The sequence below is a fragment of the Protopterus annectens genome, chromosome 2.part2 (assembly GCF_019279795.1).
Source record: "Protopterus annectens isolate FY-2018-M chromosome 2.part2, PAN1.0, whole genome shotgun sequence".
NCBI lineage: Eukaryota > Metazoa > Chordata > Ceratodontiformes > Protopteridae > Protopterus > Protopterus annectens.
The window spans coordinates 612,724,007-612,796,095 of NC_056730.1; positions in this window are offsets into that span (position 1 = coordinate 612,724,007).

Below are 72,089 nucleotides of genomic sequence, written 5' to 3' on the forward strand. Positions count from 1 at the left end.
AGATGTGTTTTTGCAAAACCCACTAAATAACACCAAAGAACATATGGTCGCAACACCCCACTATAGACATGTAAGCTGATCTAATTGGCATCACAAGTTATTATTGTTGTCCTCGCCTCCACCCAGGGGTGTGAGTGCCTGAATCTATCTCCAAATGCAGTGCATATGCACTGCTGTTGCTGTAGAAGAAATGGCCAGCTGTGGACCTTCCCTTTAGCCTTCCTGCACATCCCTGGCTATTTCCCCTACTATCTTTCCCTCTTTGTGCCCCATTAACACCACTTACCTATTAACCCCCTTTTTCATTCCTATTAATGTTTAAAGTTACAAGTAGGTGACACCCTCTTCCCCAACTATATTGGCAGAATCTGGAACCCCCTACCCACATGTATTACCTCAGTTGTCCCAAAGGAGACATATAAATAACACTTGAAGGAACGCCTCAAGCACACTTGGATCAGCACATGCTCACCACATGGCAAAATCCTCCCCACCTTACACTCTATACCCCTACATCAACTAGTGAAACCAACACCTCTTGTCCTGCCTCGCATGCAAATCCCAACATCCACCAAACCTTCCCTATTGCTCCCCTCCCAGTTATTCCAACAGCCTGCTATACAGTTACAATGTCTCCCCCTCTACCTACCTACCTACACCTTCACTATTCTCTTCTACTCTACCACACAGGTATGGAATAACTAAACCTAACCTGAATACCTGCGTGTATCCTATCCAGAACTACACAGGTATGGAATAACTAAACCTAACCTGAATACCTGAGTGTAACCTATCCAGAAATGTTAAACTGTAATCTAACTTCATCTTAAACTGGCCTTTGTCAACAGTCATACCTGACATGTAAACCTGACCTAAGCATGTATAACACTGACATGTTAACGTAAACTAAGCATGAAGAATGTGTTACGTAGCTATGTTAAGTCTGTTACTCTCTATGAATGTGAACACCTCAGTATTACTTGTAATGTGTAGCTGGGGTTTACTGTGGAGCTCTACTCCCCAGCCACGGCTGAAAATGGACAAGCATCCAGTCGGATTGTCCCGGTCAAAAAAAGTAAAATAAATACATAAAGTAGCGCGGGGGTAAGTGGGAATAAGTGGATTTAAGCCTGTTTGGGCAGCAGTAAGCAATGCCCACACTGGTTAAGCAATGTAGAAGCTAACTCAGTGTAAGATGCCATAACCGGAGGACAGCAATGCTGAACCTCGTGCAAACCAGTGCATACTCACCTACAATTGCTCAAAAGTGCCTTAGTCACTCTGTAGCCAACAGCTCTCGTCGTGCCCATTAACAAAATAATCTGCACTCCCAGATTGCAACCCCCCACCCCTGCACACTATAGTCAAAGTGAGTTACCACTAAGCCATGGCAGATACTCATTCAGCTGCTGTTATCACAAACATATCATCCAGCACAGTCATTCAACAGTATAGGAAATGTACGTAAGTATGTAGATTAATACCAGCAAACATGTGTACATTGCTCAATCACAGTATTTCAAGCAGTCTATGTGTATCAAAGAGCAGTGCCTGTCCAATTATACTGTGAGAACAGTAGTCTTGCATAATACTGAAGAGAATAATGAAAAACGGTGCACACTGTGGGGGCGTGTGGGCATGCCTCATGCACAGAATGTCACACCTGGGGCGTCAGTGCCGTGGAACCTGGAGATGAGTCTGGCCAGGTGTGTGAGTAAACTGCTGCTTCTCAAACCCCTGGCAGGATGCTACCAGTGGGAGAAACAGTGTAGACCAGCTAAGTCTAATCTTGACACAGCAACAGGTCCGTCCCTGGTGGGATGAACCACAAATTGTGAGTAACATCAATATCTGCACCAGTATCAGAGTACCGTCACAACAAGGCTCGTACGTACGTGGACTAAATGGATGAAGAGCCTGCAGATGCTTTGGGTAGAGACAGTATACTGGAGGAGTACCAAGATGTGCAGAAAGGGCAATGTGTGAAGGTGTGGTATGGCTGGGCTAGCAAATGGAGAATGAATGGATGCTGTGAATGTGGAGCTCGGGGGCCGGGGGAAGGAAACATGGGTATAACATTATGGTAGAAATATGTAAATGAAGCAGAACAGCAATAGTGTAGTGGGTAGAGCATCCGACCAATGAGCAGGCATTGCCGGTTTGAGTCCCACTGTAACACAGTCTATTTATATGGCAAAGCACGTTATAACCAATAGTTGTATTGCAAAACCCACTAAATAATATATATATATATATACTGGAGTACTGCAAGAAATGCACATGTGACGTATCAGTGTCAGAGTGAATAAGGCACTAGTAAGCAGGTGTAATTACAAATAGGCAATAGTAAGCATATGTACACACTAGTAAGTGGGCTTAAGGCCTTACAACTTCTTTAAAGTGCCTTAATCACTCTGTATACAATGGGCCTTTGTCAGCCCAGCAACAAAATAAACAGCCATGCAGGTCACAAACCCAGGACCCTATACACCATAGTCCCAGTAGCTATCGACCAAGCCATCACAGAAGTACAGAAGAATGAGGTAGTAGTAAATATGCCCTCACCATAGTATAACCAAACTGAATCTGTGAAAGGCATCAGTATACAGTCATATGTGCCATAACTGACTACAGAACATACATATGTAAACTGGAGTACTGCAGTAAGTCCAGATGTGAGGTGTTATTGTAATGAAGTGTAGAAGTTCCCAGGACCCCATACTGTGTATGTACACATGACTCAAGGATACAAGACACATATATAATATGTAATGATGGGGAAATTAATGCCAAAAGGCAAATTTCATGCAAATCAAATAATAAGCACTGCTAAGCGTAGCACAGCACTGCTTCCCAGACTGCTGGCAGGATACTACCAGTAGGAGAAACAGTGTCAACCTGCTAAGTTTAATCTTAAATGTATGTTCGTCCCTCATGGGACGACCCCAAAATTTCTGGTAAAAAGAATCTTCGGAGTAACATACCATGCCTCAAAGGTAAGCAAAGAACCATGCCTCTAAGGTAAGCAAAGAAGATTATGTATGTTCGTGGACTAAATGTGTAGGAAGCCTGAAGATCCATGGGTTGGGACAACTTACGCGCTGGGTCCCAAGAAGTGGAGAGTGGGCAATGTGTAGTGGTGTGGTTAGATTTGGCTGAAACCTATAGGAAGGATGATTGATGTGGAGGAGGAACGGGGGGTGGAAATGATGGATATGACATTATGGACCGAGGCGTGCTGGGGATGGATGGACCCATTCTAATGGGATCGGCCCGTGGATGTAAGCGAGAAAGGAGGGGGGAAACAGGGAAGGAACTGAGACATACCATTTCCCATGGCAAAGCATGTTATGAGTAATATGTATGTTGCATAACCCATGAAATAACATAATAATAATATGAACTGGAATACTGCGGCCACGAAATAACACGCACACACACACACACACACACACACACACACACACACACACACACACACACACATATAAATATATATATATATATATATATATATACACATATAAAATGGAGTACTGCAGGAAATGCACACGTGAGTTGTCAGTATAATAATGCATAAAGCAGTAGTTAGGTTAAGCAGCAATAAGCAGTAGTAAGCATATGTCAACACTAGTAAGTGAGTTTAAGTTTATAAGCTCAGCAAATCTGATGCAAACTATCTTTAAGCATATGTAACCGGAGCCTTGTGTTTGCATCATGGTAAGCACTGAGTACACAAATTAAGCAATTTCGGGGCTAACCTGGTGTAACTGGGTGTTACCTGCAGTTGGTAATGCTTACCCTCATGCAAACACCCTTACAACTTCTTAAAAGTGCCTTAATCACCCTGTATCCCACCACCCTTGTTCTACCCAGCAACAAAATTGACAACCACTGCAAGTCCCGAACCCAGGACCCTGCGTACCACAATCATAGTGAATTAACACTACACCAAGTTGGATATGCATAAATCCCAAGTATTCCCAGACATATCATGCAGCACAGTAAATCTGCATAAGGGGAATTGTACTAATATCATACCACTCAACCTCTTATTGCAAACATTCTGGACACAGTGTGACAAAAGTGGGGTACAAATTGGGATAAATGTGAAATATTGTTCTTATACATGTAAAACATTGCTAGCTAAACAGTGATCTGTTGTAATACACATAATCTGAACAACATGAAGTCTGAAACTCTAATGTATCATCATTCCTGACTGACCTCATGCCTGACATCATCCACGTCAATTGGCCAGACGAATGTGGGACAGGCCAATATTGTGAGCCAAACATGCATGGACATATGGACAGTTATAGACCTGTAAATGTAGAGAGATACACAGCTACATAAAAATGTATGACTCACACATAAATCATATCACATCAATGGTATATAGGTAGATAGATAAATATGTTCACATATGTTTATATATATATATATATATATATATATATATATATATATATATATATATATGTATATATATATATATGCATATATATGCGGATAGATATGTGAATTGCATCTCCAAATAGAAAAAACAACCGGAACCTCCACCACAAAATAACTGACCTTATGCACTGTTAATGGGGGTGGGGGGATTCACATGAGGGGTACCTGGTGATTACTGCTATGTACCCCCCCACCACAGCCATATGCTGTGCGATGCAATATCCAGCACATGCAGTTTTTGACCCCAAGAACCTCCGCAACACAGCTACAATGGTTTAACAGTAAGCCAATACAACTGTAAAAAGTCAGGGCAATATCTGAAACATATCATGCAGAAAAGTAATTTGACTGTAGGGAATGTCAGTGTGGAAGGACTACATATTACAATGCTGCAGATATGCACACAAATGTATACACATACATGTATATTTATGCAAACATATATGTACACACACATATATATATATATATATATATATATATATATATATATATATATATATAGATAAATTTATATATATATATATATATATATATATATATATATATATATATATATATATATATACACAACTACACAAATGCACTCTATAAGCACTTACACGAGTGCATGGATCGTGCTATCCCAAACAGAACCAAGGTGCTATCCTTCAAAAAAAAAAGGACGTCAATCTGGTGGTCCCATGCCATAAACAAACTGTACAACAGATGGAAGAAATTCTTGCAAAAGAGAGCAAAATCACATGAGAGGAGGAGCTCCCTGGTCAGCCTCAGTAAGAAGCTGAGATCCCTTATAAGATCCTCCAAAGCTAGCTACAAAAACAAAATCACCACTGATTCTAAGGACAACCACAAAGCATTATATAGCTATGTCAAGAATCTCAATGGCAACACCCAGATCTGCTCGGAGTTACAGCACAACAGCAAGGAAATTACAGAGCCAACTGATATTGCCAACATCCTGGCAGACAGGTTCAGTGCTAACTTTACCCCCCACCCCATATCTATACAGGAAGAATGCAGAGTCCCTGTAATCACAACTATGCAGGTAAAAGCTGCACTCTCTAAAGCCAAAAACACAGCATCCATGGGACCAGACAACATCCCAGGCTGCATTTTACACGAACTTCAGAATGAACTGGCTCCCCACCTAAGCACCATGTTCAATCATAACTTCACATGAGGCTTTGTGCCCACTGAATGGTGTACAGCAACAGTTATCCTACTCCACAAAGGGGTAGCCACCACTGATCCTGGGAATTATCACTCTATTAGCCTGACAAGCCTGGTCTGCAAGGCCATGGAACGTATCATCATGGAACTCATAAACAAAGACATTGGAAACCTCCAAACTCTGGATCCCACCCAGTTAGGGTTTGTGATAGGCAGATCATGCCTCCTGAATCCGATCAACTTCTTTGAGGCAGTCACCAAAGCCGTAGATGGTAAGGTGGTTCACACAGCCTATCTTGACCTCGCCAAGGCTTTTGACACCATCCCTCATTCTGGAATTATATCTAAACTCACTAAACTAGGTATAAATCCCTATGTCACAAGATGGGTTTCCAACTGGTTCACTGACAGAACCCACACTGTAAAAGTTGCACACTCCAAGTCTGACCTCAAACCAGTGACAAGTGGAGTACCACAGGATTCAGTCCTGGGATCTCTCCTGTTTGGTATCTACTTCTCTGAAGTACAGGCTAACACAGAAGGTTTCTGGCTAATGAAGTTCACAGATGACTGCAAACTAGGAGCCATAGTTGTGTCCCTAAATGATGTGGAAATCCTACAGAAGGGCCTCGCTGAGACAGATGCCTGGTGTCAGAGCCATGGCCTCAACTCAATGCCAAAATGCATTGTCATCCCCTGTGGTAAAAACTCTGTACCCATGAACTACTATATAGACAGCAGTCTACTTAACACCAAATGTGTGATAAAAGACCTTGGGACCCAGGTGGGCAGTAGTCTGTCCTTTGACAGTCACATCGCCACAGTAGTCAGAAAGTCTTTCTACGTGGCACACCTCATCATAAAACGGTTCTCATCCAGGAAAAAAGAGGTCATTGTTCCCCACTACTCGACACTCATTAGACCCAATATAAAGCACAATGTCCCTTTTGGAATGTGCCTCACAAGACATCTGCAGCAGCTGGAAAGGCCACAGAAGTACCTCACAAAGAGGATTACTGGCCTTAAACAGATGCCCTACACTGACCGTCTCAAAAAACTCCAGCTTTACTCCATATAATATCACCTACTCCAAGGTGATCTCTGCCTAACATATAAAGCTATGTCAAACCCAGAGCTGTTGGACATGCTACACTTAAAGAAATCCCAATCCCTCCAAGCTATATGCTCTAAGGACCTAAACCTTGTCACCACAATAAACAGGACATGCTGAAGGGATAAATTCCTGTCCCAGAGGCTTCCCATACTCTGGAACAGGCTACCCATCTACGTCAAGCAAAGTTCTTCATTAGCACTCTTCAAGAAAAATCTTGATGAGTGGATGTGAAATAGGAAATACACCCCGTGGATCACTTCTGTGTCCCTGCTTGACAGTGGCACAGGAAAATAACTTTCTTGGGTGGCGTACACCAGGGAACCTTGTTGGCTAGGCTTATGTAGGCCTCGGGCTGATAGCCTAGTAACTACCTATGAACCTATATATATTTGTATACACATATACACAGACAAAACATATTAGTAGCCATACATATGTAGAAGTACTGTAGACATACTGGGTGCACAGTATATCCCAGAAACATAACCCCGGTAAGTGGCACCTGTGAAAGTGTAGTGTGGCAACCATTCCCACAAGTGAGAATACGTAACAGTCAACATATACCCACTCACAATTCAAAGCTCAGGATACCACACACAGGTTTGCATACTCAGAAAACCTTTAATCTGTGTGCAGTACAATAATGTATGCCATTTATGACAGCACATATATTTCCAAATACATATACAATGATGGATGCAAGGCCCACACAAAACAGTAGATGCAAGCACTGTGGATATATAACATACTATGCTGTCCAGGCTGAGGCCTGCAATTAGTACAACATTAAAAAAAACATTAGCATTCAAGATAAGAAACAATCAGCACTCACAGATGAAGGTCAGCAGCCTCCATTAACAGCCTGTAGTCAAGGCCTAGGGTGAAATGTAGTAGTTGTGGTAATGTCACAGTATCTCGTACATAACATTGCTTAACCTAACATATCACTATCACACTGACTGACTGAACTTTGTGTAACACTGTAAGGTGTAGCCCACCACTGTTCCCATGGAGGAATGTATGAAAGTTTACAGCCATACACCTCAATGTGTCTTAACACTTGTAAACCTGAAAAGGTGTCACAGCTTAGGGTAATGGCACTGAACACTCCCCCCCCCCCATAAAAGGCTGTACAAGGGCAAGGAACACTGTGTACCACACACTGATCTCTGGAATGTACAAGGGCACATATGTGTTGTCCAGCTGTTGCCCCCAAAAATATGGATCTTGCCTAACAGTTGTTGTGGGAGTCCATGACATGACTGGGATGATAGCAGTAATACTAGCAGTAAATAATGATAGGCCATTACCTAACAACCCCTTACTGTATCACAGCAGGACAAAGACTACCATATATATGGGGGACAGAGGCAGGAACACAGGGTCATATTTGCATTATTGCTGTTACACACTCTGGAAATTGCTGGTGTTACAGGATTTGTTGCAACATACCCTTATGCAGGAATACGACATCAAAATACAAATGGATGTAGCCATGTACTGATAGCACTCAACAGACAGAATGCCACTGATATATCTGGGAGAAGACCTGTGTGGTGCACAAACAAATCCTAACAGGTAATCCTCTGGTTATCATATGGATAGGGCCACAGTTGAGAGCTATGCAGACAGTCTGCATTTCATCCTAAACTACCATGTACACTGAAACCCTGTAAGACCAGCAAGATACAAAGCAGTATAACAACACTACTCACACTGTCTGTAGGTCTGGAACCTTACCAAAATGTGTATTTGGCCTGTGTGTGCAGGTTCTGCTGTAAGAGGTATTGCTACCTACTGTCTGTAACACTGCTGTCCAAACACAGGAAGGATATCCTCCATACCGGAAAGGTGAAGGGACAGCACTCACATACGTCAGCAATTTATAGTACTGGGTTGCCATGACAGTGGTTATCTGAAGTACTACACAGCAGGCTGCATGCAATTAGCAACTGGTGGACACTGAGTGGTGCAGAACCCATTACCTGATCATGTGCAATACCTAAAAAAGCATGCTGCAGTCTATTCAAACCAGCTCAATCACTCTACTGGAGAGACAGAGAGAGAGAGAGAAAGAAAATTTAAAAAAAAAACTAACCATAACAAATTAAAAACAAATAACAATGCTCTGGGATTTGTTACAGTGGAAAAAAACTTTAAATGTATGTGAAACATATGTATTTACTTGGATGTAGTATTTGGTATTGTATAATAGGATTTATAATGTGAAATGATTTATATGTGCCATCAGTAGTTGTTCCTGTAATGATATTCTGCTCAACAACTGCTCTAGACAATACTGTCTGTCCTTGTGCGCAGTGTGACATAACTGTCAATTGTACAGATCAACAGTGAATGACAAAGATGTGACCCATGATATCTGTGTTCTATACATTACTGTAGCCAATGGATGGTAGTGGTATTAATACTGCCATGATAGACACATGGGTGTCAGAGCACAATACCTGCAGGACAGTCATGTTAATGTGTAGCATAGCATGCCCAACTGCCACAGCTGTATAATATGCTTATCTAAAATCTGTCACCATATATACCCCCTAATGTTAGTCTGTGTTCATGTGACACCTGTCTGTGTTGCAACAAGGCAGAACAGTTCAGCTGTGAAGAAAAGAGAGTTACAAGAGTGCGGACCAGATGTCTGTATGCACCCCACCCCACATACAGATAAATATATGTGTGATATATATTCACAGCTGTGCATGTCTACAGAACCTCAGACTGTTATACATATATATAGGTATATAAACAAAACAAAATGATATCTACACATATATGTACATATGTGTATGTTGGGTCTTTCGGCTTTTCTCAGTTAGGGGTCGCCACAGCGGAACTCTGGTCCGCTAATGAATGGCAGTAGATTTTTACGTGCCAAGTTGCCAGCCCTGATGCACAACCTTCAACGAAGGTATGCCCATTCACGCATGTCTCCACACAGAAGACGCTCTAGCTGAGAATCGAACAGGACAACATCTTACTGTGAGGTGACAATGCTACCGCATACATATACATACATATATTTAAATAAATATATATATATATATATATATATATATATTTAAATTTAAATAAATATATATATATATATATATACACATATATTTCAATATATATATATATATATATATATATATATATATATATATATAGATATGCATATATGCATATATTTAAATATATATATATATATATATATATATGTGTGTGTGTGTGTATGTGTATATATATATATATATATATATATATATATATATATATATATATATATAAACATATATTTAAATATATATATATATATATATATATATATATATATATATATATATATATATATATACATATATTTAAATACATGTATGTATGTATATATATATATATATATATATATATATATATTTATATATATATATATATATATATATATATATATAGATATATATAGATATATATATATATATACACACATACACACATAGATATATATACACATAGATATATACACACACACATATATATATATATATATATATATATATATATATATATCTACACACACACACACACACACACAGATATATATACACACACACATGCATATATATATATATATATATATATATAAACATAGATATATATATAGATATATATGTGTGTGTGTATATATATATATATATATATATATATATCTATATATATACACACACACACACACACACACACACACACACACACACACACACACACACACACACACACACACACACACACACATATATATATATATATATATATATATATATATATATATATATATATATATATATACAAACACACACATATACATATACACACATATACATAATACTGACACATATAAGTGTATATATATATATATATATATATATATATATATATATATGTATATATATATATACACCCCAGGATTCACAAATCCTCCGTGTAAGACTAAAGTAGTCTTACACGGAAACATCAGTTTAAGAGTAAGATGGCAGCACGCCATGCATATTATTGAAGGCGCGCTGCCTCAACTCAAAGGCTAACATGAAGCATGCACGAGTGCAGGGGGCGTGTCGGACTGCCGAGCAGTCCAAATATCCACGCCCCTGCAAGCCTCTCAATTGGGAAATGTCAACTGACATGAGCAAGACCGCTCAAATGTGTACATACCCAACACTACACTCCCCCACATTCTAACCACCCAGTACAATTATAAAATGTAAAACTTTTATTATTTTTTTTTATTATTCCCAATATGGCTGCTCGTATTTGCACGTGCTTGCGTGGGTTTGCCCATTGCTTAGCTACAGTTAGCAGTCAAGACATCGAAGAGGATAATAAGAAACGTATATGCAAATTAAGCAAAATAGCAATAGTGTAGTGGTAGAAACTTCGCACAAAGAGGAGGTATTCCTGGTTTGAGTCCCACCACTCCCCTGTTTATTTTCCATTGGAAATCTGTATATGAAAAGAATTCCTGGCTTTTATCATTGAAATTTAGTAAAAAGCATTGAAATGGCCTATGTAGTAGTGAACGAATTCTATATATATAAGAAAGTGAAATGGTTATGCATACTGATGAATGCATAAGTAATGTATCTTAAGCAATGTGAAGCACTGCTAAGCAAAGTTTACCAGTGTTAAGCACATTTCAGTATAATTGCTCATAGCTTAGCACTGCTTTAACTGGCACAATAGCTTTGCACGGAGCTGAGCATCATGCCAACTAGCACAAAGAGAACATGTTTGTGTGTAGCTGCGCACCACGCTAACTAGCGCATCGCCGGGCAATTTTGGGCAACGTCGAGCAATATAGAGCAACGTTGGGCAAAGTTGAGCTAAACACTGCCACACCTCCTAGTCGGTCTGGCCAGTAGTTAAATAAAAGGCAATGACAGACCTCAAACCCGTGATTTTGTGCACCATAATCACAGTACTGAACCACTAAGCCATGACAGCTTTTCATATGCATGCACTTTCAACACACACACATACATATCAATAGAAGTTTACCCATTGCTGCTAAGCAGGTGTGCTTTCAGCTGAGTTTCTTCAAAACTGGCCAATCACAGATAATTGTGGGAAACAAGACATATTTAAGCTCCATAGGTGGGAATACTTGCCATAACTGGTTGTAGCTCCCATCTGCAGTCAGCATGGCCGGTGTTGGAGAGGGCTCTCGATTTCGAGTGCAACTTTGGGGCATTGAGGAGTCAAAAGTAATGGTTTGGCTTCTCGTCCATAATCATGAGGAGAGACTCCTGCAGGGCCAGTTCCAAGGCACCCAATACAAAGCGGAAGCCTGGAACTGTCTAGCTCATGATCTCACCAGTGCCACACGCATCCCTCGCACTGGTGAGCAGGTCAGACACCACTACTCAGACCTGAAGAGACGCAAGGAGGACCGACAGAACCAATGGATACAGGAGGCCCGTGGGATGGAAAATGCCCCACTACTGAGTAGGTAGCCATGAAATGAAGTATGTAAGAATTGCTATGGTTGTCTATATTATGGATAGGTATGACTCAATATCACTTAATTTACTTCACAGCTGCAGGTGTCTGTGCTGCGAATCAGCAAGCCTATGCAGATAGGCTGCTAAGGCTGCGCCACCAGGCAGGTTAGTAATTATTCTGCATGTATTGTTATATAAAATAAGTGAGAGAGCTTGAGAAAAAGTGTTGTAGCCCAATAATAAAGGTATAATAAGTCTTGAACAACTTCCCTGCATGTACTGTTATATAAAATAAGTGAGAGAGCCTGAAAAAGACTGTTGTAACCCATTAATAAAGGTATAATAAGTCCTGAATAATTTCACTGCATGTACTGTTATATAAAATAAGTTATAGAGCCTGAAAAAGAGTGTTGTAACCCATTAATAAAGTTATAATACGTCTTGAATAAGTCTTCTGCATGCACTGTTATATCAAATAAATGAGAGAGCCTCTAGAAAAGTATGTTATGTAATTAATAAAGGTGTATCACCTGGAGTGTGTCTGTGTCACTTTCTTTGATATGTTGTTGTACTCTTGCATTATAAAAATACTACTGTTGCATTAAGCGCTGTCAACCCACACTTGGGTAGGCCCATATAAAGTGGATGAATGGAGTGCCAGTAGCTGTTAAGCATATATACAGTCCTCAACTGTTGGTTCATGCTGGCATGTACAGGTTAATCTGGCACATGAGTAGCTTGTTATTTTGTTTCCCAGAAATGTCAGTGTGCTGCTAGAGATGTAGGGGGCTGTTAAAATATAACTGATAATGTCACCTGAACACATCTAGATATGTAGATATATAAATATAAATGTAATATATAAATATGTAGCAGTAATGTCCGCATCCTGGACAGTTTGTATGTCAGATACAGGTCAGGTATATAAAGAACTAGCAAAACCCATTTCACAATTTAACGGACATTGCCTTGTGTAATAATACATGTAGGGGATATATACCTGCAGTCAATAGGAATGTAGTGTAAACTATAAGTATATATAACTTGTTAATGGAGGTATCTTTTTACACCCTACTGTATGTGCATAAACAATGCAATTCCACACCTCAATGGGTAAGTCTAATCTGAAAACATTTGTTGGGACATATGTCCTATTGGTTTATAAATATCTGCATTTACTTTGATGCATGTCCCCTGTTCAAATACCACAATGTTGGTGGCCTGTTGCCACCAATTAATCCTGCATGCTGTTGGAATGTCCACTGTTGTTCTATATATGCATGTGTTATGCTTGCTGTTCTACTGTTGGAACTCTGGTGTGTTGGGTTAATGAGAATACTACTGCATGCTGTTACAACTAATTTGCAATGCTGTTGGCTGTTACCAACCCATATTGTCATTAAATCCCCCTAAACATAGAATGTATGGGAAGGCCGGTCCCAGCGGACCCACCTGTCCCACCTCAGCTGGCGATGGCTCCTGGCAGCAGCAGGTCTGGTGCCCAGCCCTGGATCTCCTCCTCCGTTGGGCCTGTGCCAACTTTGGGTGGAAGCACTGCAGGGGATGGGGCTTGTCCCCCCATGCAAGTGTGGGTGGAGGAGGGCCTCGTCTCACCCTCCAAACGGTCTGGGCTGTGGTGTGTAGACAGATCCAGCGTTCTGTCACTGATCCTCTACGCCAGCTTGTGTCACAAGTGGCATGACTCACGGGTGAGTCTGCCCCTCCTATGCAGCCCCCACCCCAGCCACCCTCTGGTCTGTGAAGGTGCAGTGGTGACTGCCAATGAGTGCGGATCTCAGTTTTACTGTTGCCATCTGTGGGCTCATGGGCTTGCGGTTTCCAGACATCCTTCCCCGTCAATGTTGTTCACCCCCCACATGTGTCATATTCCACACCTGTATGCATCTTGTTTGTCTTGTCTGTTTACCTCCCCAACCTACCTCCCCAAATATACCTACATCCCCTACCCCACATTCCACTCTCACCTGGAAAAAGAAAAAAAAAAGGGCAATCTGCTCCAAAAAAAATTACGCCCCATACATAGCTGCCCATTTTGCACACGTCTGCTGGTCATATAAAATGTAATTTAATTGGCAGTACAACATACTTTGTTGTCCTCACCCCTCTCTCAGGGGTGGAAGGTTTCATATTTCCCTCCAAAATTATTGCATATGTACAGCTGTTGCTGTAAAATAAATGGGCAGCTATAGTTCTTCCCTACACCCGTCCTGCACATCCAGAGCTGTTTTCCCTACTGTCTTTCCCTCTTTGTGCCCCTTTTTCACCACTGTCCTATCTCCCCATTTTCTTTTCTTTTCTTTCAAAGAAATGAGCGCAAGGGTTAGCGGGAGTAAGCACTTTTAATCAGTAGTTAGCAGGTTTGCGCGAGTGTGCGCTTGTGTGCAGTTAGCTAAGCATTGCTAAGCTTCGCGCAAACCCGCGCAAACCCGCTTACAACTGCTTAAAAGTGCCTTAATCACCCTGCATGCGAGGGCCCTTGGTCTGCTCAGCAGAAAAATAAAACACCTCTGTTAGTCTCAAACCCCAGACCTTGGACACACTAGACTGCATGAAGTACCACCAAGCCATAGTAGATATACAGCAGATTGTTGCTTAAATAAATACATCATGAATCAGAATGAGTGAATGTAAAGGAAAAAATAGAAATGCCATAACACAAAACCTGTTCTGTGGAACTTTACCAGCAGTTGTTGAGGAATTGCATTACATGACTGTGATAAGAGAACCAGCCTTTCTAGCAGTAAATGATGTTACAGCAGCACTTTACAACCCCCACACAGTATCATAGCAGGACAAACACTGGCATGTCTGACTAGGGCAGAGGACATACATCCCAACTGTGACTACATATCAGGGATGTCCCTGATTTTTGAAACATATGTTAGCTGTGTCCCTCTGAATCCCCTGAAAAGTACTGACATTAGGCAGAGAGGTGGGGTATTACATCTAATGAATAATGACAATATGTAGGAGTTAGACACCACTTGTACTTCAGAAAAGGTGAAGTAATCCATATGCACTGGTTCTCCTGAAGACTGCACTTACTGTCTCTAATATTTTGAAGGTGTACCTCACTTTTACCTACCTTTACCTCACTCTGTTCAAATATGTACCTGAGTGTTTCAGAGGCCTGGCCGACGCAGAAACACACAGGCATATCAGCTTTTCTGCTGTTACACACTGTGCAAATAGCTTTGGAAGGAGTTCCACAAGCATACCCTTATGTAGGAGTACAACACTGAAATACCAAAGAATGTAGCCATGTACTGGTAGCAATCGACTGTAACAATGCCATTGTACCAGTGCTGAAAAGCCCTGTGCGTTGCACAGACAGAGAATAACAGCCTACCCTCTGGCTACCATCTGGATAGGTCCACAGTTGGGAGCTATGCAGACAGACTACTTGCCTTGCTAAACTAACAGGTACACAGCAACCATTTAAGTCCAGCAAGATAACATACACACAATAATACATACTGCTCTCTGTATGTCTGCATCCCCACCCAAATGTACTATATACCTGTGCATTCAGGGTCTACCAAGGATATAGGTAGGCATACTCAGTATTGGAATTGACCAGTTTTCTTGAGCATCCTGTGCTAATGCCAACAATAAAAAAGCACAAACTGTGCAGAAGTGAGTACATTAATATTCACAGTATAGCAGTTCACAAACAGTTCATGTGCCAAATGAATACATCTCAATAATTACTTTTGTATGGCAGTTAATTGTATAAGTAGAAAAGAAAATACAGACTCCCATGTATCTTGTGTTAGCATTTGTAGGGGTGAGCACAATTCTACACTGACAACTGTGTACTGGAAGTAGCAACATTCAGGTCTGAGTACAACATTTAAATCACTGGCTACACCCCTAGCTTCAGATATAAGAACTATACCAACCTTCTGACTTACACAACGGTGTCAACAGCAAACAAGCATTGGCCCCACTTTGGAAAGTTGAAAGGGCTACGCCTACCTGACATAGCAATTTATAGCATTAGGTTGCTATGACAGTGAGTACTGCAATTACCATGCAGCAGGCTGAATGCAATTACCAAATGATGGCCACCAATTGGTGCAGAGACCATCACATGCACATGTGCAGATACCTATAAAAGCAGGCTGTACTTGCTGGCCACACATGCAATCATTCCATTGCAGGGATTGAGAGAGAGAGAAAGGGACAGAGACAGAGAGAGAGACACACACCAACCCACATCAACCGGAAAAAAAAAAACACACGGAACATAATACTACCAACACATATAAAGGAAAGGTATGTAACAGATATGTATTTACTGGCATGTAGTAGATGTATTTGAAGAGTACTCTACATACTTTGAAACATCCATATGTGGCAGCAGTATGTATCTATGCTCAGATGCCCTGCATAACTACTGCCATGGACAAATCAGTGTGTAGCTGTGAGCAGTGAAACATAACTGTGACATATGTAGCTCAGCATTAAATGTCAAACATCTGATCCATGTTATCTGTGTTCTGTACAGTAGTGTGGACAATGGCTGTTTGGGGGAGTAGCGCATACAGCTATATAAACATGGATGTGACAGAGTAACACATGCATGATAGTCATATTAACGTGTAGCTTAGCATTGGCAACTGCTGTACCAGGCTAGTATGCTAATCTAGCATTTTCAGCTATATATACACCCTCTAATATCACTGTGTGCTCACATGTGACACCTGTTCATGTTGCAGCAAGGCCCAACAGGTCAGCCATGAGGTCCAGGGACTTACAACAGTGTGGACCTTGTGTGTGTATGGCACACACATACGGAGAGATATATCTGTGTCAGATATATTAACATCTGTACATGTGCATAGAGCAAGGGACATACTGCAACTGTTTGTGAAGGGAGGTCATATGTATGTTGATGAAGGTTGTTATGTACATATTTGTATGTAGGTAGTAGTGTGTGGCAAACAAGACAGCATACAGTGCTGGTATATGACATGTGGTAGTTAAACACTGTGGGTGTGATTTGTTAAGTTTGCAGTGTTGCAGCCAGTGAGGCCTGCTAAAGCCACATGGGCTGAGAACACCTTCAGTGCATTGCACACAAGACTGTGCAATATCATTACATAACTGTATACCTCACATCCTTCACATAATTGATATTCCCACCATGAAAGGTGGACTGTATATGTGCCTATATGTATATCTATATGTACACCAATGGATGTTTGTATGTATGTATATATATATATATATATATATATATATATATATATATATATAAGAGAGAGAGAGAGAGAGAGAGAGAGAGACAAAGACAGAGTCATATTTACTGCGACAGATGGCTGGTGACAAAGCTATGGCCTCAAGCTCAATGTCGAAAATGCATTGGCATCCCCTTTGCTAAAAACTCTGTACCCATGAACTACCACATAGGTGGTAGTTGACTTAACACCGAAAGTGTGATGAGACCATGGGACACAGGTGGACAGTAGTCTCCCCTTTGATAATCACAGTGCCACACTAGTCATGTAATCTGTCTACGTGGCACACCTCATCACAAAAAGTGTGTCATCCAGGGAAAAAAATGTCAGTGTTTCCCTCTACTCATCACTCACAAAACCCATTATAGAGTACAATGCCCCTTCTGGTATGAACCTCACAAGGCATCTGCAGCAACTGGAAAGGCCACAGACATACCTCACAAAGAGTATTACTGGCCTCAATTAGATGCCCTATGCAGACCATCTCACAAAACCACAGCTAGACTGTGTCGCATACCACCAACCCAGAGGTGACCTCTGTCTAACATACAAAGCTATGTCAAACCCAGAGCAGTTGTACATGCTCCACGTAAACAGATCACAATCCCTACGAGCTACACGCTCTAGGGACCTAAACCTTGTCACCTCAATAAACAGAATATGCTGAAGGGATAGATTCCTATCTCTGAGACATCCCATACTCTGGAACAAACTACCTATCAATAGCAAACAAAGCTCCTCAGTAGCACTCATCATGAATAGTCTTGATGATTGGATGGGAGATAGGAAATACACCCCGGGAATCACCTCTGTGGCTCTGCTTGACAGGGGCACATGAAATTAAATGACTTAGGTGTCAAAGTCCAGGGTACCATCTGGCTAGGCTCCTATAGGCCCTAGGGCCAATAGCCTATTACCTACCTATGAACCAATACACACTTGCTGCAATAATTGCTATGTGAGGTTGACTGAGTGTGATGGTGAATGTGTTGCTGAATGTGTCACAGTTGTGTATATCTGGGATAGCTTAGTTGGAAACTGTTTCTGTCATGGTATTATGTGTCCTAGCTCTGATCCCAGCAAAATATGTGTATTCTATTGCTAGCCAGAAAAAGCAGTATGGCATACGGTCTGACATAGTCCCTTGGTGTTAACTGGGGTGTGCCTTTGGAGGCTAAAGCAGTACATGTATGCTCATTGATTGGTACTGCTGGTGAATCCAAATCCTGTATGAACTGGAGTACTACTTCAAGCTGTAGGCCTAAACAGCACAGTATGGTGAATGTCCACATTGCTTGGAAACACTGTTTTGTGTGTTTCCTGTAGTCCTCACAGATTACATACCTCAGGCATAAGGGTTTGTAAGTACTGACATACAGTACTGTATGGTACACACGTAAAGCTCATCTGGGTTGCCATACCTCTGTGTCCCGTATGTATGCCTGATGTGTGTGTGGGTATGCCTGTAACACACCCATGGTCATATGTGTGTTACAGGATATAAGTGTGTAACTAGCAACATGTATAATCTAGTACAGCAGTATGCCACCTATACTCACGAATGTGCACATATTTTAGGCAGGGGTTTGCCATCAACAACTAGTGTGGTATACTGGTAATACTGTAACTGGACTTTACAATCATTGCAATGGATGACATATTTCTTTATGCATTAGCTTGATATATACCTCCTGTGGCTAGGTGGTGCATTGTGTCGCATACAGTGTGCCATGTACTGTTGTATAGTCTTACACAGTGGTTTCTCTTTGTGGCTGTGTAGAAAATGGTTTAATATATAGACCATGCCAGGCACTGTCAGGCAGTTATGGGTTGAGCATGGATATGTGGTATTGAAAGTGTGTATCCTCTGACAGACAAGAGGTTGCTATTTATGACAGTTCAGTGATATCTGTACTGTAGAATGTTAAGTGTGCCACATGACTTGCTCACACATATAGTTTCATTGTCTTCCAGGGTCATGGATCCACCATCGCAACCCATCCTATAGTCCAGCAGAGGATGAAATCCTAATGTCCATTCTGGTGCAAAACTACACCCTGCTGTTCTCAAGAACCAGCCAGGACCAGCATGAGCGGACTGCACTGTGGCAAGATGAGCAGGTATGCCATCACTGCAGTGATTTACTTAGACATGTCCTGCAGCATGCGTCTGATGTCCATAGGCAACAGCTTGCCACAGCTGGTGGGGTTACCACCCAACCCCCCCCTCACCAGAGTGGTAAAGCTGCTCCTGAGCCTGGTGGCTTCCGGCCAACAACAACAACAGCAGACATGTATCATCATGGAGGCCGGAGCCCCCCAGCAAGTTCACATGAAGCGTGCAGGTAACATGGCATATCTGTAGACTACTGTTATCTCTATTGGTATATCATGCATATGTGAGATGTGTACTGTGTAGTTAGAAGATGTAGAGCCTGGTGTTGTGCAATACTGATAATTTGGAACATGATCTGTAGGCCTGTGACTGTCAACCATTGTACTACTGTAAGATTGCAAGCCCACAGTAGCAATGCCATAGTTGTTGCCACTGACAAACTGTCTCATATCCTTGTAGGTCCCTCTGGTGTGACAGCAAGGCAGCAAACCCATGCTGGTGAGTGTGTTACACATTTAATATTGCAAATAATATGTGCATGTCATAGGTGAGGTGTAGGCCATGTACACATGTAACACACCTACGCATAATGCATGCTGTGCATGTTTGCTGTGAGACTATGCACATCTCAGTAACGTGAGTAGCTGCCTCAAACACATCCAATACACACAGCATCCCAAACAATTGTGGCTACACTGTAGTGGACATTGGATAGGCAGAGTCGATACACATGCACACAACATACGCAACTTTGTCATACGCAGTACATGTTAATTTGCTACACATGGCATATTCAGACACCAGCTGTAAGGTCACACACCAGTATCCCACATGTCATCCACACAGCACACATAGTATACCTGAGAGGTAGAGGCCTATCATGGGGCGGTGTGACACTCTTCAACACACAACACATTCATGTTAGGCAATGCTCCTTATTGGGCACCTTACATACCCATGTAACAACTGGCTGTGAAATGGTGAATGTAGCCATGGTACTGCGGTTCAGGTACACCATGATAGGTGCCGGTCTGGCACACATTAGTAGCCTTGAGTGACCACATTCTGCTTCATGATGATGGCTCATGGTACTATACCCCATCCAGTTACAGTAACCACAGTACTACACATAGCATTCATTGCTATACACCTCAATGTTGTGTGCGTGTAAACATATGCACCTATAGACAATATGCGTAGCAATCACCATTTGACACATATATGTCTTGTAATGCTATTGAGTGTATAGCTCACATGACACACATTGGGTATGTGTGATGTTTAATGTTGCAGTTGTGTTGTAGCATGCCATGTCATGGCTGACACTGGCATGTCCACAATATGTTCTACACTCACCATAACTACTGTACAATGGCTATGTTGAGCAATGGTATTCCATCAGGTATACATGCACCACTTATCCTGTGTGTATACATAGCATGAATGAGCTAAACCTGTGTCCACAATTAACGACTAAAGACACAGATGCTCTAATCAGTACTGGATATCTATGTGACACACAGATAAACATCCAAGCATGGTATGTATACCTGTGAGTGATGGTGCATAGCACATTGAAGAGCTTGTAATACTTGCACAACAATGTTGTGTCCATGTACACATTCCATTCCAGGGTGAGGCCAATCACTGAATAACAACACACATGCATTAAAGCCATGTATACTGTTATTAGCAAGGACTGTCTAGACTCGCACTGCATGCTGTTGAGCAACACTCATCCTGCATGCTGACACGTGTGATATGACTGTTTGGCTTGTGATACTGTACCCCACCATCAACCGCTATTGAGTATGTTCTAGATTGCTGTTGGTGTGTGTGTGTGTGTGTGTGTGTGTGTGTGTGTGTGTGTGTGTGTGTGTGTGTGTGTGTGTGTGTGTGTGAGGAGTGTATTTGTGTGCATGTGTGCATGTGTGCATGTGTGCATGTGTTCATGTGTGCATGTGTGCATGTGTGCATTTGTTCATGTGTGCATGTGTGCATTTGTTCATGTGTTCATGTGTGCATGTGTGCATGTGTTCTGACATCATGTACAGGTTGCAAAGTGTGTTTCCTGTCTTCCTCTCACAGGTGCTGAGGTTGGACTGGTTCACTGCAGCAGGGAACCTGATGTCACTGACACAAATAGTGATAATGAGGATAGGTGTGTTGAGGCACAGGCATGTTTGCCAGGGTCTGTCATTGGGCCACCAATCGACAGTACACAGGTGTCCACCTCATCCATGCATACAGTCATACAGCCAATACATCCATCATCACTAGTGCCCTTAGCTGAGGGAAAGTGTACAGTCAGCAATGGCCAGGACAGTGTGGTATCTATGGCACATGCATCTGGACACAGCAGCCACACCCAGAGGTCTGGAACGGTACCACATAGGCAGATGTCCAGGGGTTCTCGTTGGAGCACTGCTGGTCATCGTGCCCCTGGCAGACGTGCCACAGGTCTTACAAACTCATGCATGTTCCAGGCTGTCATGGAGGCACAGGCACGTATGGAATGGTACACCAGACAGAGACTAAGGGCATAGAGGGAACATAACACCACTTTAAATGACAGTATCCGTGACCTAGCAGTTGCCATCCGTAATTACACTGAGGTCACTGATAGACATTGGGGTGAGACATTAGATGTCCTCCACAATGTCATGTCCATGTGTCAGGACAGTGTGGGATGGTTGAGATGTTGACGTGAATGTATGCCAGCAACATCAGCAGCTGGCAGTCGCCGCGGATGTCCCTCAAGTCACAGCCGCTCCCGCAGTGCCAGTACCAGCCCCAGCAATGTTGGGGGAGGGCTGCCCATAGGCCGTCCTAGAAGACCAGGTGCATGTGGCTCTGGCCAGTCCCAGCAGGGACCTGGGTCCAGTGTACATATGTCTACCTCTGAGGATAGTACCCAGTCTGGCTTAGTACATGATACTGTCAGTAGCACCCCTGCCAGGCACAGGTACTGTATCCATGGCCAGAGATGGTGATCTGTAAAGCCTGGTAGGTACAGTCTGTGGCTGTTCCACACATCCCCGTATATGACAGCCACATGGTGGAACTGTGTGCATGCAGACACACACACACACACACATAAACCAGACACCTAGGGCTAACACATACCCACACACATTACATCAACATTGGCCCATACCAGTACTCTTGGCCCTCACACACACACACACACACACACACACACACACACACACACACACACACACACACACACACACACACACATACATGTCGATTGCATGTCTCAATGTAGACCTCTGGCAAACCAACAACACACCCTGTGCATGTGATGAAACCTGTGCCACCTCCTGTCATCTGTAACATTGATGCAGGAACAGGCTAACATGGTGCTGATGTACAGGGTGACTTTATAGCAGTATAGCAATGTTAGCATGTTGTCAGCAGTAAAGTGTAGTGATATCCTTGAAGGTATAGCTGAGCAGGCATGATGCATTAAAGCTATGATTGTCAATGTAGTATTGTTCACACCAGTGTTAATTCCAATAGTGTATTGTCAGCCCACATGCCACTTGGCTGATGTGTGTAGTATTGGCAGCATGTGTTAGAGAGTGGACAGTACATGTGGGATGTATGCAGCACAGGTTTGCAGGTGTATATTTGTGAACATGGTGGAGGTGCACTGTCTGCACGTATGTGTATAGTGGACACATGGGCAGGGTGACATGCCCTGTATTACACAGTGTTAACACTCCATAGTTTCTATTGGTGACCAGTATGCATAGTACTACATACATTTTGGAACTTGGGTACACGTGTGTATGACATGGTTTGACACTGTGCTGTGGGTGATACTGTTACTATCTGTCATTGGTTTGCATTCTGGTAGTATACATAACCTTAACAGCCTGACCATAAACAATTTTTAGATGATGTCTTGACAACTGACACACAGATGTAGGACACACAGTAACATTTGTATCCTTCAGGAACAATACTATGCCTGTAACCAGTGGTGTTCAACTGCACCCATTCCTGGAATCACTCCTGTTTGGCATATAGCTCTCTTAGGTAAAAGCAAACACAGTAAGGATATGTCCGTCCATGTCTGGAAATGCATACTGTGGCCTGTAATGCATTCTCCAGATGACACACACATAGTCCGCAAGGGTATCTTACAGACAGATACCTGTTGTCAAACCCATGCTGTAATGCTATAAGCCAACTAAAGCATAGTCATCCACCTTTACAAAACATAGTATCCCCACAGTACCACATAGGTAATAGCCCCCAACATGTTGAACAGGTACTGATGTGTACATACAGCCAAGTTTTACGTCATCTCTCCTTTGGTAATCACATTTCCAAAGGTATTTTGAAATCCCTCGGTGAATCACATAAGCAATAAGGGGTCTTCATGCATATCCACAAAGCTTGTTGAACACCTATAATGAATAGCCATCATTGACAGACTTTGCTGTGTTTGAACAGGTCTGAAATATACCTCAGGCATAAGCCCTCACTCACACTATTCAATAGAAACCGTAATGAGTGTGTGTGACACGGATGACCTAGGCCAGGGATCACTGCAGTGGCTGGGCTTGTCACAAGCATACAGATGTGACCTAAGGTCTGGAAAGTGGCAGCACACACTGGCAAAGATAACAGATGTGTTCATGGAGAAAGCAGGGTTCCCACCTATGAAATAATTGAGGTCACATGTACGTATATGTATTTGCCACACAGCTACCTGACGTGCAATGCGCATACTGTTGTCATTGTGATATGTCATACAGTAGTAAAAGCAAAACCCACAACACAGTGACCAACTGAGTCACACACACACACACACACACTCACCAAGTGCAGGATTCAAATTACTTTATGATACTAGAGCAGTACACCTTTACACGACATGCTATACACATTACTGGGCGTTCTCCTTTCCACGGGTATATTTGTAGGGTGGTGACATTATCAGACTTGACAGTGACAAGTATACCAGTTTTAAGGTGTTGTAGTTGTCTCCGAAAAGTTTGCTCCTCTACAAGGAGATACACACATACTCTCACACAGCTGTCAAGTGCAGGATTCAAACCCCTACCACACTACTTTATGATCTAAAGCAATATACATTTACACATTGCGCTAGACACATTACTGGCAGCTCTACTTTCCACAGGTATATTTGTAGGATGGTGACATCATCAGACTTGACAAAGATAAGTATACAACTTTTAAGGTGTTGTAGTTGTCTCCAAAATGGTTGCTCCTCTACAAGGAAATACACACGCACTCACATACAGCTGCCAAGTGCAGGATTCAAACCCCTACCTAACTACTTTATGAGACTACAGCAGTACGCATTTACACAACACTCTATACACATTACTAGAAGCTTTCTTTTCCACAGGTACATTTGTAGGATGGTGACATCATCAGACTAGAAAAAGTGGGTTACATTAGGTGGGCTACAAAGAAAGAATTTCTAAACACTTTGGCAATGTGATCATCAAAAGAGAGTTTACTATCTACCTGGGTCCCCAGGGCCATAATTACATTCTCCGTACATACTGGATTACCACCTATGTGGTGATTTGTGTGCACTTTATTTTATCCAAAGGGGATGACTATGCATTCTTTGGCATTCTGCTTGAGGGCATTGTTTTGACACCAGGTATCTGTCTCTGTAAGACCCTTCTGGAGGATGTCTGTGTCAGCTGTAGAGTCGAGTATGGACCACAGTTAGCAGTCATCTGCAAACTTGTTCAGCCATACTCCTCCCATGCTTGCCTGTACATCTGAACAACATCTACTGAACAGGTGGGGTCCCGGAACCAATACCTGTGGGATGCCATTTGTGACTGATTTAGAGTCGGACATGGGACACACAACTCTGAACATGTGTGTTTGATCTGTGAGCCAGTTGGCCACCCATTCTGTGACATAGCTGTTAATGTTCAAGCTGGTAAGCTTGTCCATGATGCCAGAGTGGGGAATGGTGTTGAAAGGCCTTAGTGAGGACCAGGTGGGCTGGGTGAACTACTTTCACCTCCATCTATGTCCTTGGTAACTGTTTCAAATAAGTCAATTAGCTTTAGGAGGCAGGATCTACCTTTAACAAAGCCAAGTTGGGTAGAGTCCAGTGTCTGGAGGTCCCCAATGTCTCTGTTTATGGGTTCCATGATAATTTGCTCCATAGCTTTGCAGACCAGGCTGAGTAGGCCAATAGGGCAATGGTTTCCTGGTTCTGTTGTGGCACCTCCTTTGTGGAGCTGGATGACTGTTGCTGTATGCCATTCTTTGGGTACATAGCCTGTGGTAAGGTTGAGTCAGGCCAGTGAATGTAGGTGAGGGTGTAGTTCCTTTTGAGGCTGGTGTAAGTCACAGCCTGGGACACCATCCAGTCCCATTGATGCTGTGTTCTTAGCTTTGGAGAGGGCTGTTTTTACCTGCATGTCCATGAAGTCTGGTGCTCTGCATTCTTCTGGGATGGACACAGGCCCTTCTGGGGGTGATGCGGGGGGGGGGGTTTACACTGAACTTGTCCCTCGGGATGTGGGCAATGTAAGTTGGTTCAGTGTATCTTTTTGCCATTTTGCAGTAGCTGACAGCATATTTGAGAGTTGCCACCTAAATGTTTGGCATAGCTAACAAAGGCTTTGTGGTTGTTATTCTTACATTCCTTGGCAATTTGTCTTTAGAAACTGGCCTTGGATTATTTTATGAGCGATCATTGTTTCTTCCTAATAATGATCAGTAATGCCTTTCCTTTTGTGAAGTTTGCTCTGTTATGTGTTCGTTTCCTCCTTCTGTTGTATAGCTTATTTATGTGCGACGACCACCAGGTTGGTTTCCTATTTTTGGAGGAGTGCATCTTGGTTTTATTTGGGATGTCTCGATCCATGCATCCCTGTAGATGCTCATAGAATGCACTTGTAAATCATTTGGCAGACTGTATAGCATTATCCTATAGCAAGGGGACTTTGAAACTTTCCACTTTGGTCTTGGGAAGTGTGCAGTTTTCTTTTGAATATGTTTTCACAATGATTTCCTTGACGGGGGGGAGGGGGCGGGATGTGGATGTCCAGTGTGATTACTTTATGATCTGATATTACCAGTGAGGGGTTTATCTCTGTTGTGGAACACTGGTACCCCATGTTGGTGATGATCAGGTACAGTATGTTGTCACCTCTAGTGGGCGTGGTGACCAGCTGTTCCAGGGCGTTTCAGTTTTTAAACTCTAGGAAACACTGGGCAAAGGACATCGTACATGAGTAATTCTCCCACTCAATGTTTGGGTAGTTGTAATCTCCTCATATAATGGTGTTTGATAGGACCTTTACATTTTCCACTGTTCTCAGGAATACTGAGTGAGGTTCCTGAAACAAGGTATGTGATATGTAGCAGGCTACAATCTGATAAGCAGCTTTGCCCAATGTTGGTTGCACTTGCATTGTCTACAGGGCCTCATGCTGTGCCACTAACCTGAAGGTGTGGGTATCCATAAGGTAAATGGATACACCCCTTCCTTTTGTATTTCACTCTGGGTTTTGGCTGGCTGAGGATCAGAGGGATTGTGAGTGTTTCACATGGAGCATGTCCAACAGCTCTGTGTTTGACATAGCTTTGTATGTTAGGCAGAGATCACCTCTGAGTAGGCGATATGCGAGAGAGTACAGCTGGAGCATTTTGTGACAGTCTGTGTATGGCATGTATTTCAGGCTGCTAATGCTCTTTGTGAGGTATTTCTGCAGGCTTTCCAGTTGTTGTAGATGTCTTGTGAGGTACATAGCAAAAGGGGCATTGTACTCTATTATGGAGCTAGTGAATGATGGGTAGAGGGGAACAATGTCCTCTTCTATTCTGCATGAGACACCTTTTGTGATGAGGTGTGCCATGTAGAAGAATTTCCTGACTACTGTGGGGATGTGATTATCACAGGTGTGTCCTCTGTCCACCTGTGACCCAAGGTCTCTTATCACACTTTCAGTGTTAAGTATACTACCGCCTATGTTGTAGTTCATGGCCACAGAGTTTTTACCAAAGGGGATGACAATGCACTTATTGGTATTGAGCTTGAGGCCATGGCTTTGACTCCAGGCATCTGTCTCAGTGAGGCCCTTTTGTAGGATGTCCACATCTTTAGTATTTAAAATTATGGCTCCTAGTTTGCAGTCATCTGGAATCTTCATTAGCCACAGACCTTCCATGTTAAAGTTTACTTCAGGGATGTAAATACAAAACAGGACAGGACCCAGGACTGATCACTGTGGTACTGCACTCCTCACTGGTCCAAAGTCATACTTGGAGTCTGCTACTTTCACAGTGTGTGTTCTGTCAGTGAGCCAGTTGGCAACCCATCTTGTGACATAGCAGTTTATACCTAGGTTAGTGGGTTTATCTATAATTCCAGAGTGGGGGATGGTGTTGAAAGCCGTTTCACGATCTACATAGGCTGTGCGAACCACCTTACCCTTGTCTACGGTTCTGGTGACTGCTTCAATGTCATCTATCAGGTTTAGAAGACATGATCTGCATTTTACAAGCCCACCATGGTTGTGGTCCAGAGTTTGGAGTTTACCAATGTATTTTTTTATAAGTTGTATGATGATACATTCCATGGCCTTGCAGAGCAGGCTCATCAGGTTAATGGGGCGCCAGTTCATGGGGTCCGTGGTGTCTCCACCCTCGTGTAGTGGGATAACCGTCGCTGTGCACCATTCAGTAGGCACAAAGCCTGAGGTGAGGCTATGACTGGACATGGTACGTCGGTGTGGTGCCTGTTCGTTCTGTAGTTTGTGTAGAACACAGCCTGGGATGTTATCTGGTCCCATGGATGCTGTGATACTGGCTTTGGAGAGTGTTTTTTACCTGTGCAACCATGATGGCAGCAACTTTGCAGTCTTCCGTTATAGAGATGTGCTCTTTCATGGATGAGATGGGGGTAAAGTTAGCACTGATCCTATCTGCCAGGATGTTGGCAATATCAGTTGGGTCTGTATATTTAGTGCCATTGAGCTGTAACTCAGAGCAGATCGGAGTGTTGCCATGACATGGACCTGTCTGTTGGGCAGAGATCTCCTGAGTAGACAGTATGCAACAGAGTACAGATTGAGTTAAATTCAGTCTTGTTGCATGGGGAACTGTTTCAGGCCAGTAATCCTCTTGTTGAGGTACTTCAGTGGTCTTTCCAGCTGCTGCAGGTGCCTAGTCAGATTCATCGTATGTGTGTTGTGGTACTCTCTGATGGGTCTGATGACTGATGAGTAGAGGGGAACCTCCTTTGACCTACATGCAAAGACCATGGCAGTTTGTGGGAACACATGGCATGATTGTCTGACCACTTTGTGAATGTGTTTCTGGAAGTAGAGATGACTATCCACATGTGTCCCTAGATCCCTTATTATCACCTCCATATTTAGGGTGTTGGCACCTATGTGGTATTTGTATGACTGTAGCTCGAGGCCATAATTTTGACACCACATCTGTCTGACTGAGTCCCCTTTTAGGGATGTCTCTGTTGTCCCAAACATCGATTATGACATCTTTTTTGCAGTCATTCACAAACTTTGCTAAACATAGCCCTCATGTATTTGACTATATTTCTGAAACTATACACCAGACAGGAGGGGTCCCAGGACTGAGCCATGGGGGACAGCAGTTGTTACCAGCTTAAACAGGTGACCACAATTCTTACCTTGTGTGATCTATCTGTGCCCCAGTTGGCAATCCATCAGATGACATACATATTTATGCACAGGTTGTTGATTTTGTGGATACGACATGTGTCTGGGATGTTGGAAAAGGGCTTTTCAAGGTCTATGTGGGATGTGTGTAGCTCATTTCATTGATGTATGTCTTGGGTGACTGCCTTGAAAACAGTCTAGCAGGTTTGGGAACCATGATTTGCCCCTGGCCAAACCAAAATTGATAGGGTTGGGTATTTGTAGGCTCCCAATAGCTCTGTTTATGAGTTCCATCATGTTGGACTCCATGGCCTTGCAGATCAGGCTTAATAGGCTTATAAGACAATAGTTCCCATGGTCTGTTGTGCACCAGCACTTGTGGAGTGTGCCAAATGTTTGTGTAACACATTCAACAGTTTCATAACCTGTACAGAGGGTGAAGCTCAACAGACTGTTCAGGTGCAGGGTCTGTTTGTTCTGGAGTTCACTTATGCCACAGCTATGGAAACAATGTATTCCCATAGACGTCATGTTTTCAGGTTTGGAAGATGCTGTTTACCCATTCTATATGTGATATCTGTGCTTTCACAATCTCCAGGTATGATGATAGGGCCTTTTGTCAGTGAGAGGGGGGGTATGTATGTATGAGCCTATCTGACAAGATGTTGGCAATGTCAGTCATTTACAGTTTACACTGACTCAGGACATATCTGACTGTAAATTGCTATTTATGACATAGCGGAAGGAAGCATCATGGTTCTCTATGGACTCCTTCACAGATTATTTTGCCAGAACATGGATTGGATACTGTTTGGAGTGCACATTGTTTATTCATGATACTGATTGCAGGTTTATCGATCTTTGCTTTTTCACTTTCTGTGAACAACTTAAGTACTTGTGGTACATAGTTTGATTATGACAGGGTTCCAATATATTATATGTGTCTGTTTTCATATAACTGTGTGCACAAGGCAGAATTGGTGAATAGTGACAGGTTCCTGGGGTATAACATATGCAACTGCCAGATATGTGTGGACCACTGCTGTACTCAGTCATGGCCTAAGTGTGTGAGCATGCCCAGTATGACTGTTCAATATGTTGCTGACTGACATTTGCTAAATTTGTTTAGGTGTGTGAGCATGCCCAGTATGACCTTTCAGTATGTTGCTGACTGAGATTTGCTAAATTTGTTTAAGTGTGTGAGCATGCCCAGTATGGACATATATAGTATATGTGTGTGAAAAAATCATGTCGGTTTCTACTTCAGGGCTCACCTTTGCGTTGTACATCGACAGGAAGCACGCTGTGCCTGCAGGGCTTCCATGAGTCACTTCGCATAGACTTATCAACATTTCTACATACAAGGGGGACAGCTATTATTTGTACATTTCTACCCAGGGGGCAAACATGATTGTTACTGTGGGTGTACATAGGATGAAGGGTTCACCTGACACTTATACACATTTGCTAGGTCTCCACTGCTATGTCAGGTACTCCATTTCAGTCTGTACTGTTGCCTATCGTACTGGTTTGAGGCCTACTACTGTACTACAGATCTTAGCTTCCAATTTCATGTATAATAGTTTGTGACTTCATAGCCTACCCAACCTGCATCACACTGCATGGACTGCTGTTATCTGTTTGCATAGGCAATTGTGCTTAAATATGCTAAATAGAGGTAAAATGTGCTTAGCACTGCCTTATATTGCTTAAAATAGGGTGATCATGCCACAGGTGGTCCTGCAGGGCTGCCTATATCGGATGCACATAATACACTCCCTATACATGTTTGAAAACAGGTAGTGTCAAGTTAGGCATCCCTTTTATTGTATGTGCGAGTCAGAGAGAGGTGTCATTTCCAGGGTTCCTACTGATTCAGTATATGTGCTATGTGTTGCCTCTTTGTCAAGGCCAGGGCATACTGGCCACACCTCCTTCTGCCTACTGGGGCAGGCTCAGGTTGTTCCTCCTCTGAGTCACACTGTTCCTGTGCAGGCCTTGGCAATGGTGGTGGGCTGTTTGGCCCTGTCCCATGCTGTTCCTGCTGCTGCTGTTTTTGCAGGATCATATTGTGTAGCATGGCACATACCATGACAATTTGGGTACATGTAGTTGGTGAGTACTGCAAGGCTCCACCAGATGTGTCCAGGCACTGGAACCGTGACTTGAGCATCCCAAACACACGCTCAATAATGTTTCTTGTTTGTGCTTGTGCCTCATTACGGTGTTCTTGTTCGGGTGTGTGTGCATTTCTGATGGGTGTCATCAGCCACGGCTCAAGTGCATTTCCAGCATCCCACACTAGGTGACCGTCAGGGATGTCCCCATTGACAAATCTCTGGTACAGCTGTGTCTGATGCCAGATGTGGGAATCATGATAGCTTCCAGGGCAGCCTGCACACACATTCATTATTATGCCCTGGGCATCGCACATGACCTGGCAGTTGATGGAGGGGAAGCCCTTGTGGTTGATGTAGACCCTACCCCACTCACCGGGTGGTGCTTTGATGTGTATGTGCATGCAGTCTATTGCACCCACTACCTCAGGGTATTCTACTATTTGGTGGAATAGATGCATATTGATGGCCAATGCCTCACTGGAATTGGAGAAATATACGTGCTCACCAACATGTGCTGACATGGCATCCAGGAACTGGTGCAGTACCCTGGATGCTGATGCCTGTGAAACCCCCATCATATCACCAGTTGGTCTCTGGAAGGTACCTGTAGCTAGTATTCGTAGGCCAACACATACCTTGGTATCCACTGGGATGGGTTCCCCTCTGTTGGTTCTGTGTGTGAGGTGTGGCCGGCACAGCTCAACAATTTGCTGCAGGAGGTCTCTGTCCACTCTATAGCGCTCCACTATCTCCAGGCCATGTAGCCCCTGGTAGGTTACCCTGGGTCTGTACACTCTTCTCTGCCTCCTCACTGTGGGTTGCTCTGAAGCATTCACAACATCACCATCCTCAGCACCTTGCACATGTTGGTTTATGATAGCAATAGCAGCCCCTAACATTTTGTCTGATTTAAGCTTTTTAAGTTTTCACTCTTTGTATACTGCAGTGTTGCAGAGTTCTTGGGAAAAAACATGGTAGACTGCTGTTTGCAGAGTTTAAAGGGCTGGGCTGGGCTAGTCTACTGCCTGTGTAATTGGCTGATTCTGATATATTTCACCAGGTAGCTCTGCTAATTCTCCTTGGTTAACTTCCTACTACTTCTTTTCCTTGCTTTTTCCCTTTCTGTTTCCACAAGGGGCAGTGCCGCGCAAACATGCGCACACGGGCGCACACGTGTTTGCAAGAAATTTCAGATATATCCACGGCGTACACCTTTGGTTTCTTGTTTTCAGCTAGGGCAACTGTAGACACGCCTCTTGCAATGATGAGCAAATCAGGGCAAACACAAGCCATCTTGCTCCAATCAGCTTACAGTCTTTCAGACATACCCCCTCATGATGTCACCTATCTTCTACACTACTACTCCCCTACTCCTACATTTACACTCTAGGGACATGGCTAACATGCCGGGGAGAATTGGGATTCACTATCCTTATCCACATTTGCATAGGATTGCCTACTAATGCTTGGTTACATCTCTCGCACTGAGCTTCCTCCCCTTAGCAACCACTGCTCAGTGGCCATGTTGTTTTCAGCCTGCCACTCACCTGCATGGCAGAATAAGCTTTTTAGTGGAATTGCCCATTTGTGGCTATTTTTCACTTTTTTCATTTTATTTAAAGCGCAGCACGTTTGCGCACCGCTGCGCTACGCTTAAACATTGGCGATCGTGGGAAAAATTGGATTTTAAGGATTTACAACATTTGCAAATGCCAATGGCCTTATATCTAGCCATTGGCCTGCTTCCTCAACTAGATGCATCCTTTATTTGGGACTGTCATAGCTCCATTTAGCTGTTTGCAGAACGGTACTCTTTTACACACGGAGTACATTTTTGCAAATAACACTACTCGTACATGGACAGGTTAGTGTTTCCTGGAATGCAAATTTACCTCATTTGCATAGCTTTCAGCAGCAAATGAGGTAATTTGCATACCATAACACTGTCCGTGCAAGAGTAGCTTTATAAGCTCTCATGCACGCCCCTGCTGGCTATTGCTGAATCTCTTGGCAGACATATTGCCTGTCTGCCATCTTACACTACTCTTACACTCCATGTAAGCCTTCGTGAATCCGGCCCATACACACACACACACACATATATATATATATATATATATATATATATATATATATATATACATACACACACACACACACACATATATATATATATATATATATATATATATATATATATATATATATATATATATATATATATATATATACACACACACACACACACACACACACACACACATATATATATATATATATATATATATATATATACACATGCATATATCTGCATGTGTGTGCATGTGCATGTGTGTGTGTGTGTGTGTGTGTGTGTGTGTGTGTGTGTGTGTGTGTGTGTGTGTGTGTGTGTGTGTGTGTGTGTGTGTGTGTGTGTGTGTGTGTGTGTGTGTGTGTGTGTGTGTGTCTGTGTGTCTGTGTGTGTGTGTGTGTGTGTGTGTGTGTGTGTGTGTGTGTGTGTGTGAGTGTGTATGTACTGTTAAGTGGTGATGTACAAGTCTTACAGTCCATTTCCTGTTTTCCCTTCACAGGTGGCGAGGTGGGGCTGGGTCTCTCCTGCAGGGAATCTGGTGTCACTGTTACAGACAGTGACCATGAAAATAGGTGTGTTGAGGCACAGGCAGGGTTGTCAAGGGTTGACGCTGGACCACGAATTGACATCCCACAATTATCCATCCCATCCACGCACACAGTCACACTGCCTTTGCAAACCTCATCACTGTTGGCCTTAACTGAGGGACAGTCTATGGTTGGCATTGGCCAAGACAGTGTGGTATCCATGGCATGTGTGTCAGGACACAGCAGCCATAGTCGGATGCCCGTTGGGGTACCACATAGGAAGATGTTCAGGGGTGCTAGTCAGAGCACTGCTGGTCATTATGCCCCTGGCAGATGCGCCACATATATATCTACCACACGCATGTTCCGGGCTGTCATGAAGGCACAGGCATGAATGGAATGATATACCAGACAGGGTCTAAGGGCACAGAGGGCTTATCACACCTCTGTAAATGATAACATCCATGTCCGAGCAGATGCCATTCATAATTTCATCGACGTTATGGATAAATGGTGGGGTGAGACATTGGATGTCATCAACAATGTCATGTCTATGCATCAGGACAGGGCAGGAGGGCTACGACAGCCATGTGGACATATGCCAGCAACATCAGCAGCTGGAGGTCACCATGGAAATCCCACCAGTCACAGCCGCTCCCATAGTGGCAGTACCAGCCCCAGCACAGCAGTGGTTGTTGTCCACAGATCATCATAGCAGGCCACGTGCATGTCGCCCTGGCCAGTCCCGGGAGGGACCTGGATCCAATGGATGTTTGTCAACCTCGGGGGGGACAATACCCTATCTGGCTTTGTAACTGATAGTGTCTGTGGCACCCCTGCCAGGCACAGTTCCCACGTCCATGGCCGGAGATGGTGAACTGCAAACCCTGCCAGGTATGGACTGCAGCTGTCTCACAAATCCCTGTATAGGCAGTCACATGGTGGACCTGTGTGCATGCAGACACACACACACACACATCAACAAACCTAGGACAACCAGATACCTGCACACACATCACAATTGGCTCATAACACTACTCAGCCCCCTCACACACACAAACACATGTTGTCACTTGTATGGTTCAGCCTAGGCTTCTGGCAAACCAACAACACACCCTGTGCATATGATGATACCTGTGCCACATCCTGTCATCCGTACATTGATGGAGGGACAGGCTAACATGGTTCTGATGCACAGGGTGACTGTACAACAGTGTAGCAATGGAATTCTGTGTAGCAGGTTGTCAGCAGTAAAGTGAAATGCTAACATCCTGGAATGTGTAGCTGTGCAGCCATGATGCATTATAGGTGTTATTAACAATGCTGTATTGTTTTCACCATTATCTATTCTGATTGGGTTGTGGTTGTCCATGTGCCACATGGCTGATGGGTGTAGTGGTGTCAGCAGGTCTTCTACAGTGGACACCGGTAAGTGTAGTGGCTGGTACACATGACAAGGCTGGGTACAACACACTCAGCCTTTGGTTTGGATGCAGTACAGATACAAGACTGTACACATGGAGGTATGTCCCTGTGCAGGTAACACATCTGTTGGCAATGTAACCTCACCAAGACAGGATAGGCAAAACCACACATTAGTATCTATGCGGTCTGCTATTTGAATGATATTGAAAATGCTAACAGCAGGGTGTATGTCCCTTTCCCCGCTCTACTGCAATCCTCACCTCAGTAACATGGGTGTGCCACTGCTGGTGGCATAGCCCTACCCTTAGGAGGGTGTGAGACACTCTACTACTACAAATGGTGTAAACGACAACTGCTCAACCTGATAACATACACTGTACAGTATTACAGACAGCTATGTTGGGGGATAGATGCAACAGTAACTGCAATGATGGTGGATGTATCCACAACAGCCACACCCAGTTAGTTATAGCAACCCCAGTATTACTGCACACCTCTATAGTGTGGAGGAGAGCATTAACACATCTATGACCTGTGAAGGACTGTATGTCCACAGCATGGCACCTGTGGAATATTGGCATTTGCCAAGCAGTCCTGTGGGAAACATAATTTGTGAATGGAGGTAGATCCCTTCACATCTACACACATTCCTATCTGTGGGATAGTGTGGACAAGCCTGCTATGATCTACATAGGCTGTGTGAACCCCCTCACCCTCATCTACAACTGCCATGACTGCTTCAAGGAGGAATACTAGGTTTACATGGCATTCTCTGCCTTTGACAAGCCCGACATTGGTGGGGTCCAGGATTTTAAGATTACCAGTGACATTGGCCATGGGTTCATTGTTGATATGTTCCATGTCCCTGCAGATCAGGCTCATCAGGCTCAGTGGCGGCTGGTGACTTCAAATCACAGGGGGGCTGCAGGAGACAGCTGAATGGGTGGGGTCAAGGGGAGGGGGTGTGGTCAACCAGAAAGGGGAGGAGCTATGCACAAAACCACAAAAAACTAACTTTAATTAAATACGCTGCCCTGGGTGGCAAACCATCATTATGAAAGTCCAATCAAGACAAAAATAAGTGTAGAAGAATAAAAATATTTCAATGCATTGGCTGCATGACAGCTTACTTAATATCTAGATGGAAACAAAAGGTTGTGAGGCATGAAAAAATAAATTACTTTTTAAATACATTACTGGAATGCCAGTCAAAATCAAGTATAAGAAAAACCAGAAGCACTCAACTCAAACCACTTCTCCTTGCACTGCAGTCCTAATTATAATATATTCAGCTTTATTAAAGTACCAAGTAACATGCTGAAAGTAGAAATCTATGTGATGCCCCCACTTGTAAAAATGTTTCTTATCCAAAAAGACCTGCTGCCTGACAACTTGTTTCATGGGGAAAACATGATAAAAGTAAAAATGAAAAGCAAACAAGAAACAAGCTCAAGATACATTGCTTAAAGGATTACTGTACAGGTTATGGACCACACATGATTGGCATTCTGTTTAGTTTACGGTAAAGTCTGTAGAGATGACTGGAAGTCTCCAACAAGTGTAATGAGCTTTTTAAAATAATGGAATCCTGTCCTTTAATACCCAAGGCTTATACATTATCTAGTCAAGTATTCTCTGCATGGCAACAGCAGAAAGGCTTTCAATGTTGGCAATTCTTTAACAGTATGCTTATTAAAGCTTACTTGCATCTTACGATCTCAGACAAGCTTACCTTATGGTCATTAAAGCATTGCTACTTAAAACACAGAGCAACAGGCACTTTGAGTAATAAGCATAAATCAACAGTACAAAAATATGACAGAAACCAGACCATTCTGCAAAATCAAGGACAGATGAAAAGCCACTGTAGTACTTATGCAGTGTGTCCTCCCCATCCAAGGTAGATACAACTACTCCTTGCCTTGCTTGGACACATCCAGAGTCACTACATGGGGAGTGGGTTGCAACAAGCATGCCACAATTTGAAATCTCTGGCTGACTGTGATGGCCCTGACACATTTGTCATACCTCTCAACCTCAAGAGCAAGAAATCTGGACAAAGCCATACACAGAAGTGGGACAAAGGCCCAACAATAAGGACAATTTTAAATATTGCTCTAATAAACTTAGAAAGATAATAGAATAGGTCTTGCATTAGTATGAATTTTCTGAAGGGTATAAAATCTAAAACTCAAATGTCTGTCATTTTCTAACTTCAGTCTTTAGTGATGTCACTAATTTGCCAAAAAACACAATTTTATGAAAAATGGACAAAAACGTGATGCAAAAATATAAAATAGACACACAATACAGCTGCTACCTGTCAAAGAAGGGACACTTTAATATTAGTACTGCTACCTTAAGCAGCTGACAAAATATAAAAGAATCTACATGCATTTCAAGTAATCTATAACTTTGATTATTACAGTTATTTCTTAATTGTAAACCCTCCATGTTTTCTTCCAAAATTGCTATTTTGCAGAGGGATTATAAGGGGGAAGAGCAACATTTTGAGCCAAAAATTGGGGACAGTTGAGAGGTTGGCTATGCCTAATTCTATAAAGCAATTTATTTGCATGTACCTCTCAACCTGTTAATGCAGTAAATCTGAACAAGGCCAAATATATTGGGGCACATATAAACAGTACTAAAATTGCTCTTGTATAAATTGAGACAGTTGATAGAACAGCTCTTACTTTAACATGCATTTTTCTGAAGGTTATGAAGTCTGAAACTTAGAGTGACTTCTGGCAAATCATTTAGGAATTAAAACTACAAATTTTATGAACAAACCAAAAATAAGAAGCAAAAATCTATTCATTCTTTGAAAATCTGGACAGTTGGGAGGTATAGTTCAGCTGGGCCTGTCTGAGTTTGCTGCCCTTCCCCTGACAAAATAATGGTTGAATGGAGCCTCTGCAGCCATTCCAATGAACCATTATACTTGGCTATTTCACTCCATTTACCATAAACACTAATGTGCATACTGCTTTACTTCTATGATGAGTTGGACTTCATTTGAAAGTTTTATTTTGTATTTTACAGCACAAACACTAAGTCATCTGTTAAACAAAGCAATGCAGTCTCACAATGAAAACTTAGCATTAAAACTTCTCTGCCCTTGAAACTCACATTCATTGAAACAGCATTGAAACCCACATTCAAAGAAAATACATTTTGCCAGTGGCAGATAAAGATTAATTTTGGGCTGTTTTCAATCATAGGCTCCTTGCATATGAAACATACATGTGCTCTTTGATACACCTTCCTCATTGTACTAAAATTATATTCCTTGTACAATACAGTACACTTGTTACAGGATGTTTTAAATTTGTTTTGAACATTTTTCCAGTAAGCAATAAACAAACCATATGCACCCATAATGGCAAAACTGCCCAGTTGAGAACATTTATCATAAAAAGTCTACTCAGACTTCCACAGTCCACCATTATTAGTAAATATACACAATTCCACAGTCCACCATTATTAGTAAATATGCACAATTCCACAGTCCACCATTATCAGTAAATATGCACAATTCTACAGTCCACCTTTATCAGTAAATATGCACAATTCTACAGTCCATTATCAGTAAATATGCACAATCTCTGAAGTCAGTCATCTAAATAATTCCACATTAAAGAAATCTGTAACTAATGAAGTGGTTGCTGCTAGCAATCACCTTTATATTTCATGGTTTCATCGAAAATAAAGTGTCTGTTGCCCCTCAGGAATAAATTGTCTATATTACATTAAAAAAATGATAAGCTAGTAATAATATTGCAAGAGGAAATGGATGGCAAACTGATAACGAACTCATAGTTAGTATCTTCACCAAGGAGAACATTCTCAGTACGGCAGCATCTACCCTTTGTGGGAGTAGAACCCACAACCTTCTGCATCAAAAGCAAGTACACAGCCGGTTGTGCTATAGTATTAACTTGGCAAAGCACTAAACTTCTATTCCCCTGCAGCTCTCAGTTCCTTGTAAAATCTACTCAATACTCAACTGCATCTCAACAACGCAGCAAAAGAAAACAGGAAAAAGGCAAAATGTATTGGGGTCAAAAGCCCAAAAACAGGGACACATTAAACATTGCTTGTATAATCTTGGAAAGTTGCTAGAATAAAATGTTTTGTTGCCACCATATATTTTACTGCCAAGGTCCCTGAGCAAAAAACAGTCAGAGTAACATACCACTATGCCACATCAGCTGCTTTGTAAAGAGAGGAAGACTGAAACTTAAATGGCTATCATTTAGTGAATTCAGTTCTCACCATAGCTGTCAACCTCTTAGTACAAAACACCTGGACAAACCCAGTAATGAGGAAAATACAGCCCTCAAACATATTCAGTGAATTCAGTTCTTGCCATAGCTGTCAACCTTAGCACAAAAACCTGGACGAAGCCAATAATGGGGGAATACAGTCCCAAAAATAGGGACAAATTTAAAATATTCATCTTATAAACTTCGAAAATTGCTAAAAAAAAAAAAAAGGTTGTGCTACTATGTATTCTGAAGAACATGAAGTTGGAAATTCAAATGCCGGTCAATTTTACTGCGGACAGAACAAAAACAATTTTCAGCAGAGACGAGGGATTAAAACTGCAGACACATCTTTGTAAAATGGCAGGGCACCAGAGCAAATCCACACAAACACAGGCAGGAGATGCACACTCCACACAGAAGCCACCCCAACCAAGAATCAAACCAGAAAACCTATAGCTGTGAGGCAACAATACTACCACCGCACCATCAATTATGCAAGGAATTAAACATTCAGAAACCTGAAGTCTGAAATTCAAATGCCTGTCAATTTTACTGCGGACAGAACAAAAACAATTTTCAGCAGAGACGCAGGGATTAATACTGCAGACACGTCTTTGTAAAATGGCAGGGCACCAGAGCAAATCCACACAAATACAGGGAGGAGATGCAGACAGAAGCCACCCCAACCAAGCATCAAACCAGAAAACCTATAGCTGTGAGGCAACAATACTATCACTGCACCATCAATTATACAAAGAATTAAACATTCAGAAACCTGAAGTCTGAAATTCAAATGCCTGTCAATTTTACTGCGGACAGAATAAAAACAATTTTCAGCAGAGACGCAGGGATTAAAACTGTAGACACATCTTTGTAAAATGGCAGAGCACCAGAGCAAATCCACACAAACACAGGCAGGAGATGCAGACTCCAAACAGAAGCCACCCCAACCAAGAATCAAACCAGAAAACCTATAGCTGTGAGGCAACAATACTACCACCGCACCATCAATTACACAAGGAATTAAACATTCATAAACCTGAAGTCTGAAATTCAAATGCCTGTCAATTTTACTGCGGACAGAACAAAACCAATTTTCAGCAGGGATTAAAACTGCAGACACGTCTTTGTAAAATGGCAGGGCACCAGAGCAAATCCACACAAACACATGGAGGAGATGCAGACTCCACACAGAAGCCACCCCAACCAAGAATCAAACCAGAAAACCTATAGCTGTGAGGCAACAATACTACCACTGCACCATCAAATATGCAAGGAATTAAACCTTCAGAAACCCTTAAGTCTGAAATTCAAATGCCTGTCAATTTTATTTAACAGTTTTTAATCAGGACAGTCTGACTTGGAACAAATAAACAATTTTCAGCAGAGGCCCAGGAAGAAATAATGCAGACATGTCTTTGTAACATGGGAGGACACAAAAGCAAACCCACACAAACACAGGGAGAAGATACAGACCCCACAAAGAAGGAACCCCAGCCAAGAATCAAACCCAAGAATCTGCAGCTGTGAGGCAACAATGCTACTACTACACCATCAAATATCAAGCATTGCAACATTTACAAACCACAGATATTATGAGGAACAGATCAGATCGAATATGAGGCAAAAATCTGAATTTTTTTTACAAATGGTGGTGGGTAGGGAACTCAAGTCTTTAACACCTGCATACAGGGTACAGGGTTCAAGCCTGAGGCATTCCCTACCACACCACCATAAGCACCTGGGGCATAAGCATAAGCACCATACACAAACTCCAGTAAAGCATAAGCACCATACACAAACTCCAGTAAAGCATAAGCACCATACACACACAAATACTCCAGTAAAGCATAAGCACCATACAAATAAACATTGTAAATTAAAAGGCACCTTACCTGAATACATCCAGCTAGCTAACGTACATCCTTCCCACACAATACTGAAAAGACCCGCGAGATCCTAATGCTCCTGCCCGACGAGATCCTAAAAGATCCCTAATGCTCTGTCCCGAGTCCCTGCTGCTGCTCTTGCAGTCCGGACGCGACCCATAATCCTGGCGAGTCTGTGCACTGTAAAAGTGCACAGATGTCTCCTTGTGTCCCCCTATGGGGACGGCCGGACTGCCTTGAGCATGCGCATAGACCGACAGTAGTCGGGACTTGGTCTATGCGCATGCGCGAAGTCCGCGAATTTCGAAAAGTATTTTTTTTTTATTTTTCATTTTTCTTTCATTTTTCTTTCTCTTTTTTATTTTTGAGGGGGCTGCAGTCCGGCAGCCCTATGCCACGAGCCGCCCCTGATCAGGCTACTGGATGGTATTTCCCAGCTGACATGGTGGAGCACCCTTTGTGGAGTGGGATGAATGTTGCTGTGTGCCATTTAGTTGGCAGAAACCCTGAGTTTAATCTATGATTGAAGACAGTACTTAGGTAGAGTTCCATATTTTCTGTAGTATGTGTAGAATGCAGCCTGTGTTGGTTTCTGGTCCCATGGATGCTGTGTTACTGGCTTTGGAGAGTGTGGTTCTTACCTGTTCATCCTGAATTACAATAACCTTGCATCAGTCTGGTGTACAGGGGGTGAGAGGGGATTCATGTGTGCAGTGAACTCATCTGCCTGGATTTTGGCATTATCTGTTGCTTCTATCTAATACCGCCATTGTGCTGTAATTCAGAGCAGATGTGAGTATTGCCATTGAGATCCCTGATTTAGCTATACACTGCTTTGTGGGTGTCCTTGGCAACAGTGGTGAATCCATTGTCAAGTGTAGGCCTGTTGGATCGTATGAGGGATCCCAGCTACTTACTGAGCATGCCCAGGCATGACACTTCACTTGACTGTACTGCATGATATGATATGTTACTGATGCCACCCTGACATCATATGGGTGGGATGGAGGACTGTTAACATGTAGTGCCCTTGTCATGTAAGGTCCTGGTTATGGTATCTACAACAGTTGGTAGTGTATTGCAGGCCAGACGTGTTTGGCTGTGGGGGGGAATACCTATCTAAGACAGACATATGTTGTTTGGGCCTCTAATAGCCATTAATGGTGCATGTGGACATATATGTTTTTGTTATGTTCCCAATTTTATCTATAGATGTATGTCTGCATATACCTATATAGATATTATATATATCTATATATATATATATATATATATATATATATATATATATATATATATATATATATATATATATATATATATATATATATATTGCTGTATATAGGTGGACATATGCATGTAGACATCTATATATCTATAGATGTATGCATATCTATGTATATGTTTATACTGATATATATTTCTATATCTATATCTACATATATAGATATGTTATATCCATTTAGATATTAATATATATGTGTGTCTTTCGGCTTTTCCTGGTTAGGGGTTGCCACAGTGGAACTCCGGTCCGCTAATGATTGGCAGTAGATTTTTACATGCCGAGTTGCCAGCTCTGATGCACAACCTTCAATGAAGGTACACCCATTCACGCATGTCTCCACACAGAAGACACTCTAGCTGAGAATCGAACAGGACAACATCATACTGTTTTATATAAATATATATATATATATATATATATATATATATATATATATATATATATATATATACATACACACACACACACACACACACACATACATCTACATATTGAAATACATTCCCCGTAGTGCTGAATACCTGGGCTGGATGATATGTTTGTGAAAACATCATTCTTATGCATATCTGCTATGGTTTAGTGGTACATTACTTTGGCTATGCTTTGCAAGTTCCTGCGTTTGAGCCTTGTAGGAACTGTTTATGTTGTTGCTGGGCAGAACAGAGCCTGTTGGATACAGACTGATTAAGGCACTTTTAAGCAATTTTAAGCGGGTTTGTACAGAGCTAAGCACTGCTAACTTCCAGTTTCAGTGTCTTACACTTTGCTTCTAAATTGCTTAACCTGTGTAGGCAGTGCTTACCCCCACGCAAACTCGCTTACAACTGCTCAAAACTGCCTTCATCACTCTGTTTCCAACAGGCTATGTTCTGCCCAGCAACAAAATAAACAGCTCCTGCAAGTCTTGAAACCAGGACCCTGCACATCACAGACAAAGTGATGTACCACTAAAGCATAAAATTTACAAATAAGCCAACTGTTTTCAGAAACATATCATCCGGTCCAGTCATGCAACAGTACAGAAAATGTGTACCATCATCTAGATTTATCTGTGTGCAAATATATTATCTAAACAGATATAACATATCTTTATATGTATGTATATATATATATATATATATATATATATATATATATATATATATATATATATATATATATATATATATATATATATATATATATATATATATATATATATATATATATATGTGTATATATATATATATATATATATATATATATATATATATGTAGAGATCTAAAACTATACACATATATATTATTATATATGAACATATATACATGCAAATGCCTACATCGACACATATATGTGCCTACACCTATATGTCTACATATGCACAGCAAGTTACATATGTGTACGCAGATATTTACTTATTTACATTTGTTTACCAGTAAATTCCGACTGGACGCAGGTCCTTTTTCAGCAGATGCCTAGGGAGAAAAGCTCCACATCATGTACATGATAGAGATACAAAGTTGCAACATTACAGGTTGTTGGCTTAGATGGCATAGATATACATCTCTGTAGGTATATACGGACATAGTTATATATATGTAAGCAGATGTGTGTGTGTATATATATATATATATATATATATATATATATATATATATATATATATTGGTATATATGGCCATACATCTGTAGATAGCAATGGCAAAATAACAAACGCACATGTCCACATGTACTGTTAGTGGGGTTAAGAGGCCCCACACACTATACATCTTGTATAAATAGGCACCCCCCCCACAGCCAAACACATCCACCCTGCAATACACTACCAATTGTTGCAAATCCCGTAACCAGGACCTGACACGACATGGGCACAAGATGTTAACAGTACTACATCCCATCTTTATGACATCAGGCTGGTATTGGTGACATATCATGCAGTACAGTCTGCCTCCCATAGGAAATGTAAAATGTGGAAGCCATCAACATCCCCAGGATACAGATACACAGACACAGATATGCAGATACATATATACATATGTATATATATATATATATATATATATATATATATATATATATATATATATATATATATATGTATATATATATATATATATATATATATATATATATATATATATATATATATACACATGCATGCATATATATGGATATACATGTGACTACACACACACACACACACACACACACACACACACACACACACACACAGATATATGTACAGTAAGATACATATGTAGAAGGTGCACACAATATGGAACAGCCACTATGCCTACAGTTAACACCTGAACAACTGGACACTGTGTGGGCCACCCATACAAATGACAATTGTTGCCTGCAACATATACCCACAGAGAGGTCATAGGGAAAACACCACACACAGGTTTGCAGAAATTGAATATCTTTCATAATGTACTATTACAGTTCTATATGCCATGTCATATAGCTGTTGAGACACTGACATCCAAATAAACAGAGGAATGCAACTGTGAAACTGTTATACTAATACAGTAGTCTGGAAAGGTTCACAGCTGTTGATGTCCAGGCCAAGCCCTTCAAATTGTACAATAGTGAGGGCAGACTGGGTCACAGGATACCAAACGATCAACAGTATGTAATGCAGGTGTATAGTTCAGCAGTCTCTATCTACACTCTGTACAAAATCATTAGGTGTTAAAGACATCATGTGACCAAATGGGTTGTAACTGTTACATAACAAGACATAACTGACACCATTACATGCACACTGACAAACAGAACAGTCTGTATGGCAGGAGGCAGTAGGCTTCCATTAACCCAATATATATAAGTAATGTAAATATAGGTGAAGTATACAGCACTTTACATTCAGATACCTTAAGGCAGCTCACCCCTCATACCCCCACATATTTAAACAGCCTAGGTCATTTATGGTGCTCCCCCCAGACTCAATAATACAGGGCCATATACTACTGTTATACACACTGGCGTCTGGAGTGCATAAGAACACACATGTATTGTGTAGGTGATGCCCACACATATATGGCCCCAGCCCCACCATATGTGTAGGGAATACAACAGAAGTGGACTGATGGCAGCAATGGCAGTGTGATATACTCACATCCCACTATGGAACAACCTCTGACAGCATGTCATATGTGCAAATCTTGATATGTAGGTGGAGGACAGAGGCTGGAATACAGGCACAAATGTAGAGAACCTTTGCCATACACTAAGCAAGTCACTGGTGTTACAGGATAGTCTGCAACATACCCTTAGTCAGGGAACTGCGGTTAGAAACAGGAATGGATGTAGCCATGTGCTGATAGCACTCAACACACACACTGCTAGTGAAATATCTGACACAGGACCTGTGTGATGGACAGACAACACATAATAGGCACACCTCTGGCCACCAAGAAGATAGGCCTACAGTTGAGAGCTATGCAGACAGACTGCATTCAAGGTAAAGTAGTATGTTCACACGCACCCTGTAATACCAGTACTATACAAAGCATAACACAACTCTACTCACACTCTGTCTGTAGTTCCTAAACCTCCTACAAATATGTAGCTGCCCTGAGTGTGCCAGTTCTCCTGTAAGAGGTATTGCTACCTGCTGTCTGTAACACTGATGCCCACACACAGGAAGGACTGTACAAACATCCAAAGAATGTCCAGGTTATGTCATCAAATATAACCCCTACTATACATAACATTCATAGGTTCATACGTGTGAAGAAGTCTGATATTTCACTGGCTTTTTAGCAGATTTGATAACTCTAATTATGGTGTACAGCACATATACACCACTTCATGCACAACACATGCACACAGGTTGAAAGTGGTGTGGCTGGAAGCACATACACAGGGCCAATAATGACATGTTGCTGTGATAACCTCATACATTTACTGTTGTAACAGGGTTTGTGGCAACATATATCCTATGAGGGATAAGAAGCCAGTAACTGTCACGGCTTTCATGATCTACAGACTGCAGTCCTCACACTACCTTCTGCAGTCCACAGATAGATGCCCCAGTGGTAACACATGAAACCAAAGGCAAAACACACAGCCCTTTCTGCAGATGACCCTGCAGATGGGGATTCCACATAAACATGGAACTGACATGGCAGGTATGGAGACATGTAGGAAAGTCATATCCACACACACACTGTTAAACCAACAGTACTCCACATGCAGTATAGCAGCACTTACAGTCTGTAGTCAGGTCAGGCACATCCCCCTCCTGTGTGTTGCCCTGTTTCCACAGTGTATGTTGTTAGAGGTAAATCCCCAAAGCATCTGAGATGCTGTTTGCCAAACAACAGATCTAGTTCCTGCTCACAGTGAATGAAAAGGGCCAACACCAACATGATGTTCCTAGATATTGGAGTTTGTTTCCATGCAATTGGCTATGAAAATGTTACCACAGCTTTTCCGCATACAATCAGCTAGGGGAGGGTTGCAATTCGTGCAGAGGCTATCAGCTGATCATGATCATCACTTAAAATGCACATGCTGCTGCCTAAGCAAAGCAGGCATAGGCCTCCACGTCCACCAGAGTGGGAGTGGGAGAGGCAGACAGAAGCAAAGACATGTCAGGGAGTGGTGGGAGAATAAAACTGATGCTTGTTTGTGCCATACACCTACCAGCACAGGGTATCAAACCCCTAACAACTATGTAGTGCTATCATAGTTCAATGCAGTTACTGGATGTGGCACATGAGTTACCTGTTGTGTAGCACTCAGAACATATATGCGATGGTGAGTGACATCTGCAGCAGGGATATGGTAGCTATACGGTAGGTGATGTACACGTGCCTGTCTGCATGAACAGGTGCCAGCGTCAACACAGCCACACTCTCACAGGGACACACACACATTGACACACTTGGCAGGGCCAGGAGTACAACTCATCAGTAGTGGGATTGCCACAACACATCACTGTGCAGGTATCACATGCACCACATGGGTCATATGGAGGTTGTATGGACAAAGGGTATAAGGAGGTGTCTGACATCAGACAGCATGCTTCAGTATGCTCATGGGGTTTATAGTGAGTATGGATGTGAACATACGCACCATACAACACACAGGGTACCAGTACTGACATGCATGGGTGCATGTCTGCAAGGGTGTGTGATGGTCGACTGTGCCAGCAGGCTATACAAGGGTAGGCAATGGGTATACCTTGGCATCAGGCCACATGACAATGGTCTGCATTGTGGCTCAGGGCTGTAGTTTCTGCATTTGCCCACACAGGTGGGTATTGTATCCCTCATCCAGTCACCTGGGTGACTATTGTGTGTGGCCAATGCTGTACATTGCTTGACATGTATGTGTTCTTTAGTCCATGACATGGACAGTATCTGGGATGCACACAGCTCCCACATGCATGTATAGTGACATGTGGAACTGTACCTGGGGTGTCTGGCCCATGTTGTGAACACCAATTATCATCAGATGGGCCAGTCTTGCCCACCTGTGGCAGGAACTGGTAATGAGCAGCAGATTTAGCCTGCATCTACATTGATAGCATGCTAACAGCATTCCCTGGTGTCAGTGGCATCTGTCCACACAGGGCATGTTGTCAGGCATGATATGTCTATTGTGGGTCACATGTGATGGCACCACATGTGGTGCAGGTGTCCATTGAGGAACATGGGGAGGTGCACTGTCTGCATGTACATGCATATTGGACAGATGGACAGGGTGACATGCCCTCTGTAACCCACTGCTTTCACTTCATAGTTACTATCAATGGCCAATATGCAGTGTACTATCCACATATTGGCTGTTGCCTAGGTATGTATATGTGTGTGTGTGTGAATGAGACATGGGTTGAGAGTGTGCTCTGGGTAATACTGGGGTTGCTAACTGTGATTGCTTGGCCTTAATGTCACATGTATTGGTACAGCTTTACACCTCAGCCTCTCAGCTATTTCACATCTGTTATCCCTGTACAGTGGACATTGTGATATATAGTAGGACTACCATATAAGAAATATGTAAAACCCACTCCACATTGGTCACACACTCACAATCACCTCTACACAGGATACAAGTTACAAACACACACCCACGCTTGTTATGTCTGGGAGTAGAACTCCTACTTAGTTAGTTTATTACACTACATCACTATGCAGTTATAGTACATGCCACGCACATTACTGGCGTACTCCTTCCCCAAAGGTGTATTTCACAATGAATTACATCAGCAGGATTGCCAAAGCAGGCCATTTGAAATGTACTGCGAGTGACTAGCCTAAAATGCATTGCTCCCTACACAGACAGTGAGACAAACACAAAACATCCACAACCAACATGTGTGGGTATAGAACCACTGACTGAGGTCTATATCACACTAAATCATGGAGCTGTTACAGGGCGCACCACAGGATTACTAGAGAATGCCTTCCCCAAAGGTGTATTTCACAATGAATCAAATCAGCATGATTGCCAAGGTAGGCCATCTGAAATGTACTGAGTGTGACTAGCCTATAATGCATTGCTCCATATACAGACATTGAAACACACACAAAACATCCAGAACTGCCAAGGGTGGGGATGGAACCTTACCACAGTTCTAAATCACAATCCAGCAGTACACAGTTTCAGGATGTGCTACAGAGATTACTGGGCTGCAATCTTCCCAGAGGTGTATTTCTAGGTGGGTGACATCAGCAGCCTTGCCAAAGTTGAGTATATGAGTTGTATGGAGTGTGAGTACCCTAAAAAGCATTGCTCTCCACACAGTCAGAGACAAACAGACACGCACACAAACACCACACAGTTGCCAAGTTCAGGGTTAGAACACCTACCTAACTACTTTATCACACCACAGCAGTATGCAACTACAGGATGCACTATGAAGATTACTGGACAACAGCCTTCCCAGGGGTGTATTTCTAGGTGGGTGACATCAACAGCTTTGGCAAGGTTGACTATATGAATTGTATGGAGTGTGAGTACCCTAAAAAGCATTGGTCTCTACACAGTCAGAGACAGCCAGACATGCACACAAACTCACACACACACACACACACACACACACACACTCAGTTACAAAGTCTGGGGTTAGCATACCTACCTAACAACTTTATCACACTACAGCAGTTACAGGACGCGCTATGGAGATTATTGGGCTACAGCCTTCCCAGAGGTGTATTTCTAGGTGCGTGACATTAGCAGCCTTGCCAAAGCAGACTATTTGAATTGTATGGAGTGAGAGTACCCTAAAAAGAACTGCTTTCTACACAGTCAGAGACAGACAAACACGCGCACACACAGTTGCCAAGTCAGGAGTCAGAACATCTACCTAACCACTTTATCACACTACAGCAGTTACAAGATGTGCTACGAAAATTACTGGAGTACAACCTTTCTAGAGGTGTATTTCTAGGCGGGTGACATCAGTAGCCTTGCCAAAGTTGAGTATATGAACTGTAAGGAGTGTGAGTACCCTAAAAAGCATTGCTCTCAACACAATCAGACAGACACGCACACAAACTCACACACACACACAGTTGTCAAGTCTGAGGTTAGAACTCCTACCTAACTTGTTTATTACACCACAGCAGTACACAGTTATGGCACACGCCACAGAGATTATTAGGCTACAGCTCTCTCAAAGGTATATTTTACAATAGATTACTTCAGCAGGCTTGTCATAGTAGGGCTATGGGGAGGGCGGTGTGTGCATGGGCCATAACCCATTCATGTATGGGTTGACACGCCACATGCGGGCACACATGGGATCATATGTCACAGGTACGTGTATACAGCTGCTAGATGACTACTTCCTTGTACAGTCATGTTGCACAGCTGACACATGCACCACAGAGTCTGTAATGCTGACAGATACTGGTGGTGAGTATCTGCAGTGAGTGACATGCGCACATCATGTGTTTCCGGGTCCTTTGGCTGTGTGCTGGGTGGGACAGGCCTGAATGGTTCCTTGTCACAGTCACCCTCTTCCACACATCTATGTACATCTACCTTTGGCTTATTACAGTGTGTTGTCCTGACATACATGTCTGTATTCCCATCCACTGTGTGTACAAGGCATGAGTGGTGCATACTAACAAGTGTCTGCACTAACAACTGCAACTGCCAGATATGTCTGGTCCACTGGTGGTTGCAGTCATGGCCTTCATATGTTTAAGTGTGTGAGCATCTCCAGTATGACCTTTCAGTATGTTGTTAACTGACATTGCCTTCATTTCTCTAAGTGTGTGAGCATGCCCAGTATGGCCATCTGTAGTGAATGTGTGGATCGTGTCCAGGTAGTTTGTGCTGCAGTGCTGACCTTTGTGTTGTGCACTGACAAGTAGCATGCTGTTTCTGCACGGTATCCATTAATCAGTTGCCTTTGACTGTTACTACATTTCTGCATAGCGGGGGGGGCACACCTGGCTGATTCTACATTTATACACAGGGTTGGGGGGGGCACACCTGACTGTTATTACATTACTATGTAAGATGGGGGGGGCACACGTGACACTTGTACACATTTGCTAGGACTGTACTGGTATGTCATGTACTCCATTTCATTCTGTATTGCTAACTATCATGCTGACTAGACGCATACCAGTGTACTACAGATCATGGCTTTGGTTGCCTACATATTACTTTCTGACTTCCTACCCTTCAGAACTAACATCCCCCTGCCTACCCTGCTGTGGTCTGTCTGTGTAGGCCTGGGGGTGATGTTAACCATAGCCATCTTTCTGGGGCCATGGCTCAGGCTCTACTCCTGTCCTGCTGGCTGCGACTGTTGTTGGGTATGTGAACCGTCCTGACTGGCATGTGTGGGTCATATGGACACGTCGCTCAGCACATTTCCTGCCGTGGGTTTTGTCACCCTGTGTAGTACTGGCTACTATGGTGACTCCAGTATGTGTTACAGATGTCAGGGTGGCACTATAGGTGTCTACTGTCTGCTGCCATAACATTCAGCCACCCAATTCTCTTGCATGCTCACATCCATACCATAGCTACAGGTAACAACACATTCTACTCCATTTGGCAATTGGTAGGTTGCTTGACTTACCTTGAGGGTGTGCCAGACATGCAGATGGTGCTGGAGGGCTGTCTATGTTGGCTGCACATAGTACACTCCTTATACACGGTTGAGCACAGGTAGTGTCATGTTTGGTATCCCTTTTACTGTATGTGCGAGTCAGAGAGAGGTGTCATTCCCTGGGTCCCTACTGTGTCAGTGCATGTGCTATGCATTGCCTCTTTGCCAAGGCCAGGGCATACTGGGCATGCCTCCTTGTGCCTACTGGTCATGCTCAGGTTGTTCCTCCTCGGGGTCACTCTGTGCCTGTGCAGGCCTTGGCATTGGTGGGGGACTGTGTGGCCCTGCCCCATGCTGTTCCTGCTGCAGCTGTTTCTGCAGGATCATATTTTGTAGCATAGCACATACCATAACAATTTGGGTACATGTAGCTGTTGAATACTGCAAGGCTCCACTGGATGTGCCCAGACAATGGAACCGTGACCTGAGCATCCCAAACACATGCTCTATTATATGTCTGGCCTGTGAGTGTGCCTCATTATGGTATTCTTGTTCAGGTGTGTGTGCATTTCTGAGGGATGCCATCAGCCACAGCTCCAGTGTGTACCCAGCATCCCCCACTAGGTGACTGTAGGGGATATCCCCATTGGCAAATCTCTGGTACAGCTGCATCAGATGCCATATGTGGGAATTGTCATAACTTCCAGGGCAGCCAGCACACACTTTCATTATAATGCCCTGGGCATCACATACAACCTGGAAGTTGATGGACGGGATGCCCCTGCAGTTGATGTAGGCCCTACCCTGCTCACCAGGTGGTGCTTTGATGCATATGTGCATGTAGTCTATAGCACCCACTACCCCAGGGTATTCTGCTGTTTGGTGGAAGAGGCACATATTGCTGGTCAACGCCTCATGGGTGTTGAGGAAATATACATGCTCACTGGCATGTGCTGACATGGCATCCAGGAACTGGCTGAATACTCTGGATGGCGATGCCTGTGAGATCCCCATGATATCCCCAGTTGTGCTTTGGGAGGTACCTGTGGCTAGTATACCTAGGCCTACACATACCTTGGTATCCACTGTGATGGGTTCCTCTTGGTCAGTCTGGTGTGTCAGGTATGTCCGGCACAGCTCAACTATTTGCTGTAGGAGGTCTCTGTCCACCCTATAGCACTCCACTATCTCCAGCTCATGTAGCCCCTGGTAGGTTACCCTGGGTCTGTACACTCTTCTCCATCTCCTCACTGATGGTTGTTTGGCAGCATTCACATCCTCACCATCCTCAGCCTCTTGCACATGTAGTTCTATGTTGCCTGCTGCAGCCCTTCTCATTTTGTAGATTTGTTTGTTAAAATTTCCCTGCTTGTAAACACCGGTGGTGTAGAGTGTGGGAAAAACCCGTGGGGAAGGTGTTTGCTTAGTTTATAGTAGTTCAAAATCCAGGCTGAGAATGTCTTCAACCAAAAAAAAGGTACACGACCCTGTGGTCATTGTCCACAATGCTGCTATATAGATACAAGTCTGCTATTTCACCACCCTGATACTAGAAAAACTATTGATATTAGGGTAGGTGCCACATGTGGCACCTCTCATGTTGTCTATTTAGCTGAGTGCCAGTTATGTCACTGCTTCTATGTAGGCAAAACTGACAGAACCCTCAGGGAAAGAATGAGGGAACACTTCTACCATGTCAGAAAGAAGTCAAAGATAAATGCTCTAGCTAAACATATTAATGCTATGGGAGAGGATCATGTATTTAACTTCAGAGTTCTATCTCTTATATATGAAAACAATAGGGGAGTTGATGTGAGAGCCAGAACTGAGGACACAGAAGCAAGATGGATTGTGAGGCTGAGATCTAGCTCTGGGCATGGCCTCAATGAATGTATTCCTATTAAGCCTGTACTTCATAATAGACCTTTAAATAGATGAAATTCATGTTTTATATGTTTTATGTGTTTGAACCTTTCTATATATTTATTTCTTATGTATTATTATACTTGCATTCTATACATATGCATTTTTATCTTTTAATATGTCCATATTTTTATGTACTGTCTTTTTAAACTGTTTTTACTAATTTAATTGATTATTGATAGTCATGTGATTAACTATGATGAGTATATAAGGTGTTTATTTTTCATGGAATAGTTGCACCTGATGAAGCATTGTGAAAGCGCTTGTGTCTCCTGTTAATAAATTGGTACCTGGAATGCATATCTGTCGATTATTTTGCTGTTTTATCTACTGTTTTTTGGTTGAAGACATTCTCAGCCTGGATTTTGAGCCTCTTGTTTCTAAGGGGCTTTTTACCTGTTTCTACATTATATTTGTTTTTTGGGCTCTGCTTCTACTAATTGTTTTCGTAGTTTATAGTAGTGTTCTGGGCTGGGCTGGTCTGTGGCCTGTGTAATTGGCTGATTCTGATACATTTCACCTGCCAGCTAAGCTAGTTTTACTTGATTATCTTCCTACTGCTGTTTTCCCTTCCCATTGTCTCCCTGTTCGAGCTCGTGTGTGCGCCATGCAAACAGAGTGCTCATATGTGCACATTGCTGCTATTTCCTGGTTTAACTTCTTTTTTCTTCCTGTAAAACCCGGTGCATGGCGCGCACACCCGCTTACACTTTGTAAAGAGAGCTAGGCAGGTTTAGACACAACCCCTAGCTTAGCTGTGTTAAGCTAGGAGCAAACCAGAGCCACAGGGCTCCAATCTGCTTACAGTATGCCTGACACACCCACCCATGATGTCACCTACTTACTAGTCTTGCACTCAGCTATTCATACTCTTACACTGTTGGAACCTGCTTCACATGCTGGAGAAAACTGGAATTCACTATCCTTCCTCTTATTTGCATAGGATTGCCTGCTAATGCATAGTTACATGTGTCACACTGAGCCTCCCCCCTTAACAACCACTATTCACTGGCCAGGTTGTCTTTTGCCTGCCATTGACTTGCATGACAGAATACTGATTTTAGTTAGAATGCTTGTTTTAGGTTTATTTTCTTATTTTCCACCGATCCCATTTGCGCGTCGCTGCCCTATGCTTAAACAGCCGAGATCGACAAAATTAAAATAAAAGTTGATTTTTTTATTTCTTGTATTGTGTGCAATGCCAATGGCCATATACTTGGCCATTGGCATGCTTCTTCAATTATATGCAGCCTTTATTTGGAGCTGTCATGTCATTGCATGGATTTTGCAGAAATGTATCGGTTACTAACCAAGAACATTTCTGCAGATTACACTAGTCCTGCACGGCCTGATCCCAGCTTCCTGGATAGCAGATTTACCTCATTTGCATGGTTTTCACTGACAAATAGGGTAATTTGCATACAGGGGCTGGGACCGTACATGACTAGTGCAAGAGCGCTCGTGCACATCAAACAAGCACATATGTGCATCGCTCAGCCACCATATTGCCAACATTACCTCTTACACTAATCATGCACATCATGCAGGGCTTGCTGAATCCAGGGGGACAATTTCAAACAAGGTAAATAAAAAAACACACCTCACAGTAAGACACTGTCCGGTTCAATTCTCAGCTAGAGCGTCTTCTGCGTGGAGACATGCATGAATGGGCATACCTTCGTTGAAGGTTGTGCATCAGGGCTGGTAACTCGGCACATAAAAATCAACTACCAATCATTAGCGGACCGGAGTTCCGCTGTGGCGACCCCTAACCAGGAAAAGCCGAAAGACACAACAATAACTTGCTTATGCAGGGTCCTAAAAATCTGTGTGTGTAGGGGGCATGGTTTTAAAACAGCCTTGTGCCCAAGGTACATTTAATCTATCACTGGCTAAACACATTTTCAGTGAATGTCACTTTCAATTAATCTTTTAATTAATTGTCAATAAATGTGAGTTTCAAAGGAAGAGAAGTTTACTCATGGTAAGTGTGTTCTCAGTGTGAGACAGTTTTGATTAGCAGGTGGCCATCAGCTTTTGTGCTTTGAAATTTTAAATAAAAGCTTTTTAAATTAAATCAAAATCTCTGTAATCATTGCAATGAAGAAAATAGTATGCACACTAATAAGTTTGGAGAGTGTTTATGGTAAGTGATGATAGACAGCCAAGTAATGGGGCACTGAATTAGCTGGGGGGGGGGCTGGTCCATTTCCCCTGCCTAGGTCCCCGTTTCATCATGATCTAACTCTGTATGCATGCAGTAAACAAAACATTTCAGATGACAAAGCTTACCGTAGTGCCATTTTGCAGGTATGATAGGCAGGAGAAAAAACTGGAAACTGAAGATTAAAGGGAGAAGCTAGATAAGGGTCTCAGAAGAGATATTAAAAATTTACCCAGGGAGCAATACCCAAGTGGCTTTTAAGGTAGATTGTCTGCACTGATTTTGGCCAATGTTGTTCAGGGGGCAGGGACATTGATGCATCTTTGTACTATGCTCACAGATGCTTGAAATCCAAATATTTAATAGAAGAGAGTAAGATAAGGAGGTGAATTTAAGGAAATGGAATGTAGGGGTGTGAATGATGTGGAGGAAGACTTTGTGAGCAACCCCATAAAAACAGAATATATATTGAGTGCAATCAAAAGGGAAATGTTGGATAAAGTATGTCTACAGGAGATAATGTTATAAAAGAGATGTGGAAGATGCAAAAGAAAGGTTATAAGTGTGTGGGCATTTATTGTGTTCCAGCCGGAGGAAAAACAGAACCAGTGTTAACATCACAGAATTTAGTAATTTGACCTTTCTCTGCATATTTCATCACGATTAAATGTTATACTAAAGACACTACCTTATCAGTGTTCTTGGGATCAATACACATTGTCTTTGTCTACTAGGCAGACCACTTTTAAAGCTGTCTACTCCTAAGACTTATAACATATTCAGTTTACTCATGTCATCACGTTAAAGACAAAGCTTCAAAATATGCCCTAAATCATACATCTGTGTGCTTGCTACATTCTCCACATTAAAAGTCCAAGAATAAAATGTTATTGCTTATGCTTCAGGAGTTATACTAGCCATGACCAAAAGTTCATTTTTAAAAAAAATTTGCAATTGTTTATATAATAGTTTCCTTCCATGTTCATATGTGTTAGAACCTTCCTGTGAGATGTAAACCTATTACTTCTTACCGACAATGTTCAGTCCACATATCCCCTCCAGGATACAGGCTGTCTTAAAAAAAAAAGTCCAAGACTCTAAGCTTTCAACAGACCCACCTTTCCACTTTGTAATCACATATTTCTAGAAGGTATGCTCCATGGATTTATCCTCATTGGGTTCTCATACTCCACTTTTTCACACTCATCCTTCAGACGATCCACCAAAAAAGGGTCTAACTTCCTTTTATAATACAGTCTACAGTAATAAGTGGCTATTGCCTAATTACTATTTAGTTAGTAAAGAGTGTTGCCTAGTTACATGTTTGTGGCAATGTTCACACACACACTACAGCACACAGTTAATGAAACAGACAGACAATAAATGAAGTAGCAAGCAAGCTTTTGACATTGCTGAATGTTGGATTTTGGCTTGTTGTGGAGCTACACTAAAGCAGTAGTGGTTAAAGATGCAGAGCTGACAATGACGATATATGAGACATTGGGTTTGGGTATTATGTTTTCCTTTGTTGACTCAGTGTTTCATTTTACTGAATGTGTTTGGTATTAAGTGCTATGCCTACTAAAGACAGCCAGTGAACAGTACATCATATTCCATGTGAAAAGTTTCTTTCTATTATGTTAGCATGTTATTTTTGTAATTATTACTACAATCTTGAAAAACAATACTTTACATTCTCACTCAATACATAGTGAACAAGACGTTCTTGCATTGTACTTTGTCCACTGTGAAAACACAGGCTGGGATTCACTAATCCACCGTGTAAGACTAACTAAGTCTTACACGGAAACTGCAGTCTAAGAGTTAGATGTCAGCCCATCATGCATATTCATGAGGGCGTGCTGACTCAACTCCAAGGCTAACACGGAGCGTGCACAAGTGCAGGGGGCATGTCAGACTGCCGAGCAGTCCAAATATCCACGCCCCTGCAAGTGCATAAACAGCAAATGTCAACAGAAATGAGCGAGTCTGCTTAAATGTCCACAAACCCAACACTAGACTCCCCCACATTCTAAATCCCTGTACAAGTTAAAAATGTAAAGCTTACCTTTTTTTTGTTATGATTCTCGACATAGCTGCCCGAATTTGCATATGTATGTGTGGGTTTGCCCATTGCTTAGCTACAGTTAGCAGTATAGACATCGAAGAGGATAATAAACTACTGATATGCAAACAAAGCCAAATAGCAATAGCATAGTGAGCCCTTGCACAAAGAAGAGGCATTCCCAGTTCGAGTCCTGCCACTCCCCTCCCTATTTTCGGTAGGAAATGTGTGCATAAAAATAACTCCTGACATTTACCTTTTAAATCCCAGTAAAATGCATTGAAATGGCATATTCATTAGTGAACGATATTTTATATATATATATAAGAAGGTGGAATGGTCTTGCATACTGATAAATGCATAAGTAACGTATCTTAAGCAATGTGAAGTACTGCTAAGCAAAGTCCACTAGTATTAAGCACAGTGAAGTATAATTGCTCATAGCTTAGCACTGCTTTACTTAGCACAATAGTTTTGTGTGGAGCTGCGCATCATGCCAACTAGTGCACCATTGGGCAACGTCGGGCAACGTCAGGCAGCGTAGAGCAATGTAGAGCAACGTTGGGCAAAGCTGAGCAAAGTCAGCTAAACACAGCCACACCTCCTATCCGGTCTGGCCAGTAGTAATATAACAAGCAGTGACAGGCCTCGAACCCAGGATACTGTGCACCATAATTACAGTACTAAACCACTAAGCCCTGACAGCTTTAAATATGTATGCATTTCCAACACACTCAAACATGACAATAGAAATTTACCCATTGCTAACCAGGTTTGCTCTTAGCTGAGATTTTTCAAAACCGGCCTATCACAAATAAGTGCGGGAAATGAGGCATATTTAAGCTCCAAAGGTGGGAATAATTGCCATAACTGGTTATAGCTCCCATCTGCAGACAGTATGGCCTGTGCTAGAGAAGGCTCTCATTTCCGAATGCAACGGTGGGGCATTGAGGAGTCAAAATATATGGTTTGGCTCCTCGTCCATCATCATGATGCAAGACTCCTGCAGGGCCAGTTCCAGGGCACGGAGTACAAAGCGGAAGCCTGGAACCAGTTAGCACATGATCTCACCAGTGCCACAGGCATCCCTTGAACTGGTGAGCAGGTCAGACACCAACATGCAGACCTGAAGAGATGCAAGGAGGACCGACTGAACCACTGGATACAGGAGGCCCGTGGAATGCCAAATGCCCCACTACTGAGTATGTAGCCATGGAATGAAGTATGTAAGAATTGCTATTGTAGTCTATATTATGGATAGGTATGTCTCAATATCCCTTCATTTACTTCACAGCTGCAGGTGTCCGTGCTGTGAATCAGCAAGCCTATGCAGTAGGCTGCTAAGGCTGCGCCACCAGGCAGGTTAGTAAATATTCTGCATGTGTGGTTATATAAAAGAAGTGAGAGAGCCTGAAAAAGAGTGTTGTAACCCATTAATAAAGGTATAAAAAGTGTGGAATAACTTATCTGCATGTACTGTCATATAAAATAAGTGAGACAGCATGAAAAGGTGTTGTAACCCATTAATAAAGATATAAAAAGTATTGAATAAAAGACCTCTGCATGCACTGATATATCAAATAATTGAGAGAGCCACTAGAAAAGTGTGTAATGTTATTAATAAAGGTATAATTCCTGGAGTGTGTCCATGTCAGTTTCTTCAATATGTTGTTGTACCCTTGCATAATAGAAATAGTACTGTTGTATTAAGTGCAGTCAACCCACACATGGGTAGGCCCATATAAAGTGGATGAAGGGAGTGCCAGTAGCTGTTAAGCATATATACAGTCCTCAACTGTTGATTAATGGCCGGCATGTACAGGTTAATCTGGCACATGAGTAGCTTGTTAATGTGTTCCCCAGAAATGTCAGTATGCTGCTAGAAATGTAGGGGGCTGTTAACATATACCTGATAATGTCACTTGAACACATCCAGATATGCAGATACATAAATATAAATGAAAAATATAAATATGTAGCAGTAACATCTGCATCCAAGACAGTTTGTATGTCAGATACAGGTCAGGTATATCAAGAACTAGCAAAACCCATTTCACAATTTAACGGACATTGCCTAGTGTAATAATACATGTAGGGGATATTTAACTGCAGTCAATAGGAATGTAGTGTAAACTATAAGTATAGATAAGTTGTTAATGGAGGTATCTTTTTACACCCTACTCTATGTGCATAAACAATGCAATTCCACACCCCAATGGGTATGTCCAATCTCATAACATTTGTTGGGACACATGTCCTATTGTTATATAAATATCTGCATTTACTTCGATGCATGTGCCCTGTTCACATACCACAATCTTGGTGGCCTGTTGCCACCAATCAATCCTGCATGCTGTTGGAATGTCCACTGTTGTTCTATATATGCATGTGTTATGCTTGCTGTTCAACTGTTGGAATTCTGGTGTGTTGGGTTAATGGGAATACTACTGTATGCTGTTACAACTAAACTGGAATGCTGTTGGCAATTACTAACCCATATTGTCATTAAATCCTCCTAAACATAGAACGCATGGGAAGGCCGGTCCCAGTGGACCCACCTGTCCCACCTCAGCTGGCGATGGCACCTGGCACCAGCAGTTCCAGTGCCCAGCCCAGGGCCCCCTCCTCCGTTGGTCCTGTGTCACCTTCGGGTGAAAGTGCTGCAGCGGATGGGGCTCATTCCCCCGTGCAAGCGTGGGTGGAGGAGGGCCAACTATCACCCTCCGAACGGTCCAGGCTGTGGCACATAGGGAGATCCAGCGTTCAGACGCTGATCCTCTATGCCAGCTCGAGGCAAGAGTGGCGTGACTCATGGGTGAACCTGCCCCTCCTACACAGCCCCCAGCACAGCCAACCCCTGGGCTGTGAAGGTGCAGTGGTGACTACCCATGGGTGGGGATCTCAGCACCACTGTTGCCATCTGTGGGCTCATGGGCTTGCGATTTCCAAACACCCTTCCCCATCAATGGTATTCACCCACCCCATGTGTCATACTCTACCCCTGTATGCATCTTGTTTGTCTTGTCTAATTACCTCCCCAACCTACCTCCCAAAATATACCTACTTCCCCTACCCCACATTCCACTCTCACCAGGAAAAAAAAATATGGGCAATCTGCACCCAAAAAAAATTACACCCCATACATAGCTGCCCAATTCGCACACATGTCCACTGGACACAAACAGAAATTTAATTGGCAGTACAACATACTTTGTTGTCCTCACCACTCTCTCAGGAGTGGAAGGTTTCAAAATTCCATTCAAATTACTAGTATATGCACAGCTGTTGCTGTTAAAGAAATGGGCAGCTATGGACCTTCCCTACACCCATCCTGCACATCCCGAGCTGTTTTCCCTACTGTCTTTCCCTCTTTGTGCCCCTTTTTTCACCACTTTCCTATCTCCCCATTTTCTTTTCTTTCAAAGAAATGAGCGTGGGGGTTAGCAGGAGTAAGCACCTTTAAGCAGTCGTTAGCGGGTTTGCGCAAGTGTGTGCCTGTGTGAGCTTAGCTAAGTATTGCTAAGCGTCACGCAAACCCACACAAACCTGCTTACAACTGCTTAAAAGTACCTTAGTCACTCTGTATGTCAGGGCCCTTGTTCTGCTCAGCAGCAAAATAAAATACCTCTGTCAGTCTTGAACCCCGGACCTTGCACACACCAGACTGCATGAAGTGCCACTGAGCTATGGTAAACATACAACAAATTGGTGCTGAAACCAATATATCATGTATCAGAATGAGTGAATGTAAAGGCCAAATGGGAATGCCATAACACAAATCCTGTTCTGTGACTCTTCACCAGCAGTTCTTGTGGAATTGCATTACATGACAGTGAAAAGAGAACCAGCCATTCTAGCAGGAAATAATGTTACAGCAGCACTTTACAACCCCCACACAGTATTATAGCAGGACAAACACTAGCATACCTGACTAGAGCAGAGGGCATACTCCCCAACTGTGACAAAATGTAAGAGTTAGACACCACTTGTACTTCAGGAAATGTGTATTAATCCATATACTCTGGTTCTCTCAAAGTCTCAACCTAATGTTACTAATATTGTAAAGGTGTACCTCACTTCGACCTACTTTACCCTGAGTCTGTTCAAATATGTACTTGAGTGTTTGAGAGGCCTGGCAAAGGCAGAAACACACAGGCATATCAGCTATTCTGCTGTTACACACTGTGCAAATAGCTTTTAAAGGAGTTCCAGAAGCATATGTCGGAGTATAACACTGAAATACCAAGGGATGTAGCCATGTACTGGTAGCAACCAACTGTGACAATGCCATTGTTCCAGTGCTGAAAAGACCGGTGTGGTGCACAAAGAATAACAGCTAACCTCGGGCTACCATCTGGATAGGTCCACAGTTGGGAGCTATGTAGACAGACTACTTGCCCTGGTAAACTAACAGGTACACAGCAACCCTTTAAGTCCAGCAAGATAAAGTTCACACATTAAGACATAATGCTCTCTGTCCTACTGCACCCCTACCCAAATGTACAATAAACCTGAGTGTTCAGAGTCTACCAAGGATGTAGGTAGGCATACTCAGTACAGAAATTTATACAGTTTTCTTGAGCAGCCTGTGCTAATGTCAACAGCAAAAAAGCACAAACTGTTCAAAAGTGAGTGAATAAATATTCACAGTATAGCAGTTTACAAACAGTTCATGTGCCAAATGAATACATCTTAATAATTACTTTTGTATGGCAGTAAATTGTATAAGTAGAAAATAAACTACATACTCCCATGTATCTTGTGTTAGCATATGTAGAGGTGAGTACAATTCTAAACTGACAAATGTGTAGTGGAAGTGGCAACATTCAGGTCTGAGTACAACAATTATATCACTGGCTACACCCCTAGCTTCAGATATAAGAACTATACCAACCTTCTGACTTACACAACGGTCTCCACAGCAAACAAGCATGGGCCCCACTCTGGAAAGCAGAAAGGGTTACGCCTACCTGACATAGCAATTTATAGCACTGGGTTGCAATGACAGTGAGTACTGCAATTACCACACAGCAGGCTGCATGCAATTACTAAATGGTGGCCACCAATTGGTGCAGAGGCCATCACATGCACATGTACAGATACCTATAAAAGCATGCTGTACCTGCTGGCCACACATGCAATCATCCCATTGCAGATGGTGTGAGAGAGAGAGAGTGAGACACAGAGACAGAGAGAGTGAGAGTGAGAGACTCACACCCCCACCCACACCAGTGGAAAAAAAAATAAAAATAAACTAATAAAAAAAAAAAAAACAAATAAAACATAAAAAAAAAATATTACATTCAGCCAAAGAGACAGCTAAGTGAAAAATAGGAATGCATACAAAGGAAAGGTATGTAACAGATATGTATTTACTGGCATGTAGTAGATGTATTTGAAGACCACGCTACATACTTTGAAACATCAATATGTGGCAGCAGTACGTATCTATGCACAGATGCCCTGCATAACTACTGCCATGGATATATCAGTGTGTAGCTGTGTGCAGTGGGACATAACTGTGATACATGTAGCTCAGCATTAAATGTCAAACATCTGAACCATGTTAACTGTGTTCTGTACAGTAGTGTGGACAATGTCTCTTTGGGGGAGTAGCTCATACAGCTATATAACCATGGATGTGACAGAGTAACAAATGCATGATAGTCATATCAACGTGTAGCTTAGCACTGGCAACAGCTGTACCAGGCTAGTATGGTAATTAAGCATTTGCAGCTATATATACACCCTCTAATATCACTGTGTGCTCACATGTGACACCTGTTCATGTTGCAGCAAGGCACAACAGGTCAGCCGTGAGGTACATGGACTTACAACAGTGTGGTCCTTGTGTGTGTATGGCACATACACATATGGAGAGATCTGTCTGTGTCAGATATATTAGCATCTGTACATGTGCATAGAGCAAGGGACATACTGCAACTGTTTGTGAAAGGTGGATAGATATATGTTGTTGAAGGCTGTTATGTGCATATTCCTATATAGGTTGTAGTGTGTGGCAAACCAGACAGCATACAGTGCTGGTATATGAAATGTGGTGGTTGAACGCTGTGGGTATGATTCGTCAGGTTTGGAGTGTTGCAGCCAGTGAGGCCTGCTAAAGCTACATGGGCTGAGGACACCTTCAATGCATTCCACACAACACTGTGCTATATTATGACATAACTGTATACCTCACAACCTTCCCATACTCAATATTCCCACCATGAAAGGTGGACTGTATATGTGCCTATATGTATATCAATATGTGCACCAATGGATGCTCATATGTATGTGTGTATATATACACATATATATAGAGAGAGTGAGAGAGAGAGAGAGACAGGGTCATATTTACTGCAACAGATGCCTGGTGACAAAGCCATGGACTCAAGCTCAATGTTGACACTGCATTGGCATCCGTCCTTGCAAAAATTCAGTACCCATTAACTACCACATAGGTGGTAGTCTACTTAACACTGAAGGTGTGGTAAGAGACCATGGGACACAGGTGGACAGTAGTCTCCCCTTTGGTTGTCACAGTGCCACACTAGTCATGTAACCTGAAAATGTGGCACATGTAATCACAAAAGGTGTGTCATCCAGGGAAGTATAGGTCAGTGTTCCCCTCTACTCAACACACAGAAAACTCATTATAGATTACAATGCCCCATGTGGTATGTACCTCACAAAACATCTACAGTAACTGGAAAGGACACAGACATACCTCACAAAGGGTAATACTGGCCTCAAACAGATGCCTTATGCAGACCGTCCCACAAAACTACAGCTAGACTGTGTCGCATACTGTCTATCCAGAGGTGACCTCTGCCTAACATGCAAAGCTAAGTGAAACCCAGAGCTGTTGTACATGCTCCACATAATCAGATCACAATCCCTATGAGCTACATGCTCTAGGGACATAAACCTTGTCACCTCAATAAACAGCACATGCTGGAGGGATAGATCCCTATCTCAGAGACATCCCCTACCCTGGCACAAACCACCTATTGATAGCAAACAAAGCTCCTAATTAGCAGTCATCATATATAAACCTGATGATTGTGTGTGAGAGATAGGAAATACACCCCGGGAATCACCTCTGTGGCTCTGCTTGACAGGGCCACATGAAATGAAATCACCCTTGTGTCAAAGGCCAGGGTAGCGTATGGCTAGACATCTATAGGTCCTAGGGCCAATAACCTATAACCTACCTATGAAGTGATACACACCCACATGTACCTGTTGAAATAATTGCTTTGTGAGGTTCACTGAGTGTGATGGTGAATGTGTTGGTGAATGTGTCCGAGGAAACTGTTTCTGTCATGGTATGTAGTGTCCTAGCTGTGATCCCAGCAAAAGATGTGTATGCTATTGCTAGGCACAAAAAGCAATATGCCACATGGTCTGGCATAGTGTGTTGGTGTCGACTGGGGTGTCCCATTGTAGGCTACAGCAGTGCATGAATGCTTATTGAGTGTTACTGCTGGTGAATCCAACCCCTGAATGAACTGTAGTATACCTAAAGCTGTATGCCTAAACAGCACAGTAAGGTGTAAGTACACATGTCCTGGAGCCACTGTTTCATTTGTTCCCCGTAGTCCTCCAGATGACATACCTCAGGCATAAGGTCTTGTAACTACTAACACACAGTACTGTATGGTACACAGGTAAAGGTCATATGTGTTGCCATACCTTTGTGTCTGGTATGTATGTCTGATGTGTGTGTATGTGTGTGTGTGTGTGTGTATGCCTGTACCATGGCCTCGGTCATATGTGTGTTACAGGATATAGGTGTGTATCTAGCAACATGTATAGTGTAGTACAGCAGTATGCCACCCATATTGACGAATGAGCACATATGTTAGGCAGGGGTTTGCCATCAATGACTAGTGTGGTATCCTGGTAATACTGTGACTGGACCCTACAATCATTGCAATAGATTACATGTTACATTATGCATTAGCATGATATAGACCGCCTGTGGCTAGGTGGTGCATTGTGTCGCATACAGGGTGCCATATACTGTTCTATAGTCTTACATACTGGTTAATCTTTGTTGCTGTGCAGAACATGGCTTGATATATGGAGTGTACCAGGCACTGTCAGGCAGTTGTGGGTTGAGCACTGATATGTGGTATTGAAAGTGTGTATCCTTTGACAGCCAATAGGTTGCTACATATGGCAGTTAAATGATATCTGTACTTTAGAATATTAAGCGTGCCACTTGACTTGCTCACACATATTGTTTCTTTGTCTTCCAGGGTCATGGCCCACCATCGTAATCCCTCATATAGCACAGCAGAGGATGATGTGATAATGGACACCATGGTTCAGCACTACACCATGCTGTTCTCAAGAACCAGCCAGGATCAGCATGAGCGGACTGCACTGTGGCAAGATCTTGTCCATAGGGTCAATGACATAGGCATGCATAACCGGACATATGAGCAGGTACGCCATCACTGCAGTGATTTAATTAGACATGTCCGGCAGCATGCATCTGATATCCGTAGACAACAGCTTGCCACAGGTAGTGGGGTAGCCATCCATCCTCCCCTCACCGGAGTGGAGGAGCTGCCCCTGAGCCAGGTGGCTCCTGGCCAACAACAGCAACAACAACAACTGACATGCATCATTATGGAGACTGGAGCCACCCAGCAGGTTGACATGGAGTGTGCAGGTAACATGGCATAGCTGTACACTACTGTTACCTCTACTGGTAGATCATGCTTATGTGAGATGTGTAGTGTGTAGTTACAAGATGTGGTGCCTAGTGTTGTGCAATAATAATAATATTTCGGAATATAATATGCAGGCCTGTGACTGTCCACAGTCGTACTACTGTAAGATTGCAAACACACAGTAGCAATGCCACAGTTATTGCCACTGACAAACTGTCTCATACCCTTGTAGGTCCCTCTGATGTGACAGCAAGGCAGCAGACCCATGCAGGTGAGTGTGTTCTACATTTATTATTGCTAAATAAATGTGCATGTCATAGGTGAGGTGTAGGCCATGTACACGTCACACACCAGCGCATAATGCATGCTGTGCATATTTGCTGCGAGACTATGCACATCTCAGTAACGTGAGTAGCTGACTCAAAAACATGCAATACACAGAGCATCCCACACAATTGTGGCAACACTGTAGTGGACGTTGGATAGGCACAGTCGATACACATGCACACAACACACACAACTGTGTCATATGCAGTACACGTTAACATGCTACACATGTCGTATTCAGACACCCGCTGTAAGGTCACACTTCAGTATCCCAAATGTCATCCACACAGCACACATAACATACCTGAGGGGTAGAGTCCTCTCATGTGGCTGTACAACACTCTTTAACACATAACACATTCATGTTAGGTAATGCCCCCTACTGTGCACCTTACAAACTCATGTAACAACTGTCTTTGAAATGGTGAATGTAGCCATGGTACTGCAGTTCAGGTACAGCATGCTATCTGCTGGTCTGGCACACATTAGTAGCCTTGAGTGACCACATGATGCTGCATGATGATGTCACATGGTACTACACCACATCCAGTTACAGTGGCCACAGTACTACACATATCATTAATTGCTATGCACGTCAATGTTGTGTGTGTGCAAACATATGCACCAATACACAATCTGCATAGCAGTCACCATTTGTACAAAGTGACACACATGTGTTGTAATACTATTGAGTGTATAGGTCACATGACACACATTGTGTATGTCTGAAGTTTAATGTTGCAGTTGTGTGGTAGCATGCCATGTCATGCTTGGCACTAGCATGTCCACAATATGTCCTACACTCACCATAACCACTGTACAATGTCTATGTTGAGCAATGGTATCCCATCAGGTATACATGCAGCACTCATCTTGTGTTTATACATAGCATGCATGTGCTAAACCTGTGTCCACAATTGTCTGCTAAAGACACAGATGCTCTAATCAGAAATGGATATCTATGTGACACACTGATACACATCCAGCCATGGTATGTATACCTGTGAGTGATGGTGCACAGGACATTGCAGAGACGTTAATACTTGCACAGCAATGTTGTGTCCATGTACACATTGCGTTCCAGGGTGAGGCCAATCACTGAACACACACATGCATCAAAGCCATGTATACTGTTATTAGCAAGGGCTGTCTGCACTCACACTGCATGCTGTTGAGCAGCACACATCTTGCATGCTGTCACGTTTGATATAAATGTTTGGCTTGTGATACTGTACCCCACCATCACACGCTATTGAGTAAGTTCTGTATTGCTGGTGGTGTGTGTATCTGTGTGTGTCTGTTGTAGTGAACAGTGTATATGTGTTCATGTGTGCATGTGTTCATGTGTTCATGTGTTCATGTGTGCATGTGTTCATGTGTGCATGTGTTCATGTGTTCATGTGTTCATGTGTTCATGTGTGCATGTGTTCATGTGTTCATGTGTTCATGTGTTCATGTGTGCATGTGTGCAGGTGTGCATGTGTGCATGTGCGCATGTGTGCATGCGTGCATGTGTGCATGTGTTCATGTGTGCATGTGTTCATGTGTTCCTGTGTTCATGTGTTTATGTGTGCATGTGTGCAGACATTATGTACAGGTCATAAAGTGTGTTTCCTGCCTCCCTCTCACAGGTGCTGATTTTGGGCTGGTTCACTGCAGCAGGGAAACTGATGTCACTGAGCATGATAGTGATGATGATGATAGGTGTGTTGAGGCACAGGCATGTTTGCCAGGGTCTGTCATTGAGTCAACAATCGATAGTACACAAGTGTTCGAACCATCCATGAACACAGTCATACTGCCAATACATCCATCACCAATGCCCTTAGCTGAGGGACAGTGTACAGCCAGCATTGGCCAGGACAGTGTGGTATGTATGGCACATACATCCCAACACAGCATCCATACCCAGATGTCTGGAAGGGTATACATAGGCAGATGTCCAGGGGCTCTCGTCGGAGCACTGCTGGCCATCATGCCACTGGCATGATGGCCAATGGCAGACTTGCCACAGGTCTTACAATCTCGCGCATGTTCCAGGCTGTCATGGAGGCACAAGCACGTATGGAATGGTACACCAGACAGGGACTAAGGGCACAGAGGGCACATAACACTGCATTAAATGACAGTATCCGTGACCTAGCAGGTGCCATCCATAATTACACCGAGGTCATGGATAGATGTTGGGGTGAGACATTAGATGTCCTCCACAATGTCAAGTCCATTTGTCAGGACAGTGTGGGATGGGTGAGACATCAACGTAGACGTATGCCAGCAACATCAGCAGCTGGCAGTCGCAGCGGACATCCCTCAAGTCACAGCCGCTCCTGTAGTGCCAGTACCAGCCCCAGCAATGTTGGGGCTGGGCTGTCCATAGACCGTCCTATAAGACCACGTGCATGTGGCTCTGGACAGTCCCAGCAGGGACCTGGGTCCAGTGTACATCCATCTACCTCTGGGGATAGTACCCAGTCAGGCTTAATACCTGATAGTGTCAGTAGCACCCCTGCCAGGCGCAGGTACCGTATCCATGGCCACAGATGGTGATCTGTAAAGCCTGGCAGGTACAGTCTGTGGCTGTCCCACAAATACCCATATATGGCAGCCACATGATGGTACTGTGTGCATGCAGACACACACACACATAAAGAACACACCTAGGGCTACCACATACATGCACACATTACATCAACATTTGCCCATAGCAGTACTCTTGGCCCTCACACACACACACACACACACACACACACACACACACACACACACACACACACACACACACACACACACACACACACACACACACACACACACACACACACACATACATGTCGATTGTATGGCTCACTGTAGGCCTCTGGCAAACCAACTATACACCCTGTGCATATGATGAATCCTGTCCCACCTTCTGTCATCTGTGACATCGATGCAAGAACAGGCTACCATGGTGCTGATGCACAGGCTGACTTAATAGTAGTATAGCAATGTTAGCATGTTGTTAGCAGTAGAGTGTGATGATATGCTTGAATGTGTGGCTGAACAGGCATGATGCATGTAAGCTATGATTGTCAATGTAGTAATGTTCACACCAGTGTTAGTTCCAATAGTGTATATTCCACCCACGTGCCACTTGGCTGATGTGTGTAGTATTGGCAGCATGTGTTAGAGAGTGGACAGTATGTGTGGGATGTGTGTGGCACAGATTTGCAGGTGTACATTTGTGAACATGGTGGAGGTGCACTGTCTGCATGTACGTGCATAGTGGACACATGGGCAGGGTGACATGCCCTGCATTACACAGTAACACTCCATAGTCTTGATTGGTGGCCAGTATGCATTGTACTACACACATTTCGAAACTTGACTACACATGTGTGTATGACATGCTTAGACACTGTGCTGTGGGTGATACTGTTAATATCTGTCATTGATTTGCATTCTGGTAGTATACACAACTTCAACAGCCTGACCATAACCAATTGTTAGATGATGTCTTGACAACTGACACAGAGATGTAGGACACACAATAACATTTGGACACTTCAGGTACTATACTAAGCCAGTAACCAGTGGTATTCATCTGCACACATTACTGAGACCACTCCTGTTTGGCATATATCTCTCTTAGGTACAAGCAATCACAGTAGGGATATGTCCGTCCACATGTGGTGATGCATAATGTGGCCTATAATGCATTTTCCAGATGACACACACATCCTCCACAAGGGTTATCACACAGACAGATCCCTGTTGTCAAACCCATGCTGTAAAGCTATAAGCCAACCAAAGCATAGTCATCCACCTTTACGGAACATAGTATCCCCACAGTACCACATAGGTAGTAGCTGCCAACATGAAGAACACATACTGATGTGTACATGCAACCAAGTGGTACGTCATCTCTCCTTTGATAATCACATTTCCAAAGGTATGTTTGAATCTCTCAGTGGATCACATGAGCAATAAGGGGTCTGCATGCATATCCACAAAGGTTGCTGTACACTTATAATGAATAGCCATCAGTGATAGACCCTGCTGCATTTGAACAGGTCTGACATCTACCTCGGCCATAAACACACACTCACACAATTCTATGGAAACCGTAATGAGTGTGTGTGACAGTTGACCTAGGCCTGGGATCACTGCAGTGGCTGGCCTTGTTACAGGCATACAGATGTGACCTAAGGTTCAGAAAGCAGCAGCACACTTTTGAATAGATTACAGATGTGTTCTTGGAGAAAGCAGGGTTCCCACATATGCAATAATTGAGATCATATGTACGTATATGTATTTGCCACACAGCTACCTCACATGTGCAATGCACATACTGGTGTCATACTGATATGTCATAGAGTAGTAAAAGCAAACCCCAAAACCCATTGACCAACAGTCTCACACACTAGAGCAGACACACACACTTGACAAGTGCAGGATTCAAACCCCTACCTAATTGGTTTATGTCACTACAGGAGTACACATTTGCACGACGTGCTAAACACATTACTTTGGGTTTCCTTTCCACAGTTATATTTGTAGGGTGGTGACATCATCAGACCTGACAAACCCCTACCTAATTGCTTTATGTTACTACAGGAGTATGCATTAACACAACGTGCTATACACATTACTGTGGGTTATTGTTCCACAGGTATATTTGTAGGGTCGTGACATAATCAGACCTGACAAAGATTAGTATACCACTTTTAAGGTGTTTAACTACTCTCCCAAAAGGGTACTCCTCTCCAAGGAGATCACACACAAACAGACACACACACACCTGTCAAGTGCAGGATTTAAACCCCTACCAAACTGTTTTGCGTTATTACAGGAGTACGCATTTACACGACGCGCTATACACATCACTATGAATTTTATTTTCCACAGGTATATTTTTAGGATGGTGACATCATCAGACTAGACAAAGTGTGTTACAATAGGTGACAATGGGTGGGCTACATAGAAGGAATGTCTGAACACTTTGGCCATGTGATCCTCAAAGGAGAGTTCACTATCTAACTGTGTCCCCAGGGCCTTCATGACTTTCTCCAA